Source organism: Rhodamnia argentea, chromosome 4, assembly GCF_020921035.1.
Source record: "Rhodamnia argentea isolate NSW1041297 chromosome 4, ASM2092103v1, whole genome shotgun sequence".
Classification (NCBI taxonomy): Eukaryota; Viridiplantae; Streptophyta; class Magnoliopsida; order Myrtales; family Myrtaceae; genus Rhodamnia; species Rhodamnia argentea.
This window is the reverse complement of record NC_063153.1, coordinates 24,311,607-24,383,695: the sequence shown is the minus strand read 5'-3', so window position 1 is coordinate 24,383,695 and position 72,089 is coordinate 24,311,607. Positions and strand designations below refer to the sequence as shown.

The window sequence follows — 72,089 nt, the reverse complement described above, 5'->3', positions numbered from 1 at the left end:
TACAAAGTAAAAACCATAAATATGACTAGAAACCGCTAGATGAGAACGCCATCTTAGTCAATAGGATGGAGTTCGTCGTATTAAATTGACTGGCATATGTATCATACATATTTTGGAGTCAATTCCTTAGCATCGCTAAGATCTATTCCACTTGGACCTCCCTCACCTAGCTCCAGATTGTTGTATTATATAGAACAAGCAGAGTCTCGTGCCCCTCCAACTTGAATCTTTGTTTCAAGTTAGTGAACACAAAAAAGAAGAAGAAGAAGAAGAAGAAGAATGTCCATGTAACAATTGAGGAATTTCGCCTTCATGGCTAGTACCACTTTGTTGAAGAAGGATTACTCTCCTTTTTCACTAATTTAAATGACGTCACATGTAGAAATGGAATGGCATTGTTGTTGTCGGGAGTACGCAGCCAAAATCCTATACCTTCACTTGGAAGATCACCAAGAAAGATCATAAGTCCGAGCCTGTTAACATATCCGGTTGATCTTTACTCAAAAACTTCAGCCAATAAGTTATGAGTTAACTAAGATATATTAATCGCTCCACGCCACATCAATTCTCCGATATGAGACTTTTCTAACACAACCCACACGTTTATCCTAACAATCTCCCTAACAATCTTCGTCTCACGTGTGAACTCGGTGTTAGGTATGCTCCCATTAGTTTAGGTAACCTTCTATACCAACATATCTCAATTTGAATTCAATCAACGTCCACCCTCATCCCTAGTCTCTTTATCCGGACTAAACCCTCATGCCTAGTCTCTTTATCCGGACCAAACCCTCATCCCTAGTCTCTTTCTCTAGACCAAATCATGAAGGCTGTCATCGAGCTCAACTTAAATCTCCATCAACACCCACCCTCATCCCTAGTCTTTTTCTCTAGACCGAATCATGAAAGCCGACATCGGGCTCAACTTGAATCTCCATCAACACCCTCCCTCATCCCTAGTCTCTTGAATCATGAGGTTGCCATCGGGCTCGCATTGTTACACCACAACGTCCACCACCCGAAAATTGAGTTTGTCACCAGATTCATTCCTTGAGATATTCTCCAAACACCAAAACAAATGAGGGGTCCACCAATTAACCATTAACTCTAATACCATTTGTTGACTCCAATATTGTTTGTTAGGAGTGTGCAGCAGAAGTCAGATACTTTCGCCAAGAGAGGTCGCTAAGAGGGAGCCCAAGTCCGAATCCGTCAACATATCTAGTTGGACTCACATTCACTCAAAAACTTAAGCCCATGAGTTATGGGCTACTATGATATATTAGCTACTTCATATCACATCAATTCTTTGATTCTCTAATGTGAGACTTTTTTAACAAAACTCATACGTGATCCTAACAGTTGCTACAAACAATTTCTAAACAACAAAGTATTCAATAAATCTATCAAAAGCTGCAAGAAGTTTCCAAAGACTTGAGTAAGCCTCCAATTTTGTTGTGTCAACAGTGAGAGACAAGCATTTGCGATATGAATGGTGGAGTACAATGTTAACTTAGTCATCTACTTGCATGCCTTCTTTAAGATCTTATACATAGAGTTCAACAATCCTCCAATTTTTCTGTGTCAATAACGAGAGACAGGCATTTGCGTTATGAGTGGTGGAGTACAAGATGAACATATCCATCTCCCCCCATGCCTTCTTCAAGATCTTAAACATTCAATCCCACCTTGTTTTAACATCTAGCAATAAATTCTCAGACTTTCCTTGCTTGTGTGTCATGTGGAGGACCTCCAACTCTTCATGTAGTTCCCAGAACGTACATGGAAAAAATGTTTTATTGCAAAAAAGCTTTAGCTATTTGAGCAAACTCTGGATCAAAAGGTGCAATGCTTGTTTTATCTCAAGTAATGTTGACAATTTATCGGAGATACCAAGCTCATTGACAGCTCTCACTATTTTGGCAACCGAATTTAGAGAATCATACAGAAATATGATTTTCTTAAACGTCACGATTTAGTGTTGCTTATCAACTCAAAGGCCCGTCATGACACATCAGACCTAATTGGTAGGGCTAGTTCGTAAAAATTAAAAGTTAGAGCTGCTCATAAGTTACACGTGAACAATAGATGTTGCAACACCACCCTATCTCCAATGATTGAGCTGAATCATTCAAATTGTTTGGATCAATGATCTTTGTTGGGAGGGGGGGGGGTGGACATCATCCCTCTAAAATTGGTCCCTTTTCCCGCTCCTTTTCTCCATGCAAATATTTATTGTGAAAAGAAGGATTTTATGATATTATACGGTAAATTTTAACCTATTATGTCTAGGAGGATGTCAATTTTTTCATCCCAAGTATTGGAAGTTTCAATGTTTAAGCACCAAAACAATTTGTCATACCTTATCGATCCATAAAAATGGTATGGTGATTAAGTGGGGAAAATTATCAAAAAGTCATAGACTTGTTTTACTACCAATTCAGTCATAAACCTTTTAATTTTGTCAATTCAATTCTAAATCTTTTGCATTTGTGCTAATTTAGTCCTAAACCTCCTGTATTTATGCTAATTCAATCTATTTGATTAACTTTGAACGGCCACCATTGCCTCATCCAGCCATGGTGAGGCGCGACTTCACCTAGATCCGGCTTGGGAGAGGCCGGCCTTGCCATGGCTCGGTGAGGCTTGCCTTCGCCAGCCTCGCCCAATGACGGTGTGGTTTGCTCCCGTCGGCCTCCTACAGGCCATATTTGGGTAGGGGTTGCCACCGGCCTCGGCCTCCGGCCGCTCACAAGTGGTGACCGCCTGGAGATAGAAGAAAGAAAGAAAAAGAAAAGAAAAAATAATTCAAAATAATATTAAGTATCATTAAAAATTATCCGCATTATCGCCGGCCGGTATTCATGTTAGCACCGATGGCCAAAGTTGGCCGAATGGAATGAATTAGCATAAATGCAAGTAGTTGAAGACCGAATTGTCACAAAAAAAATAAAAAGGTTTGGGACTGAATTGGCATAAACGTAAAAAGGTTAACAACTGAATTAGCACAATTAAAAGGTTTAGGATTGAATTGACAAAAGTGCAATAGATTTAAGACTTTTTTGACAATTTTTCTTGATTAATTACATACCCCGAGGAGGGGGTGGGGGGTAAAATGGCATTTTAAAAGAATTTAGATATCCCTAACTTCTAGTAATAAGTAAGTGCCTTCTTTTTTTCCTTTCTCTGCCCTCAAATAAGTTAGTTCATGTATACAAACTATAAAAGGATTGTTAAACTAAATTACTAGTAATTAAACAATTTATCCAAGTATACTATCCACAACTAGACCTTGGGAGAAAAACTATGCTTCCACATTAACGCATTTTATTACAATTCGCGTGAGTAGAATTGCTAGCATACCACATGATCATGGAGGCCGATCAATAACAACTTGAAAATCAATTGCGACTTTTGGGCCCCCTATGTTGCAAAGATGATTGACTCATAATTTGGCCAAAACCATCTCTTAATTTTATATGGCAAGAGGAAATAAGACAAACTTCATAAGTGATGAAAAGATATTATTAGCAAAAGAGACCAGGTTTGGAGAGCAAAAGATGGGATATGCACGCATGATTCCCTAGCAAATCCCCTTTTGGCCTCTCCAAGATCATATCCTCTGGAGGGTGATTAGCACTCTCCTCCTACCTTCATCCTACAACTAGAGATTTAATGATACTCCAATAATTTATGTCAATCTTTCCGAAATATATTAATCCTTATCTGTCCTTCCGTTTATGGCATGCTTGACCTAGACTTCCCATTTCTTTAGAGAGAGAGAGAGAGAGAGAGAGAGAGAGAGAGAGAGAGAGAGAGAGATTTCTGAGCCTTTTGACCTAACAAACGAAAGTGAAAGTTTAAAATGATCCATGCCTACCTCCTTGCCAAATCGATTGCTTCTGGGGTTGGTTGTAATCTTCTCAGCATGAATGAGACGTGCCCGCTTAAGAAATGGTTAAGTCAACGAACCCCAAAAGAAAGAAGAGAGTCCATTCATTCTCTTTCGCCTTCGAATAATTTGAGATCACTCCTCGCTAGCTGTACCAATTCAACATTCCCAAGCACATCTTGCTGAGCACATGAACATCATTCCGTGAGATCTTATCGTTAATCATGACGATCACAGCATGGTATTTTAAGGTGTAGTCGCGTTAGAGATTGGCAATTCAATGCTTGAGAAAATGCCGCTATAAACTCTATGTTGTAGGTTCTTGATTGGTGAATACGTGTGAAATGGGAGAAGAATGATACTTGCAGCTATCTGTCATCTACTACCCGCAATGAGACAAAGGGATGTCGAAATAACTTTGAAAATTTACCAAAAAAAAGTCCTAAACCTACCGTATTTATGTCAATTTAGTCATAAACCTTTCAATTTTGCCAACTTGAGTTTTAAATATTTTCACGTTTTATCAATTGAGTCTATCTGATCAATTTTAACCCTAAAACAACGACGTGGCTATCCAGCCAGCCCCTCGATCGTCCTATGTGATGTACCGACGTTAATCTGCATAACTATCTAAAAGAATATTGATTTTTTTTATATTTTGCTGATTTTTTTATTTTTATTTCCTTTTTATTAGTGGTCGGTCTCAAGCGATGGTCGGAGAGGGTTGGGTGAGGTTCGTCCTCCCCCTACCCGGGCGAGGCTACAATCAACGGCCTCAATCGGGCTAGGCCGCCCTCTCCCGCACTTGGTAAAAAAAAGGTAAAGAAAAGAAAAGAAAAATTAAAGATTAAAAATTAAAAAGTATCTATACTAGCATCAATCACGCCGTGTAAGATGATTGGAGTCCACATCGGTAATTTCCTACAAAAATTGATCAAATGAACTTAATTGGCAAAATGTGAAAAAGATTTAGAACTTAATTAGGACAATTGAAATGTTTATGACTAAATTAACACAAACACAATTGGTTTAGGACTCTTTTGATAATTTTTTCTGAATTACTCTATAAACATCGAACAGGATTATCAAGATTCTCTCACGAAATCAAATTTGTTAATCATATTAAACCGGGTAATTGATACGGTCTGGGATTTACATATATGAAATTCACTTCATCACCTAAGATTCACGGTGACTATGTTACCCCTGGTGCCAATATGTTGTGGCGCTTTAACGTTATGTCCTCACCCCCGCCATTTTTTCACGCTCTTTCAGAGTTCAATAAATTGGCATCACATCTAGATCAAAATTCTCGGTCGCCCACTATTGTTTCTGGGCTGAAATCCAAACCACATTCCACACCTCCTCACTCTCTAAAAACTTCGATCGGCTTGGTTTCGAAAGGGGAGTAAAGAAAGATGGCAAGACCGAAAGGAATCGAAATATGTCCGGATCGAATGGGGACCGGAGAGGCCAGTCGTGTAGTTACGTCAGTGCATCACGGTAAGGGGTCGCAGAAGCAGAGAAAGAGAGAAGAAGACTTCAAAGCGCATCTGCATCTGCATCTGCATCTGCATAGTGTTGTTTCAACAGGAGCTCGATGGCCAAAGCTGATGAGAGAGAGAGAGAGAGAGAGAGAATGGTGAGCTTTCGTCCACGCAATCAACGGTGTGACGGATCCTGCACCAGCTGCGCTTTTGTCGTTTTTCTCCCCTCGGCCATGACAAATAGCGATCCGCCACGTGTCAGACCAATCATTTTCGTTTCTCGTTGCTCCTTTGTCCTCTTTTGCTGTGTCAGCGTAACCAGTAGAGAGTCCTTTCGTCAGCATCTCGCATTCAACCTTCCCCTTTTCCATTCCTTTCCTTTTTTTTTTTCGCTTTTCCTTTTTTCCTCCAAATTTTCTCTTTCGATTTTGAATAAATGACACAAATAATCATTATATAATATAGCCCCTAAACTTTAATTTTGTTCAGTAAGGTCGTTGAACTTTAACCTAATGTACAAAATCGTCCCCGAACTTTTGATATATGTTCAATTTAATCCCTAAATTATATGAACCGATCAATACCCTCACTGGACTCGAATTAATGGAATGACAATATTGAACATTACCATATTATTCAGTGACTAAATTGCACGTATATCAAAAGTTTAAGGACCATATTGAACAAATTTAAAAATCCACATCGCACATTAGATAAAAGTTCAAATATCATCTGTGCCACTATTCCTTCGATTTGTGTCCTTCCTAAGGAGACGGATTTCACCTTGTATATTACAACAATGGTTGACACACACATATACATATATGATATGGGAACTTATGTCACCTTGCCAAGAATTTGCTTTGAAAATCATTTTCCACGATATGTTTCTTTACATTATTGAAAAATCCTAGCTTGTTAGAACAAAGGCGAAAGTTTTAGAACAAGAGGAGGCGGTGGAAAAGGTGCGAAAAGCGGGAGGGAAGAGAGAGAGAGAGAGAGAGGGGAGCTCGATTCTTGATTTTCCGATCTTTCCATGGTGAAGAAATCAAGAACGGCATGGCGGCCGTCGTAGGATAGCCACGCACGGGGACAAAGGCTGGTTTTAAAGAGACAAAACACGCGCCCATGAAATGTGGGGAATCCCTTCTTCGTTTTTTTTTTTTAATTGGTAATTTACTCCTCAAGACACAATATGAGAAAATCAAAAATAAAATAAAAAAGACACGAAAAAATCGTCGTTTTGAACAGTTTAAGGAAACCAAAACATCGTAGGGTAGATATTTTTGAAGAAAATCATGGGAAGACGAAAAGAATTTTTTTTTAAAATAAACTATTAGTAATATGAAATTAATTAAAGAAAAGGAATTTAAAAAAGAAGAAGGTGACAACACTGCCCCCAATTTACGAGGGGGAGCGATAAAGTACGGATTTTGCTTGCAGTAGTTATCACTGCCAGAAGTTGTTATCTTTGTACTCAATATTCTCTCTCCCCTTTTCATTTTTCATATTTCTTTTTATCTTATTTTCAATTACTTTTTCTTCGTACTTTATTTCTCTTCAGATTGCATGTGATCACCCTTTTGGTTTTCCACATTTACCCCTCGCCGGCTTTGTGCTTTTATCTTCTTCTTCTTCTTTTTGGAGGTTTGGATTAGGGGTGATCGAGTAATTAGGTTCCACAAGTTATTGATTTGATCTGATTTTCACTCTTGTTTGTCGGGTTACAACCTCAGTTAGTTTAGGAGTAGAGTCCTTACACATCAACTTGAAAGAGAATAAGATGGTTATAGTTCTTGTGTCGAATTGAGTCCGGTCAAATCCGAGGTTGGTTCAAGCCAATGCGCGATCATTGACGAGGAATACCACACATAAAAAAAAAATGTAAAATTAGTTACCAAGTTTCCGAATAATAACACGTAATTATCAATCATCGATAATATTTGTAACAAATTGGGATTTGAAAATTGGGTCCGGAACGATCCGATAAATCAATCGGCATAGTAAAGTTAGGTTCTTCTGTTCAGATTGTTAAGGACCTCATTTTTTGTATCCCCTTATGTCCTCACTCCTTGATGATGACATTCGAACATTAATATTTCCCACAAGTATCATGTGATTAGTAGTCAACGCATTTTAGACTTTTGTTGTTTAATTAACCTCGATGGTTATGAACTGTATATAATATGGTGCCGTGCTTTGACAAATTCGGTTTTTATAAAAAGAGTTAGTTGGGGGGATCCTGCATTATTCAATGACACATCAATTCCACAAATTCGTGAAAATATAGGCAGAGACGACAGCGATAGTGACGACGACCATATATAAGTTCTAGCTTGCAAAGGTTGAATCGGTCTTTCCCAAAAGCCAAATGAATAAGAGGGAAGGGCAAAACTGATGTGCTGACAAGAACAGAACCCTAATATCTAGAGACCTTGACCTAACAACTTGATTAAAAGAAATTACCCACTTAAAATTTCTAGACTTAAGATTTTTTAACAAGAGTTAGTTGGGGGGTCCTGCATTATTCAACGACACATTAGTTTTTTGTGAATATACGGGCAGAGACGGCTATCGCGACGATGGCAACCATATATAAGTTCAAACATACAAAAGTCGAACCGGCCTTTCCCAAAAGCCAAAGGAATAAGAGGGAAGGGTGAAACTGTGATCCTGGCAAGAACCAAAACCCTAATATCTAGAGATCTTAACTTAACCACTCGATAACAAAAATTTCAAAAAAATAAGTCAGAGACTTAGATTGGTCCAACCCATCTAAAATTTCTAGATGAGATTTTCACTCGCCAAATTATCTAAAGACTTCCAACCGAAAAAAAAAATCTAAAGATTTCTAATGCACTTATCCCGTGTAGCTTTTTGCTTGAACGTACCATACTAAACAAACATATTTTCAATTGGGGCAAGTTGTTGGGTCGTCTCTCATCTACAGTTTCCATAGCATTTGATTTGAAAAAAAAAAAAAGAAGAAGACAAAACAGTTCTTGTAATATAGAAAAATTCCAAAGACGTAAGGAAGAATAATTAAGTTGATGAGTATGCAATAGCGACATCGACCAAAATTTGCAACTTAAAAGTTGTGAAAAGTACTGTGTAACTATACTATTGGCAATTAGTCCATTCTGGTAGAGCTGTCTCTTTTGCTATTTTAGTTGACTTTGTCATACTCCTTTCCAAGTGCCCTTCTAGAATTTATGTGATCCGTAAGAAAAAGTTAGGTTGTGTTACAAACCACCACCAGGGCGGCCCCTCGAACACCCCCTCTCACCAGGGAACGGGCTATCCCCATACCTTCCTATCGATGGAGATTATGAATCACATCCCAACAGAGAGGTGTATTTGTTTTGCGAAAAAATAGATAATTTTAAAAATATTTTCTTAGAAATAATTGCTTGTATCACTTTCAAAAATGAACAGACGAAAAAGAATGTTTGTCACCCATTAAAAATATTTAGACATAAATTACTGTCGATAAAGAAACATTTTTCGTTAACTAATTATTTGAAGCGATTATTTTAAAAAATATTCTTTTTTTATTGAAAGAAAAATATCTTTTCACATCATTCATTTTTTGCGAAGCATAAGGAGCTAAAGGTGCATTTGTTTCACTGAACATTTCATAAAGAATGAAAATATTTTTCACGAAAATCATTTAAAAGGAAAATTGTTAGTTTTAATCTACTTGGTGGTTTAGAGGAAATGATTTCATTCTTGCCAAAAGAGAAAGCTATTTTTCCCTAATCTAAGTTTTCAGTCCATGAAAATCGTTTTCCATAGATTGATTCGATTTTTGTCATGCTAACAATTGAAAAGTCATAAAACAATTTCCTGGAAACAGCTTTCCTTTAAACGAAAGGGGGGATAAGTATATCATGAGTGCCATAACTTATGTACGGCGTTCATTTGAGTGTCATAACTTTCAAAACGTTCACTTAAGTGCCATAACTTTAAAAAATCGTTTACTTGAGTGCCACGTCGAAGCAAAATCGTTCACTTAAGTGCTACAGCAACTTTTTCGGTGTGCCACGTCATCTTTCCGCCGTGCCACGTCGGCTTTTCGACGTGCCACATGAGCTTTTCGGCTGCCATGTTAGCTTTTCCAGCTATCACGTCAGCATAGTACTCAAGTGAACGATTTTTGAAAGTTATGGCACTTAAGTGAACGTTTTGAAAGTTATTGCACTCAAGTGAACGCCATACAAAAGTTATGGCACTTCTAATGTACTTTTTCCAACGAAAGGGACACCAAATATGGTTCAAGAGTGTCGAGGAGCACCCTTCGACTAGATGTTTATAAGTTAGAACGAGCTATTAAACCGGCACTGGATGTGAGGATCGCATTGAACAAGAAAGAGTTGTGTATGGACCATCTTCCACATGAAGAATTTTCTCTCTTATCTCATCCTATCAAGCGCAAAATATACACACATATGTGTGTGTTTGCGTTTGCATTATGAACCATACTTGATGTAGATAGCTTAATCTCTGGAAAAGATGTTAGAGTGTAAGGGCATTCATGAGCTTGATCAGACCGATGTCTGGAGTGAGAATATATATGTAAGATTAGGCATTGAGTCACCATCCGAAGCCCATGTGATTCCAACCGTCCGATTGAATGGTGCACATTAGTCCGGGCCCATATGAGTGTTGGTCACGCTCACACATTGGACATTGTTGATAGGATCTCGACATTGCCAGATGCAGACATGCCTGTACCAAATTTGTCAAAATTGAGACTTGAAAGTGATTCGTAGCCAACACAAACTTGGGAGATAAGACAGCATGAAGATTGATATGTAAAGTCCCTATTGCATAAGATGTACAATGCTGCCCTTGATAAACAACTATCTCGAGCTTTAAAATTGGGTTTGATTTTACCTTAAGCTGTTCTAAAAGTTTAAGCTAATAGATGAAAGTGTGGTTTAATATTTGAATATTCGAACACTCTCGCTCAAGTTTGGGAGGCTTGAAAATGTTTGAACTCGGGACCTCATGCTCTGGTCTTATGTGAGATTTTGTTAGACTACTATCAATTGTTTTAAAAACTTAAACTAATAGATGAATATGTGAGATTTAATATTTAAATATTCTGATTTAGGAAGTCTTACCTAAAATCTTAAGCTTTTGGGTTGATCTTCCAAACATGACATCATAGGCCGTGTTATCCCTTTCGCATATGTGCGTCTGCCCCCATCGGTAAAATTTCACGTGCCGTGGCAAAATTCCACGTGCCACTTCTCATCTACTTTGCACGTGAGTGGGATGTTGAAATATTGCCCTAATTTACTTGATCACGGGTCTTATATGTTTTATGTATTCATGTAGTATCCTTTTACCTATTAGATTAGGCTTTTAGGTCACGTTTTTATAACATATATCATGGTCCTCAGACTCGATGAGAAAGAAATTACAACCTTTTGATTGTATAGCAATGTAGGATATGTCGAACACTTCATTCAGAGAGAGAGAGAGAGAGAGAGAGAGAGAGAAAGCTCTTTGTGGTTTATGGCGAAAGTGAACTCTACGTGTGAAGGATATCATGAAGATTAATATGATGAGCAAGACCAATGACATATTTAAGGGAAGTTTTGCACTTTGGTAAGATCGATGTGGATCTCACTATCATTTTCGAGATAACCACGGGCCAAATTTTAAAACTTGTCATCACCATACATTTGAGTCCTAAAATTTTTATTTCATGCGTTCGAATTCTAAACTTCACAACTTCGACGCACCTGACTCCTCCCATTAACTCGATAAATTTAGGGATCGCTGTAATTGTCTCAAAGTTTTACAAGTTAATCGACACGATCAAATGAGCAAAATATCAACTATCTAGTTCAAGTTGACAAAGGTGTCGGATGACTATTCAGAAGAAAATCACTTTTTTTATTTGATTACTTATTAGTAAGTTAAACAAATAACAACTCATTGCAGTAATTGCTATTATTTTTTCATGGAAATACGAATCATAATACAGTAATGAGGAGAACTATTGAGGCTATTCATGGCACTTTGTTATTTTTTTTAAATCATTCCCACATGTAATTTTTGGTAAACCAAACCCAGAGAGTAACTACGACAACAATCTAACTCTTATCACGGTAAATGGGGTTTTTGGTCATAAGAATCTCACTACTCCATTACATGCTAGATGTGTGATTTATACTCCCCATCGACGGGAGGCACGGGAGTCTAGGATAATCGCTTTCTCTTATAGTTGAGAGTTGTGACAGAGAGAAGTGGTATGTGCTAATTATAGTGAAATTTTTTGTTGGATGTAACTATAATTTGAGGGTGAACTAGGATTGACTTTTATATCTCGATTTCTCTTCTCATATTTACTCTCGATTTCGATGTGTCTGCGTGTCTAATCCTAATATTACAATTCCTAAATACTCCATACTTTTCCTTGTCGTGTCGTCTTTGACGCATCCGATGGTTTTCATTCAATCGTCACAAATCCATCTCAAGCGACCTTCTCTCTTTTTCTCTCCTCGATGGGACAACACCGACCTTCTTCAGAATAGACTCGTTTCTAATCTTGTCTTTTCTCGTGCGCCTGCTCATCCAACGAGACATTCCCATCTCCCCGCTCTCGTTTACTTACCTTTTGATGCTTAATTGTCCTGCACTCCATGCTATAATCAAAACTCTTATTTTCTAGTCATGTGTTTAAGTTGTATCCCACGTTAACTTGAACACGAGGTCTCAATGGGCCTTATGTACACGTGATCTCACTCCACTTATGAATTAGATGTAATTCAATAGACAATGAACCCACAAAATATTAAACATGATGCTAATGGAAATAACATGATTCACAATATCAAGCCTTGCCTACCCGAAAAAGGATAATTATATGAATAGTTCTTGAATTTTGGCTCAATATGCAATACCATCCTTGGACTTTTAATTTGTTCAATGCGGTTCCCTGAATAATCTAGTCCCTAATCTATATGAAAAATATCCAATGTTATCATTCCATTAATTCAAATTCAAAGACAACATTGAACATTTTCATAAAATTCAGAGACTAAATTGGACATGTACCAAAAGTTCAAGGGTCGTATTAAACAAATAAAAAGTTCAATGACCACCTTGCACATTGACAAATTAAAAGTTCATGGATGCCATTACACATTATGCCAAAGTTCAGAAACTATTTATGTTATTTGTCCACCCTAAAACAATCGTCATGTCACCGATTTCGATCTTGTTCACTTTACTTTACTTTTTCTTTGTGTTCTTTCCGATCATGACCATCTCATCTGCATGAAACAATTGTATCTACAATGTCACAATCAAAGGAGCCAAAGCCAAAGCCATCCAGTTCCAAAGACCAAAAAAAAATGACTTGTGTGCAGCCCTAGACCACTCAAGGACACTAATTCTTAAAGCCTAAAGTCATGAATGTGAATCTATGTCTGTCAATTGTTGGGAGCCCGCAACAAAAGTCCCATACTTTCACCTAGGGATATCGTCAAGAGAGAGCCTAAATCCGAGTCCATCAACATATCTAGTTGAACACACCATAATTCAAAAGTTTAACCCAATGAGTTATATGCCCACTATAATACATTAATCGCTCCACATCACATCAATTCTTCGACATGTAACTTCTCTAACACAATTCACATGTACATCATAATATTAATGTAGGAGAGAGGGAGAGAGAGAGAGAGAGAGAGAGAGAAAACTGTGTGGTTGTGTCATTCAACATCGGCATGATACATAGTCATCATCTTCATCGTCATAACACAGAGAAAACCAGCAACAGAAACATAATTGGAACAGACAGCGACAGCTGCTTCCCCATCCTTTCCCTTCTACCGCTCGAGCACATGCTCTCTTTCCACAACATGTCCTGTTCCAAGTTTACATGAATCTGGGCTGCCATTACACGACCCTTTGTGTATGCGCTTGCATGAATTCTCGTAACCCTTCACATGATGGCCACGTGATGTGAGGTCGCCATCTCAAATCTCCCACTCGATGCATCAACGACAATAATTTCTTCCCCACCGTTGAGATTTCAGATAAAGAAGTGACGCGATATACATGCACATCTTGCATGTTTATATGCAGGCACAAATTAGGGTTTTTTTTTCCCTCCCTCCCCACCACCACCATCTTCTCTCCTCTTGACGACCAAAATCCATGTGATGATGCGACCTCTGTCGCTGTTTTGCCAAGCTTTTTTCGTCCGCCCATGACCTCCACTGTATTACAGACACCCACCAGATGTTTGATGGTATGTCGTTCTTCACCAACAATTCCACTCATGACTTGCGTTAGAGGGCAGATGAGCAGTTGCCATTTTCATGCAAGGAAGGGTTTCGATTAAATCCTCTGAACTCGAGTATTTCGTTGAAAATATGTCGACTCACTGTCAAGATACATATAGCCGAATTAGCGTTTCATGCATCTTAATTATGTACTGAGATGTGACAAGGAGAGTGTCCAAAAGGCGTAGGTTACAACTATTATTACTTCTTTCATGCAAATTCAACAACCTCGTGACCAGAATGCCATGCCGCGCCACCTAATATTCAAAAGATTTGCACTTTGAGGGAACTCAAAGAAAATTTGTTTGCTTTTTTTTTTTATTAATTTCCTTTTTCGATAGAAACCCCCAAAAAAAAAAATGGGAGGTTTATGTTTTTCAAGGGATGACTAGCCATTTCACAGGAAAATAAGGAAGACAGAAGGGGCCATGTTGCAATGAGATACCAAATTGTTGTTTTGTTTTTGTGAATTTGAACTGTCAAATATACACTAGTCAATCTCAAAACCCTAATCCGACCACCCACCGACAATGAAATTAGTGTCACTCGTTTGCATTGAAATGCTCCTTGCCACAGCCCCCAATGGGATGGGGCCTGATCAGCCCCTGAAAATTTGGACACTGTCCTTATTGAGCCCAACCCCACATTTCATGGACATGTTGTGGGCAAACACAAAAGAGAAGAGACAGAGAGAGGAGGGAGGGGGCATGAGAGGCCATAGCTCTCATGCCCCCACCTCCGAGTCGGATTGATGTGGACACGATTTATTAGTGGGAAATGAAACTTTCATTCCCGGTGGTGGCCCCCGGAGTTCGAACAGGTGAACTGACAATGATGACGACTCGGAGGGGGCGCTCGGGGCCCGGTAGGAGCTCCCCGGGGCCTGGCCGTCGGCCGACGCGGAGCATTCGTACCGTCCGAGGGGGGCACATGGGCAAGTGGGTGCATGTACTACCCGAGGAGGAGGCTCGGGTTATGCAGGATTCATGTGGTTTCACATGTGTTGGTGATGAGGCCAATTTCAATGTAGGGCTTGTGCTGCAGATTTATGCAAAGAGTGAACCAACTTTTTGCTGCTCCGGTTAAGGACAAGACCCTATGCGCATTATGGGGAGGCCATACAGACAAATGACGCTGCAAACCCATTTTATTTCTTGTCATTACCTCGCGAGTGTCAATGGAGGTTCTCTTGAATCTTTCAATCATTGAACCTTTTTTGGAGGGTGACAAGGCGTTTCAAGCCAACTGGAGTTTCAGGTTACGGTCTTGAACGCCATTTTGTTGGGCCAAGATCCTTAAATTCTGCAGTGTTTGGAAGTATTCAGAGAAAAAACAAGAAGACCACCGTATAATTAGGGTTTTTGCAGACCAGGTCTGGGCTCCAGATGACTTGGTCGAAATTTGGGCCGTGGTGAGAACTATGTGTAGGCACGGTCCAATGTCTTACGTGCCAACCCCGGTTCAAATCAATTTAGTGTTTGCTCAAGACACGAATTGATTAGATTAGACCGAGTACCTTGTTTAGCTTTCCCTGTAACCACAAGTTTGAGGAAGTAAAAGCAAACAAATAAGGCATTATGAGCAACTAGGTGTAAAATACTTTTTTGCAAACAGTCTAGGAATGGAAATATGGAATTAATCTATTTGATAAAAAAGAGTTTCTTATGCGTCATAATTTAAACCTCACATAAAAGGAAAGAACAGAAAAACAAACACACGAATAAATGCGCAATTCGAAAAAATATTAAATATTATTAAAAGTTGCCCACGTCAGCACCATCGGTTAAAGTTAGTCGGATGAACTAAATTGACATAACCGCAATAAGTTTATGACATTTTTGATAATTTTCTCGAGGAGGTATACACCGGATGATATTATTGGGGAAAACAAAGAGGAACTCATAAATACGAGTAACTTGATTTGATTTATTTGGTCAGCTAAGTTCCTTTGTACTTCTTCTTGCCATACTCTTCGGCGGCTAATCAAAATCAAACCTCTGCATAATGTTGTTTTGGCGATTTAAGTAGAAGGAGGAGGCGGCGGTGAGCAGTCAAGCCTTATTTGATTCAGCATTGAAAATGAGCATTGGGGCTCTAAAGTCCATTGGTCAAATGCAAATGGTATTTGGCTACTTTTTTAAGTCACTTTGAGAAGATGCAATTGCATCTCAAATGCTCTCCAAAGTTCTTTAGCCCAAAGTACCTCTCGAGGTACTTTGGGCTAAAGAATTTTGGAGAGCATTTGAGAGGTACTTTGAGCTAAAGGACTTTGCGAAATGCAACTAATTTTTCTTTTTATTTTAACTTTGTCACCTTCACTTGCCACCACCTGGCCCATTGCCCAGCGGCCTCCGCCTCTAGCCCCTAGCCGCCGCCGACTGTTGCCCGTGCCCACCCGCCGTTGCTTCCCACCATCCGCCGGTTGGCCACCGCCGCTCGCCAGCTGAACCCTACGCCCCCCCTGCGTTGCCCACCTGCTGGCGCCGACGCCGCCGATTGCTGCCTTTTTTTCAAAAAGTAAAAATGCTTTACAAAGTTCATTTTTCACCAAACAGCATTTACGTCAAAGTTACTTTCCAAATGTGTTTTTAAAATACACTTTATCAAACACTATTTGTATTTTGAAAAAGGCCTTTAGCCCAAAGGTATTTGCATTTTCTCAAAATTCCTTGACCAAATACTAAACCAAACAGGGCCTCGGTATGCAATTGTGAGTAGATTGAAGGGTCGAAGGAGACATGGACTTTACAATGAAATTTCGATAGGTTTGAGGTTTTGGGCTTGGTCAGCCATCCGTTGATTTAGGGTTTCTCCCAAGATTTGCTGTTAAAAAAGAGATGAGGCTGTGAGAGACGTTTGTGGTCTGTTTAATCGGCATAATGATGGGAAAGTTGCAAAACAAAATCCTAAAATCTACTATATTGGTGCTATCTCAATCACAAACTTTTCAGTTAAATCAATTTAGTCCTAAACCTTTTACATTTATATCAATTGAGTCCATTCGGCCAATTTTAGCCAAAAATTACTAACAAAGACGCCGATCGCGCCACGTTGGATAGCCAATACCGATGTGGATATTTTAAATAACATTTTATGAGATAAATATATTGAAAGTCTCAAAACTTGTTACGAAAGTACAATTAAATTCTAAAACGTGCAAAAAGTGCAATAGAGTCATAAAACTTGTTAAATTGGTATAATCGAGTCTTTTCGTTAACACATTCAATTAGTCTAATAGAATATACCGACGTGGCATTTTTTAAATTCATTTCTCTCTCTTTATTATTTTTTTTTCAAATCTTATTACAATTAAATTAAAAAAATAAAAATTGACTAAAATTCAATTTTATAAATCTAAAACCGAAAGGAAAAAAAGCCAGGGCGGGGCCTCGCCCGTATGGCGCGCCGCCACCGCCCATCATCGAAGGAGACGACGGAGGTCGTCGGCCCTAGGCAAGGGTGGCCAACACTCGTCGGCCCACCCTAGGGTCGGCAACCCTCGCAAGGCCTAGCGAGGCTCGTCTTGCTCGGGGCTTCCTCCCCTAGATCTAGGTAGAAGAAACCCAAGATCGTGCGATGCCGGTCCTCACCTAGGGCGAGTGAGGCCTTGGTGGCCCCACATGAGGCCCCGGGGTTAGTGCCGACGAGGTCTCGCTCGGGGGTGCGTCGGCATTCACCCGGGGGTGGCGAGCGTTAACCACCCTCGGCTAAGGCCAGCAATAATATAGCACCAACAATCTCCGAGGGTTTTCGTGTCGTGTTTGACACTCTTTGACTTGCGATCAACACTTGGTTAGCGCTCCGGACACACCAACGACATACAAGTCCAACATCTCAACAGCCATTTCAACACATACGGGGTCAATTTTAAGCATTTTCAATAAATTAGGGGAACTTGACCAAGGCCAGCAACTATGTAGCACCGACAATCTCCGAGGGTCTTCGTGTCGTGTTCGACACTCTTTGGCTTGCAATCGACACATGGTCAATGCTCCGGACACGCCAACGACATGCAAGTCTAACATCTCGACAGCCATTTCGACATACACAGGGTTAATTTTAAGTATTTTCAATAAATTAGGGGAACTTGACCAAGGCTAGCAACTATGTAGCACCGACAATCCTCGAGGGTCTTCGTATCGTGTTCGACACTCTCTGACTTGTGATCGACACGTGGTCAACGCTCCAGACACGCCAACGACATGCAAGTCCAGCATCTTGACAGCCATTTCGACACACACAAGGTTAGTTTTAAGCATTTTCAATAAATAAGGGGAACTTGACCAAAATAAAAAAATAAATCAGGGGTTAAAATGTAAATAAATAAAAAATACCCAGCCAATCCAAAAAAAATCTAATTATGAATTCCTTATTTTTTTTTAGAAATCATGCGTTAGCGTGTCATGTCGTGTTGACGTTACATAAACCGGCAACCTCCGACAACAATGGGTGGTGGCGGCCGCGCCTCATCGGCAAGGCCCCGCCCTCCTTTTTTGTTCATTCTTAGCTTTATGAAGTTGAATTTTACCCTGCTTTTTTGTTTTTTAATCTAATTTTAATAATATTTGGAAAGAAAATAATAATAACAAATGCCACATAGGAGAGAGAAATTAATTTAAAAATGCTACGTTAGTCTATTTCCATAGACAAATTGACGATAATAATGAAAGAATTTGATTGCACAAATTTGATAAGTACTAGGATTCAATTGCACTATTAGTAATTTTTATAACTCAATTTCATTTTCATGACAAGTTTTATGACTTCTAGTGTATTTATCCCATATTTTGATAATCTTGTGATCTTTTTTTATTATTATTTTATGTCTAGGTTGTGCTTGCGCATTGATTGATCTTTTGAAGATGAGCTTTGTTATGTTAAGGTGGAGCTTGTTTGCTTCTTTTTCGAAATTTTATTTGTGTCTGGGTAACTATCCAGTACTCAAATTCTATGCCACTACGATTGGTATCCTCGGATTATAATTGCAATTTATCATTCTCATTAGTTGAAGACATTGGCAATAGAATTTATACATCAGCTGTAGTGACCAAATATGTAGACCATCTTCTGGGTCAAAAACATCATTTGATTCTGAGAAGACTCTGCTGGTGACTGTGTAGCTGATTAATTTCTCGGTTTTAACGGGACCTTATGAGATAACGACGAGATGGACGATGGTAATGAAGGTCGTGCCACAGGAACCTCTATCATGGGAATGAATACTTCTCTCTGGAAGGTCTGTGGGCTGTTTTCAAACAGGTAATGACCCTTCAAATTTCTGACATGCCTTTGGGCACTTGCATGCGTTTTTATGCATTCGGTCGTGCTTCTTTGCGCATTGCTAATGTTGTTATTTGTGCAGCTACGGTACTACAAGACTCTTGAGTTGCAGTCTCCCAAGTACCAGATGCTCAGAAGGATGGCAGATCCCGAGTTGTAATTTCTTGTGGAAGCTCTTTTGAGCTATCCATGTTGTGCAAACGAGATGATCTAGTTTCTGTTGCATTTGTTAGGACCTTTCGCTTTGTAGATCAAAGTAGATTAGCTTTGCTGTGCTAGTGAGCATCTTCTTGACGAGCAATCTCCTAGTGCTTCTCCAACTTAACCTGGTTTGAGCTCGATGTTTATGCCCACCGGAGTTCATCAGAACAGCATCAATCTCTATGGACTATAGTGCAAAATTTTGCTGAGACGTCTTTCGCTTCTGATGTCTGAGTTCGATATGCAGGGAACTGGAGCTCGCATTCATTCGCCAAGATCTGACCTTGCATCAACTACTAACAATCTCAGAATGTACCCTTTGCTAGAGAACCATGAAGCGACAGATCAACATTTTCGACTGCTCGAGAGACGAACGAAAAGCATTGAGTCTCTCTACTAAAGGATTTAGATTGAGTAATGCTAAGCAAAACCAAGCCTGGAAGCTATAGAAGTTCTTGCAACAGGATCAACTGTAACCCTTGCCAAAGAGTTCTGGTGTGACAGTCATCTTTTTCAGTATGAAAAGTCGGCATGAAACATGATTCTAGACAAGGCAAGAATCGAAATAGGGTCTATGGATCATTATAAACAAGGGAGACACACTTCAGACATCTATAAGTCCCGGCTGGATATGACTGTTACTTGATAATACAGACTTAACTATTATGGATGCACACATAGCTGAACCCACCGCGCCTATCCATTCATAAACATCTCATCATGTCAAAATCCAATTTCATAGCATGACCCCAATAGCAAGCAAGTTTTGAACCTCAGATAACAAGTTCTTCAATGCAGAGACACCTTACAAGAAAACTAGTTTTCCCTGCTCGTTTCACGTAAAGCCTCGCGACCAAAAGCAACTCAATTGGAGAAACAGCAGTCTGACTAACGTGGCGTGTTGACATAATGTAGTTGTAAGATCTCACGTTCAATGCATCTTTATAATGCTAGAGCTGCAGATAAACTGAATGTTTTCTTAGTCCCCATGCACAAGCTTCACCATCAAATCTGATTTACCATGGTTACCTAAGGTGGAAAATAAAGTTTTTTCAAAACACCGAGCCAAATAGACTGATTTGACATAGATCGCTTTGGGTGCGTGCATTTGGGAGGCATACACCTCACTCCATCATAGCCACAACATCAGACAATGCAACCACAACAGTACTAGGAGAAAAATAGGAGAAAAATATGATTCTACTTACGATTCAATAAGAATTATCTCCAAAGACCCATACAATAGCCCAGAAGCAGAGGACTTCCTAATGGTATTATAGGACTCTCGTTAACAAGACCGTACTTCAAAAGCAGCAACTGAAGAAAAAGAACAGAAGGAAATGGAGGGGTATGAAGCGAAATAGAAAGTAGAGTATCCAGCTATGAGAATTCGATGGACCCGAGACATAACCCTATTCTGCTGTTCATCTGATCAATTCAAGAGAGCACAAGGATTCATACAACGCACTACAAAAAACTTGAAACATCCTTCAGTTCATCAATCCTCTACTCAAAGGCGTCATCATCATCATCAGGAAGTGGCTGAATAGCCGCTTGAGCAAGTTCTGCCTCATGCCTGTTGGAGACAATAAGAACCACTATTGGTCAATGGACAGTTGAGAAGCGGTTTATGAACTATCAAACTAGCTACAGAATAGTAATTTCTATGTAACCCAACAAAAGAAGAGCAGATAGCTTGGAGAGGCAAATCCACTGCACATCGGATCATTCTTAAGCATGATTGTGATTTATCCATGCAATTAAGGGCATCTAAAAGGGAAAGGTGAAAGAGGAAGTCCAGGGTGTATGACTATATTACTATAGAAAGCAGACAACAGAGGCCAAGATTCTTACAGTTGCTGTGCGGCCAAGTCAAGGTGCACTTCTGGAGGAGCAAGGGCAGGTGACTCAACAAAGTGGAGGTTGGCATCCCTGCGTTTACCAAGATAAATGATTAGCTACAAGACCATAACAACTTTTGCAAACAGGATTTGCACGTTTTGCTCAAGTACCCAGCAAGTTTTCTAGCGAGGTAGAGGAAGGGCTTCTCAAAGTTGTAGTTGCTCTTTGCAGAAATTTCATAGTACTGCAAATTCTTCTTCCGATGGAACGTAACCTGCTTTGCTTTAACTTGCCTATTCTTCACATCCACCTTGTTCCCACAGAGAACAATAGGTATATTCTCACAGACCCTGTACGATTATGGGTAATTAGCAAGATGTAGAACCATCAAAAACTGTAGTACGAAAACAAATAATGAGGTCACCGGCATTTCTACTGTACCTGCAGAGATCGCGATGCCATGTAGGAACATTCTTGTATGTCATTCGAGCAGTGACATCAAACATGATAATTGCACACTGGCCGTGAATGCTGCAGAACAACAAATAGAAGTATGAAATTTCGACACACGCAGACACAGGAGGGAGAAGGATTCCCCGTCCCACAAGCAAGGTTAAAAAGTGAACAACAAAAATCAGCACATTCAGAAGTCCACTCTACCACCGCAGCACTAATACAACAAGCAGTCCTAAAACATTTAAGGCCCTCCTTTTCCTCCAAAATAAGATTTAAAGAGATACAACTGATAATGATATCATGAATAAGGATGACCATGAAATAGATATACACCCCCTTAGCAACTGTAGAAGTTTTTTTGCAAAACTACTTGCTTCTTCATCCACAACTTTACAAATAACAATTGACTGCACCACTGTTAAGCAATAATAGTTAACATTAGTAAAACCCAGATAGTTAAATAAACTACCAACCAAAATATAGCTACCCCGTAATTAAAGCATTATTCCTGCACAAGCTCAACACAACATTTTTCTCCTTAGTATCACTCAATTCACAAGAACAAGAACTGGAAGCTCTCTTTACTCACTAATATCCATCTCTTAGACCACCAAACTTCTCCTGCCCGGCAGTATCCCAGCAGTAAAACCGGATTTTCCCGCAGTTTGTGAAGAAATCCAAAGGATGGACTTCAACACCAATAGTTGCTGTTATGCACAAGCACAATACCAGAAGATTAGTACAGACAAAACAAAAGTATAAATCTAATGACCACGAAAAAAAAAAAAAAAAACATAATCAGGCATTTCCACATCACTTACGCTCATATTTCTTTTCAAACTCCCCAGTAAGATGTCTCTTCACAAAAGTCGTTTTACCTGCACAGATGAAAGGACTACGCTCAGCCTGCTATCCATTGCTCAGCACTAGAAAGAAAAGATACACCCCATGGCTTCTATGTCGCCACAAATGAAGAAGATCACAGAACCGCCTCTAGTGCGACACCCTTCGATTCCAGACAAATCCCCAGAGATCGTGTGAGAACATACTGTTCGCTACTTCAAATGTTTAAATCCTCTATCTTTAAGTATATAACCATGAGCATGTCACAATTACCTCATCCCGACCAGTAAAAAAATAACTAGAGCAAACCCTACATTATCTCAACAGCACAACCACCCCGTCACGCGTACAGAGCAACGAATGACCCCTCGCCCTTTCTTCGAACCAATCAAGTCAAAACCAGCAAAACAGAGCACACCGGCGACAATTACCTGTGCCTCCATCGCCGACAATGACGAGCTTGAAGTTAGGGTAATCGACAGTCTGCTGATTCGGCAAAGCCTGAAAGAGACGCGCAAAGGAAACATAAAAATAACGAAAACAGATGAGATCAAAATTCAAACTTGCGATCGCTCAACCAGATCGCTTAGCTCCATAAACCCACCCAGCAAAGAAAAAAAAAGATTGTGACCAGGACCCAAAAGCTCGAGAAGAATACCAAAGAAAATTGAGATTCAAGAACACCCAGCAAAAGAAAAACGAGCTATCAATAACAAGGAACGCGCAGAAGATGGGACGACGAAAAAGAAAGAAAATCAAACGAACGAACTCACCATTGATGATGGCGAAGAGGGTCGGGGTTTTGGTGGGTGGCAGAGAGAGAGAGAGAGAGAGAGAGAGAGTCGACTGCGTTTCGGAGCAGCTAAGCGCAGTGGGGAGAGAAGAGAAAAGAAGAGGAGACAGCTGCGTGGGTTTGATGGGGTGAGTGGCTTTTGAGAGGGAGCGAAAGCGATGTGGAGTGGAAGAACGAAGAAGGAAAGGGTGGGATTTTTTTCCTATCATTGCAGTCGAACGTGGCTTTAAGCTGACGCTGCTGTCTCATCCGTCAGATTCGATTACTTCCTTCGAGGAAGTGTTCTAGAATCTGTTGACCGTCCGATCTGTGCAGACACCTGTTGCCCTTGCCCCCCACCCTTCCCATGTTTTCAAAATTTCGAGATTTTGTACGAAAGTTCAAATTCTTTGTCCCTTTATCCATCCAAAATTCTGGAACTTTTCCCAATTTTCCATCCGAATTTCGGCCACTCGAGTGAGGGAACGAAAAAATTTGAAGGAAAAGCGACAAGAAGAATAACTTGGTTTTCTTCTTCAAATTTTGTTTCGGGTTGGATCGGGCCTTGTTTCGGATTGAGTATCTTGCTCGGTATGGACACCCCTTTTTGTCGTGGGGTCTTTTATAACCAATTATGATACCTTTAATTTCAATTCAACGATCCCGTATCGAAGATAGAATGTCCATGTTGAAAGAAAGAACATTTACAGATAATCAATGGACCGTGGTCGGAGACAGTTTGCTCTTTATAAAAGCTCAAATGTCCATGCCGAAACAAAGTAAATTCACGAATAATCAATCGACCGTGACCGGAGATAGTTTGCCCTTTGTAAAAGCTGAAATCAAGCCTGTTTATCTCGTAAAAGATTGATCCTAAAAATAATCGACGGTATTGCTTACATAGATGAAGAAATATTGAAAGTAATTAGACATAAATTGTTGTCGACGGTGAAAACGTTTTACGTTGATTAATTATTTCAAGCGATACAAATAATCGTTTTTATAAAAATATTTTATAAATCGTCCATTTTTCGAAGAAACAAACGGAGCTTGAAAGGTGTTTTAGGGCCATTGATGAAGTCCAACTTTCGAAGAGATTAGATATCCAAACTTTAGACGATAAAGTATCGTCTATTGTCCGACCAAAAACAACTCATTATCGATCATCGGATGCGTCGATAAAATTATGATGAAATTCTCCCGATGGCACCAAAAAAGGAAACTGATTTTAAGGCATGAAGTATATGCATTGTTCAATTTTTGTAAGATCTCCTATGATCCATGCTTCGTCTGTCAAACTTCTTTGAAGCCTACGCAATGAGGGATTTCGTGGTGTGAACCACGCAATCAAGAATATAATAATAGCATTCGTAGCTAGCTATTTGTCACGTTTTGTCGGATAAAATTGTACCGCAAGTTGGAAACTCTATGTACAAGATACATTTGAATTTCAAATCTTTCAACTGATTCGATCAAGACCAAAATCTTGACAGACGCAATGGAGTCCTAAATATTTCAATTGGTCAATAAGTTCTAGCCCTTTTACTACAAGTATGATAAATTTCTAGACCGAGACAAGAAAGCAGCAAATTCACGAATCATAAATTCTCTAAAATGTACATTGCAAATACCTTTGGACTAAAAGGGATTTTCAAAATACAAATAGTATTTGGCAAAGTATATTCTAAAAAAAAAAAATTAAAAAACAACTTTGATGTAAATGTCATTTGATAAAAATTACACTATGTAAATGACTTTTATTTTTTATTTTTTTAAAATTTATTTGTGCCACCCAACCGTCGCCTATGGCTACCAAGAGACGGATCTAGCCCTCGACCAAATCTAGGCGCCGACCGACCAATGTATCTCTAAAAGATACATTGCAAATACCTTTGGGTTAAAGGAGATTTCAAAATACAAATAGTGTTTGGCAAAATGTATTTTAAGACACATTGGAGTTGGTATAAATGCCGTTTAGTAAAAATTACACTTTGTAAATGACTTTTACCAATTTTTTTTTAAAAATTAAACTATTTGCACCAGCCCACCGACAGACGGATATGGCCTTTGGCCAAATCTAGGTGTCAGCTGGCCAACGTATCTCTAAAAGATACGTTGCAAATACCTTTGGGGTAAAAGGAATTTTCAAAATATAAATAGTTTTTGGCAAAATATATTTTAAAAAATATTGAAAAGCAACTTTGACGTAAATGTAGTTTGATAAAAATTACACTTTGTAAAAAAAATTTACTAATTTTTTTAAAAAACTATTAAACTATTTGCTTGAGCCAACCACTAGCTTTGGTCGCCGGCAGGCAAATTTAGCCTCTAGCCAACCGCCAACGACCAAATCTAGGCGCTTGCCGGCCAACTATCTCCAAAAGATATGTTACAAATACATTTGAGCTAAAGGGATTTTCAAAATGCAAATAGTATTTGGCAAGGTGTATTTTAAAAACACATTAGAAATCCACTTTGACGTAAATACCGTTTGATAAAAATTACACTTTGTAAAGGACTTTTACTATTTTTTTTTTTTTGAAACATTTAAACTATTTGCGCTAGCTAATTACCGACAACCAAATCTAGCCTCCAACCAACCGCCAACAACCAAATCTAGGGCTGGCCTCTCCTAGGTTCACACGCTCTAGGCGGTGTGACCCAGGCCTCGCATGAGGTCGGGCAACCTCCCTCAAGCGAGGCTGGTAACCACTCGCAAAGCCTTCGTCGGCAATCGAGTCCTTTGCCGACAAAATTAGAGTTTTCGAGAATATTTTTGAAATTATGAAATTTGAGTGAGGGCAAAACTAAAAGTAAAAAATTGTAATTGCATTCCAAAAATACGACTTACCAAAGTACCTCCGGAACTACTTTGTGCTAAAGGCCTTTTGGAAAAGTAATTGCATTTCCTCAAAATTGAGCAAAAAACAAATCAAAAGCTATTTATATTTGGTCGAGAGACTTTAAAGCCCTTAATTTCATTCTAAATGATGAACTAAACATACCCTGTGTTTTCCGAAGTTGAGGGTTAATTCGATAAATCAGCTGTAAACAATTAAGAATTTGAGCAAATAAAAAACTGAAAATAAATCTCATCACCATATAGAACTCCAAAATCAAAGGGCGGAGGCTGAAACGACCTGCCGTGTCGAGTGCCCATTACCGTCTCCAAACCAGAAAACCTCTTCTCCAGCGCCAGCGGTAATAGATCATTGGAGATCTAAGTTGTATACCCACCAAAGTTTTACAGAAACTCGTCTTCTTTCTGCACAAATCTCGTTCAAGCAGCCACCGCACATCCGTGAATCCCTCCAAGCATCGAATGGCCTCGCCGTCCGATACTTCCAACCAGTAACTTCTCGCTTCTCGACATTTTTAAATTGCGTCTCTTTGAAGCTCAAAGTCTGCATCTTTCTTGAATAATTCAACTTGATCGATTGTATTCACTTGAGGTTTTTTGTGATTTGAAGGGAGGCTGTTGTAAGGAAGCAAAACAAAGGAGCCCCATTTAAGTTCTTGGTCCCTCTGATATACGCCCCTGCTCTTCCTCTCAGTACGTATAATTGTTAGAGCTTGATTTGTCGACTGAATCTCGTGGTTTTGTAATCGTTTCTTTCATATCCTATATGGGTTTTGTTTATTGAATTGGTGTTGCTCCGTTTGGAATCTGATTTCGCAGTTCGGCTCACATTGAGGAAGAACCCGGTGGTGAGGGATCGTTTGTTCACCATCGTCTTAGCTGGGGCTTTTGCTCATGGGTTTTACTTGGTGTATCCTTTTCCTTGCATTCCTGTTTTTTTTTTTTTTTTTTTGTTGCAATCTCATGCTTTCAGCTGTTATCTGTTCGTGATATTGATTCATTGTGTTGGTAAAGCATTTGTCTTTGAAGTATCTGGAGATTGTCTGCCAATCCTCTTTTTTTGATGAATGTATTAGTATTCTCCATGGCATCCCTTAATCACTGTCTATTGTCGGTTGATCCATGTGCTCAGCCTCTGTGGGGTTTATAACCCGATCAGATGATGCCCTTCCAAGATTACATATGATATCAACAGTCTGTAATTGTAGAGAATATAGAAGATGCGGGTGTCTTCGTTTGTACAAAATGTTAATTCCTAATTAATAGGAGTCTCATCACTGGAGGTGGCTAGATGCATGTCTTGTAGTGGTTCTGAGCGAGCAGATCCAACCTCATGATCTTAGTGAACTGATGATTTGTCTTGATGAGGTACAATACCTTCAATGTTAATGGCCTCATCCCACTGTTGATCCCTTGACGAACTGCGGTATACATGCTCTGGTAGTGATTAGAGAACGGTTTCAAAGAACTAGTTCTTTAGAGCACCTTTAGATACTTAGGTGATGGCAAACAGGTTTTGAATCCTTGCAATTGTGTAATCGAGTCTTTACTTGCAAACTACGAGATAATGTTTTGCTGAGTGATGAGCTCTTTCTTTCTTGAAAAAGTGTTTTTCTTCAAATGTATGTCAAGGTCTTCCTAGTATGTTGGCATGAAGGTCTCTATTCTTCTGCTACGGATGATTTAAAGATGAGAACTAAGGGCGTGTTTGTTTGAGTGAAAGAATTTTTCGTGAATTAATTTTCTGGACTTTCACACGTTTGGTTTGCTAAAAATGATCAATCAATGAAAAACAATTTACGGTTAAAGAAAATATGCATGCTTAAAGTTAGGCAAATGAATTCTCCTACCTTCAAATAAAGGAAATGTTTTGAACGAAATTGTATCTTAGGGTGGGTTTGTTTTGAAGAAAACTTCGTGATAAAGGAAAATTACTTTTGGGCTGAAATCTGTGTGTATGAGGAGCCTTGTCTTCAATTGTTCAAGTGGACTGACATTTCCATCCCCATCTTCTCATACTTTTAATCAGTTTCTCTACCTTGCGTTTTCTGTAGATGTAGTTTTCCTGCAGGCGTCCCTCATTGTGTTTGTAGCTTAGCAATGCGAAATCCACCTACAATTTTGAAGAAGTTGTCCTTTGCATTCCACTATAGCTTGTAATGTCACTATAGTTCATGGAACTAGGGTGTTTTTTTTTACCTTCTGAGACTAAGCGTAGATTCTATAATTGTATGTTGTTTTTCAAATTTTTAAATTGTTCTTTCAATAGTATCGTTGCTTTTCCTTAACAAATATGTGCAGCACGGACATATATGACAGTGAAAGCAAGTGATGCGAGGAACTTGAAGACGGAGTAAAATTGAGTCCTCACGTCTTTAATATTGGTCGGCCGATTCTTACCCACCCCGGTGCGTGTTAGCGCTGAAAATTTTTGCAGGACCATATGTCAAGTAATAGTTGTACTACTATTGAGTGGCTCTTGCAGACATCCAACCAAGATATAGAGATTTTACTAGTAAACTGAATAAATGACCAGTTCTTGCTGATTCATCAGGTTTAGTTGTAAGTTCTGTCATGCTCGGTTAGTTCTCTAGCCTCTCATCGCTGGCTTGACTGTTTAGATAAACTCTGTGCAGAGTGTCATGGTGGAGTGGATAGTAGATAGGAGGAGATCTATCTCTGGAGGATTGAGGTTTGATTTCCCGGTTTAGGCAACTACATTAGTTTTGTGAACGAGATCGTCTCTGCCGGCTCGGTCGTTACCCGATTTTGTGCAGATACATGCATTGCCTGTATGTCTACTTGCCTGAGTGGTGTTTTCGGGTCATGGAATTCGAAAGGCGAGCTCGTGAGTTCTCGAGTTTCCGGTTGTAAAAACCATTGAGCAGGAGGCACGGTCCGCTTGCACGTAGTCGTTTTCCTTTACCTTTTGTGAATCACCTGTTCTTGCTCATCTCGAGCATCGTGGATGGTACACGCAAGAACCCGCCGATGGATTCGCACAAGCATTGATGCCGATTATTGCCGAGGTCGGGTGTCTCCGGACATGAAATATCATTTGCAATGGGGAGTGCAACTTGAGACGAGAGTAAAGAGTTTGAAGACTATGGGAGCCACGCGAGAGCCGAGCAGAACTCCGTTCGGCTCACGAATTCGACGAAGATGGGTTCATTGCATAAATCTCACAATTCTTAATGACGCCAAATAGAGCTCAAATACACAAACTCAATCCTCCTCTTCCGATATGCAAACGTATAATTACTGTAAAAGATCTAATCCAAAGTTTACGGGGCATCTCATATAACCATTTGAGCATTTGTTAAACGATCGAATTAGACAAATATTGTCCGACCGAAAAAACAAGAACCAGACAATTACTATTTTGACGTGCGTAATTACTATTTTAAAAATTGAATGACGTGTTTGAATAGATTTTTACTTTTATTTTTATTATGCTTAATCAAAATCTCGTGGATTTAGAATTTTTTTTTTCTGGAAATACTTGAAAATTACACGATAGACGGAAGTTAGCAGGTGAGTTCTCGTGTAGTTTTTCTTCGACAAGTGCCCCGACAATTGCACATCAACATCGGACTTAACTATATAGATGGTTTATTGATTAAACTTGAAAGCGAGATCCAATCACAAGACCAAACAAATAAAATAATGACACCAAAACAATTAATCAACTCAAATCTGATGATGATACGATTCAGCTATGTACTGACCTGTCTTTCTTATCGCCTCTTTGAATAACATATAAACCCGAGATCAATACAATCCGTCGCCATCCATTGGTGCATCTTGCCGTCGTCGCCAACGGATTAGAAATACAATGATGCATATACCGAAATTAACGAATAATTACATAATGCCAAAAAGTGGTCAAATATTTATAACTTCACTAAACGTCAATTATATACATTTCCCCAAATTTTTAATTGACTAATCGGTGATTACAAAGGTTAATCCACCCATTTCACATGATTTTCACCGTCCCCATTAAGTCGGAATATATGACTCAGGACAACACTGGACCACCAAACCTTAAACCAATTCGAGAATAAAAGAAATAAAGAAATTGGAAGTGTGTCCTAAGATGCCATACAACGACAATCACACGGATATGAACACGGTCCGGTCCGGCCGGATCACGGATCGGTCGGGTTCCCGAAGTCCGAAGCCAGCCGGGACGCGATCGCAGAGTGATACATCGTGTCGTGGAGGGACGCCGCGTCGGAGGTCATGAGCCTGAGGAGCCGCGCCTTCTCCTCCGTGAACCGGATCGGGTCGGGTCGGCATCTCGCGGGCTTGGCGCCGGCGTCGGGGGCCGCGGACAGGCTCGAGCACTCCAAGTCGCCCTTCCTGGGGTAGGCGACCTTGTTGTCGACGGAGTCTACGTAGCCCGGCTCGGACGAGAAGCCGAAGATCGGGGCCCACCAGCTGTCGGAGGAGGAGGAGGACGACGACGAGACGCTTCGCCGGCAACCGGTGCCCGGCTTTCGCTCGGCGGAGGGGGCCGTGGCCTTGACGGCGAGGGGTCTGTAGGGAAGGAGACCGGTGGCCATTTCGGTGGCACAGAAATCGATCGAGATAGAGAGAGAGAGAGAGAGTGAGAATGTTGAAGAAGGAAGGAGATGGAGAGAGGAAGGCGATCTTTTCAACGGTAAAACCTGACTGGTTTCTCTCTTTATTTTCTCCGGCGGCGGGGGTTTTATAGAGTGGGGAAGGAGAGAGGGAAAGGGATAAGACTGGACACGTGGAGGTGACGGCGAGCCCCGCGTTACGAGGGGATCATTCGCTTTCTGTGCTCTACGGTACCGGCTAGTCCCGGTCACCGCGTTGACCGCGTTTGACTGATTCCCTCTCTAAAAAAAAAAAAAACGACAAATGAAAAGCACGTAACGGGATTTTCTCCCGTGAAATCCCGTGCGATTTGTTGAATTTCAAAATTAAGACTCCCTTTGTTTCACAGAAAAGAAATTATCCGAAAAACATTTTTCATGAAATGATCGCTTGTGTCTCTTGAAAATAATTATCCCGATGAAAAATATTTCAATTATCTTCGACTTCTTATGCCCGAACATTTTTGTCTTAAGGCGAAAATAATTTTTCCTTCATTCATTTCTCTGTGTGACATAATTGATTGTTTTTGGGCAGGTATTTTTCAGACCAATCATTTTTCATGACACTAGCGGAGCCTGAGGTACATCGAGCGCAACACGTGGCGCGCCAAAGGATATCGAGTCACATCTCGGGTGCGGCACTCTCCACGTATCGAAACACGGAATCATTCTAAACCGATGTCAATCTCTAATTCATATGCGTACAATGTCTACGAACGACTAATTGCACACGACACGTTCGCTAATATTTCCGTTCGCCATTTCTTCTTGCGATGAAAAGTGATTATTCTAGTGACAATGTGACCAACAAACTCTTGACCGCCCGTGGAGGACGTTTAAGGTGAATTGGCCGGGGTTAATCAATTTTAGAAAAACGCGGGTGATACGAGGTGACTTCTTCTCAACTTCGTTTAATTTTTCCAGCTGACTTAGGGTTTTTTATTTTATGGAGAGCGAGTGCGACAATTTCCCACGACTTTCCTCGGATCTTGCTGTGCAAGTGGACATAATTACAACTTTAAGTGCGTGGAAGTAGAGCCACACTACATAACTAACTCGTAATAAGAAGCAAAGCCCAAGATTAGAAATTTTCGCTCGAAATCACGTGTGTTCATTCGTAGTCGTATTCGGGGTAGGCTCGTTTCATTGAATTCAAATCGTTTTCGATTTACAATTTGATTGGCGGTTCTCGAAAAACAAAGCGATGTTCTTCTTGCCAGAAAAAAAAAAAAAATCGTTTCCCGTTCCATTTAAACTTATTACTTTCAGTTCTTGAAACCATGTTTTCGGTCAAATCGAGAAATTTGCCATCTCGGAATATCGAAGAGTTTGTGAGACTATTGCCAACTGTTGTAAAGGGTTAAATCGTTAGATAAAAATACGGTTTAATATTTGATTATCGAGAAGTAATTTTCCAAAAATGATTTTGCTTAAAAAAAGGGAGTTTCAAAAGTGCCCAAGATTTTCTTAAACTAGGGGCATATTCCGAGGCGGCCGCTTGTCCCTTTCGTTAAGGATTTTGTCGATGAATTTCGTACGTAAATGGAGCACACAAGACGCGCACGTGAGGGGCTTTCTACGAAGGAGGGCGCGATGGGCTTTTGTTTCGATTTTCGGTCGGCGATGTCACGTGCCAAGACTCCTATTTTGTACTCTACTAATCAGCTTCGCACACGTCCAACTCAGGAATAGTTTCCGCGAGCTTTCCTTCGTAGAATATTCCTTCTGGTTTTCGGGGCCATTTGCGAATTTTCCTTGCCTTCTCGGCCATATTACCACGACAAAAAAAAAAATAAAAAATGCGAGTTTGCAAACGTTTAGCCGGCATAAAATCTTGGCAAAAAAAAAAAAAGAAAAAGAAAAACGTGTGCTAATAGGTCCTAGTGGACCCCACGAGAGCGTTGCTTGGCTGACAAGGGATTTGCTTGTAGCGATAATCGGCTCTCTCGTACGATATTTGTGACCGTAATTTCCTACATCTCTGGTGAAGGAAACTTCCTCCGATCAATTGTCCAATCACGTTTTAGGGGTACGGGCGTCATCCGCAAGCGGATTTAAGTATATATAAATATAGGTGATATCCGGGTTAATTACCCACAAATTCAAAGATTGATCGGAGGAAGTTTCTTCCAACTAAGGACAGAAGCAAATACGGGCCAAATGTTTTGGAGATTTAGGGGAGGGAAGAGAAGAAAAGAAATTTCAAGAATTATTCTCAGTAAAGCTTTTGCCATCCCCACCTCACTTTTGGGCCTTAGGCTGCTCTTCAACTATGCAAAAGAAAACATAGGTTTTGTTAGATGAGGGGTAAGCCCTTTTTGGGCCGTAGACGGCCCAATCCATTTTTGGGCCGCAGATGGCCCGATGCGTCACGAATGGGATGTAAAGGGCCGGGCAGCTATTTGGCCCAGTTTAGGAGACGAACAAGCTGGGAAATGATAGCTTTGGGATTTCGCCTTGGGCTCTCTTCGAAGTGCTTTTCAGAGACCCAAGCGTGTGCTCACCTCAATTACCAATTGATAGGATACATGCCGATCGATTGAGATACCGAGATCCGATCGCGACCGGAAAGCAAGCCATATGGGGCAAAACGCCCTCCCGTCCTTCGTCCCACCTCGGTCGCGCTCCCTTTGGTTTTGCGGACACGGCGTGCTTGCGTCGGCTCTCTCGGTTTCGGACGATGGCGAAATGTGAGATAATCATTCCATAGTTTTATTGGGACAATGACTCGAATAGTCTTTGAACTTCGGTCCAGTATGTAATGCCTTCCCTGAACTTTCAATTTGTTCAATGTGATCCTTGAACCTTGGTCAATGTTTAATATGGTTCGTGAACTTTTAGACAATTTCAAATAATTTAGCGATTACATAGAACAATTACCAATAACTTATGAACTATATTAACCAAATTAAAAGTTTATGGACGATATTGTATATTGGGTCAAAGTTCATGGATCATTTATGCCAGTATTCCTAGTTTAACAGGAAGGTGGATTGAGGGAGAGGGAGACGGAGGGAGAGAGAGAGAGGAAATAACGTTTTCGGGATAGATTTGCATTTGTTGTTTCTTTTGGGCCCTTGATTACACGGGGTTCTCCCATTTCAGTCCGTCTTGTAGTCACGTAAAACTCCTGATGGATTGGGCCAGACATGCAGTCCTAGCACACCAAATAATCTTACATTCCCTTGCTTTTTTTCCTTTTTGGCTTGACAATAATCGTGCCCACATTTGACTAAATAATATGAAATGTCCGACGATGTTGTAGATAACAAAGTGACCACCTTCATTAAATGTCTCTCTAGGGTGTTATCCAAAATGGGTTTAATTCGAAAGCGATGCATAGAGATGCACCTACTCGATTGGTTTGGCGGAAAGAAAATTGCAATTTCCACTCTGTTTTTTATCGCTTCGATTGATGAGCCCAATTGGATGTCGATCTAGTTTGGCTCAAAATTACAACCACAACGGCCAATCGTTGTCACTTGGCATGGCAATGAGATACGCATCTGGTCGATATCTAGTCCACATCGACCCGGTTGGTGACCAATCCACATGCACTCTCATCGGTCCATGTTGACCCCCTAAGCCAAAGGATGAGGTCTAATCTTTCGAGGATGCATGGATCCTCCACGCTTCCACATCATGATTATTCACATGATCTCGCATGTCAATGGACCCCCTTCTTAGCTCCATGAACTTGTCCGCCCGATAAGGAATAGGAAGATTAAGAGCAACAATGTATAAAAAAATGGGCGTTTGATTACATTCACATATCGATCTGGCAATTCTTGGACCATGGGGCAATTCTTGGACCATGGTGATTATGTCGCGCTCGATTGCCTCGAAGATGATAACAACAGCAACAATAATGACTGTGACGATAACGCGATATAACTCGTAAATTCCTATCCACAAATAATCGAGGATCGAATTCTGGACCATGCTCAATACTTGTCGATGCTCGCGTGCTACTCTCATTGTATGTAAAGATAGAGATTGATTGTTCCAATCCCTAAAATCCTAAAAAGTCTCGACATTAGGTTTAGTTCTAATTTTATCCCATACTCTTTTGTTTCAGAAAAAAACCTTAAATTTTTATGTCTAGTCCCTTGCCCAGGATTTTCTTTTTGTCTAAAAAAAGTTACCAAATTTCAATCGATTAATCAAATCTATCGCTATGGTTCACTCCCCACTTGACATGGCATTTCCACATGCATAAGAAATCCTCATTAGCAAGGTGATAGGAAAAAGGGTTAATATCACAAAAAATCCCAAACTAGTACACCGAGACAAATTTACCCCAAAAGATTGTTTCGACTACTAAAAACCCTAAACCGATACACTTGTGATAAATGTATCCCAAACTAATTATGTTGACGATAAAAAATCTCAAACTGGTACACGTGTGATAAATTTATCCTTCGTAAGTTTTCGTTAAATTATGAAAAATTATATTCAAAGTGAAACCGTTATAGGATATGAAAATTAGATACGTCTAACGGCGATTTTTTGACAGGGGGTTAATTGGAGGCGGATTTGGGATTAGAGTAAAACATATTGATTTTTCTCCTAAACAAAAGGGAAGTTCGGGTAAATTTGGTACTAGATCTACCTGGGGACACAAAAGAACGTGCCATACTTGACTATCTTTTGACGTGTTAGTTGTTCTCTTTACTATTTTTGTGGAATTTCAATCCCCATTCATCGGCCAACTCATCGCTTGATTTTCTATGGATAATTTATAAACTATATTGAACAAATTAAAAGTATTCATCTCCATTCTCTTCACTGAATTTGATGCAAAATGGCATGCTCTTAGCGACGAAAACCAAAAATTGCAAATGTGGCATACAAAGTGAAGTGCAATTTGATGATTTTGTTTAACGTCAAATTTGATCCATAATTTTTCATGCAATATGTATGATAAAATGTGATGACCTAAATTTAGGTGTCGACAAGTCTTGAGACTTTGTGCAAAATTCCAATCTAGTCCTTCCAGCCAATTTTTTGTTGGAAATCGCTAATAGGGCCACGTGCCGCTTAAGAAGGTTGGCAAACTGGACTGCCATGACAATGGTTTTCGATGAACATTGATCAGAATGACTACATTAGAATTTCGCAAAAGATTAGGACTGGATTGGCATAATTGAAAATATTAGGACTGAATTGACATCCATATAATAGTTTAAGACTTATTGGGCGATTTTCCTATTTGAATTCAAGCAACACTCGCTCTTTCTTCATTGATTTGTTTTCATTTTCTACATATAGTTATTTGTGCGTGTTTCTTTTTCCTAGTGAGAACCATGACAGCATTTATTCTGATGTGGGTACTCATAATGAAAATCTTTTAATTACTTGCAATTTATAACAAATATGTCAACACATAATTGGAAAATTGAGACATTTTTTTTAGTACGTTTTGTTTGAGATTGCTTACCATACCCCAAAGTGAGACATAAATTACTATATAAACTCATTTTCCCCACTAGCTTAGCATGTATCACTGCGCAAACTGAAAAACTTGTAGGTTTTGCACAGCATTCTTCCAAAAGATCCAGAAGATGAAGAGCTTCAGCGTGTCGTGTCTTTTGTCTTTCACTATACGGACAACATATATAATTATAATTATTCTTGCACAGGTATATTTGTGGTGTTTTATGTTAGAGATATGCCCTAAAACGACTATGTAATAGTTACATGTTAGGGATTTCAGTTGTATTTTCAATTTCTTATTTAATTAATGGCAAAGACGTATTTATTCATTTGTCCAATTATTTACTTATATGAACAAATTCCATAAGATCAGTTGTGGCTGGACCTATTCTTGAGACGTTGAGAATATGTGTGATCGGTTCACGGTTAGACTGAATCTTTAAATTGTTTCCGGTTAATGGAACATTGAATGGATATCAATGATCCTGTCGAGACCGGTATGTTCTTAACTTCACCATTGAGCATTGGATACTTAAGGGAATGATGAGTCACAAATCATTGGGTATTGCGATACCCGAGTTAGAACACAGGTGCTTGTACCAAACGAGCTCACTAAACGTAATACCCATTGAACGATTAGCAACATGGAAGCTGTTAGCGTGGTCAATGTCTAATCGTTCATGTTTTGGTCTTGTATAAATAATCCTTAGACTTGAGGCACAGTGTTGACTTGTATGTTGGATGGCTATGGTTCACAAGTGCGCATATTGGCAGCTCATTGATTCGTCTCTGTATTTGATGGTCATAGTTCATGCACAGACGAAGTCACATGTGTGCGCAAAATGGAATCTGTCTCCTTGTTACAAGCAAGGTATGATGTCCTATGTGATCTAATTATGGCAATGTATTGAAATCCTCGGCCGGGGTTAGTGATCGAGAATGAAATGTTCATGTCTTGTATAAATGCATGTCGATTAGATTTGTGCATATGATCGAATTGGTGGTGATTTTCGCAAGTTCATCTTTCCGTTTGACGTTGCGATTGGTGGTGTGTCTGAACTAGAGGCCCGACACTTGTGGGGCTCGGATTGAAGAACATTTAAACATATTTCGTTTCAAGCACGCTTCAAGAGGTAATCCGTTAAACTCCTTCGTTGCACATGTTTTTCGATTGAAACTCACGAACTACGTCTCCGGAGATACGTGTATAGGTTTTTATTTATTTCCACTGCGTATTTTATATGTTTTATTTGGGGAAAAGTGTTAAAAAAGTCCTAAACCTATTACATTAGTGCCAATTTAGTCTCGAACCTTTTTTTGGTGCCAATTCAGTCCTAAATCTTTTGTATTTATGCCAATTAAGTCTTAAACCTTTTATTAGTGTCAATTTAGTTCTAAAAATTTTGCATTATACCAATGAGTTGATTCGGCCAATTTTGATTGGAAATCATTGACATGGATATCAATTATCCTACGTGGCACGGTTGGCGTTAACGTGGATATTTTTTTAATATTTTTTTGATATTTTAAATAATTTTTAAAAAAACAAAAAAATGCTTAAAATATTATTTAAAATATTAAAAAAAATTAAAAAAAATATTCAAGTGAGTGCTAGCTGTGCCATGTAGGACAATCGATGTCCACGTCAGCGATTTTGGATCAAAATTGGCCGAATTAACTCAATTGACATAAATATAAAAGATTTAGGACTGAATTGGCAATAATACTGAAGGTTTAGGACTAAATTAGCACCAATAAAAAGTTTATGACTTAATTGGCACCAATACAAAAGGTTTAAGACTGAATTGGCATCAAAAAAAGGTTTAGGACTGAATTGGCACGAATACAATACGTTTAGGACTTTTTTGACACTTCTCCCGTTTTATTTGCATATGTATGTTACGTGTATCCCAATATTTTAGACATATATTATTGAGTGATAAATCATCTCAAAGAACTGAAGTTTGATTTCTACATGTTTTTTTGTCCCTTTGTTGTGATGCAGACGGGATGGCAAGAGTGAAAACATACTATGGTACTAAACAAACCGTGATCATACTATGGTACTTTTGACGAAATACAGCCGATCGTTTTTAGAAAAAAAATTATACATTTTCAAATTGTTAACTTTTGACGAAACAAACCGTTCGTGATGCCTTTGTCTCTTGCTTCATTAGAGTTATGGCAACAACGGCGCCCATAGGAAACTTTTGATATTCCACAAAAATGAAAATGATTATGAGGTGCGACGACAATGTAAGCAAAGCACAAAAGAAGTTTAATTATCATAAAACAAAGCAGCTATAGTACGACCGGGACGTTGGTTTCAAATTTTGGTCGGCGATGTCACGTGCCAAGACTCCTATTTTTGTAAGTCTAATCAGCTTTCGACACGTCCAACTGAGGAATGGTTTCAACGAGCCTTCCTTGGGAGAGTATCCCTTTTGGTTTCGGGCCATTTGCAATCTTTTTCTTGCCTTCTCGGCAATATTTCCACGACAAGAATGTGAGTTTGCAAACGTCTAACGAGGTTTTGGGCAAAAGAATCTAATAATGCATATGTCTCTCTCTCTCTCTCTCTCTCTCTCTTGTTTTTCTGTTTGGTCGAATAATGCATATGTCTTAAGTACATTACTTGCTCGTTCAATCAAATATGGATATTCGACCAAAAAAAAAAAATGGATATGATACAAAAAAAATTACCAAGAAAATTTCAAGTTCAACGCAAATGTGCCAATTAAGTTTTAAAACTTTTTTTTTTGTCAATTGAGTCCATCCGACCAATCTTGACTGAAAATCACTGGCATTCTTCTCTCTCTCTCTCTCTCTCTCTCTCTCCCCTTCTTCCTCCAGCAGGTGGTCGAGGTCCGGTGACAGGCCAAAGGCCAAGGTCGACCTTGCACAATGATGGCGAGGCTTGACCTCGCTAGTGACCGGTGGGGGCCAGCTTCACCATTGCCTCTAGTGGGTCGCTGGACATCGGTCATCAGCTAGAGGAAGATAGAAGGAAAGAAAAAAAAAGAAGAGAAAGAAAAGACAAAAAAGAAAAGCGAAAAAAAAAATTCAAAAAATATTAGAATAATAGTAGAACTTGTCCATCTCAACGTTGACCATATCACGTACGATGGCATTCATGTTAGCAACTTTTGACCGGATGGAATAAATTGGCTAAATGCAAAAAGTTTATGACTCAATTGACTAAAAAAAAAGGTTTAGGATTGGATTGTTATAATTACAATAGATTTATGACTTTATTTTGTAATTCTCCCAGAGATAATCCTCATTTGCTTTGAGCACGAAGAAAAGGGCAAACATAATGAGCTAGAACAAGACGACCAAACATCCTCAATGTTTGGCGAAGGAAATTTCCTCTAATCAATTTCTCCAATCATCCTTTGGATTGATCGATTAACGGGAAGTAAATATGGATCTCACGTTTTGGAGATCAAGTGTAGAAAAGAAAAGAAAAGAAATTTCAAGAATTATTCCCAATAAAGCTTCCCCCCTTTGTCCTCCGTCGTCGTCCCCGCCCCCCCCCAAACCTCACTTTTGGGCCTTGGGCTTTCTTTGAAGTAGATATATCAAATGGGTGGATCGGGTTGGGTTTGGGTCGGGTCATAAATGGTTCTATCCAAATTGACCCATTAATCCATCTATAACCTATTTATGCATAGTGCAAATTTCTTGACCCATACCAGATCCGACCCATATTCAACCCATACCCGATCCAATCCATATTACTAAAACAATTCTAAATTTAATCCAATTTAAGAAAACTTATTTCTTATATATTTATAAAAATATATATTGCTAAATTAAATTTCTATATTTCTTTTTTTATAATCTAAAAATCTAAAGTTTTTATTTTTATTTCTTTTAAAAATATGATTTTTTTTTTTATTTTTCTTCTAAGCCCAGAAAGTTGCCGATCGGTCCTTGCCGGTCACGAGTGAGGGCCGCTCAACTCTTGTTGATCACAAAGCGAAAAACTTGGCTGTCACGAGCACATGATTACGCACGAAAGACTTCGAAGAGGATAAGGATCGTGAGGTCAGAGTCATGGAAGCCAACAAAGCAGGTAGGGGTGAGCAAACCGAACCGGACCGAGCGGGTTAGTCCAATCCTTGCGGGCGCAGATCCGGTCCTCGATCCCATTCAATGGGACCGGTGATCGGGAAGTCCAGTCCTCGGTTCTAGGTGGATGGGACGGACCCGGACCACTCATAATATATATAATTATATATATATATATATAGATATATACAATTAAAAAAATGAAGCTTTCATTTGTTTTCAATGTTCATTTCTCGAGTCATTTCCATTGTTAAATTGTACATTCTTGACAAGGTATCTCCAAAACGTTCTGCATGTATGGCATGTCCTCTACCCGTTAACGATGATAGGAATCGTGAAAGAATTGAGTGGTAGTTCAGTTTGAATCATGAATGCATGTCTGAGTCGAATACTAGTGAAACCACTTTATAAGAATGGTTTATATCAATTTCTCTTTGAAACTCGGACAACCCCTTAATGTTATGAATGCAGTCTATCATATTTATTATGGTCTTTTCAGTACATTGTGTGGTGAGTATACACCGGCGTGTTCTTTCTAGAAAGAAAAGATTCAATCGGATCATTTAATATAATGGTAGCAATTTCTTATTATTCATGCGTTTCAGTTATTCATTTCAATGAGTAGTCCTGTATTTTGTTTCTGCACACTGCTTGAATGTGGAATCCGTTTAGTGAACAACATCACTATTAGTATGTTTTCGTCAACTAGGATTTTTCGATTATGTCCTTTATATACCTCTATTATGTCAACGGTTAGACCAATGTCATTATTAATTTCACGCCTTCATTATGAAGGTGAACAAACTGGACAGGCTTTTTTTTTTACTCAACCGGAGGTATAAATTGTAAATAAACATGCAATCGAAGCATATTGTATTTCAAGGGTTAGATTTCTATGAGCAGCTAGTATTAACGGTCCCACGAAGCCGGGATCGGGACCGGGACCAGACCGGACTACCGGTCCCTGTTAGGTCCTATCTCGGTCTGGTCTTTGGTCCCAAAAATTTGGGGACCGAGACTACTGGTCTGGTCCTCGGTTCCATACTGGGATCAGACCGGCCCAGACAATGTACACTCCTAAATGCAGGCATTGAGGCCGCCCAGTTGCTCCATGTGTCGTGCTGTGCTACTTGGATCGAGGGCTGAAGGGTTTCTGTAGCACTGTGGACCAGACATTGCTATGAACGAGAATTTTCTTCCCTCCAATGACCGACGATTAACGAGAGGAGAAGGCAAGAGGAACGTGCAAAATATAAGAAGACGAAGAAGAAGAAGAAGAAGTGGTGAGCGAGTGAAGTGGTTCACGTAAGTTGAACGATTCCGTTCTCTTATTTTGCATCACCAAGGACGCTAGGACTGGCTATTTGGAACAATTAAGGTTGTGTCTTAGTTTAATTTTTACCGAAGACTGTTCGATACATAATTTTCAATGTGTAAAAGTAGCCAGCCAGTGTGTATTAACTTGATGATCGAGAAAGCTAGAGAAATTTCAACATTTCAACTCAAATTTGCCTCCATCATCTCGTCAATCCAGACACGTTACTCTCGTGAATCCTCCGGCAACATTCTCGCCACCTCTGTGCGCCGGACGTCGATGGCCACGAAGATGACCAACATTGGCAAGGCATTGGAGGCCGAGCATTGCTGGAGTTCGAGAGGCCTCGGTTGGTAGCGAATGTCGCAGCCCTCGTAGATCCCTAGAGAGGCCGACATGGATGAGGGTTGGCTAGCGCCCTTGCCGGCTTCATAGGAAAATAAATAAATAAATAAATAGATATAAATATAAAAAGAAACAGGAAAGTAAAATAAAAAAGAAAGAAAGAAAGAAAAATAAAAAAAATGTGAAAGAAATGGTAGAGACCTCTTAAGTGAGTTATCTTAAATGGATTGTAAATGAGTTTACAATTGATCAATTTATAAACTCACTTATTTGGGCTTATTAGATGGGTTGTCTTATATATTGATCTGCTAAATTTGTTATGACTCATTTAAATGTTTATGGGTTGTTAAAAAGGTTTTAGACCCATTTTAACAGGTCTATTTTGGAGTGCTGTTCAGAGACCCAAGTGTGTTTACCACAATTCCCAATTGATAGGATACATGAAAATCAGATAAGATATCAACATCCGATTGCCACCGGAAAGCACGCGATTTAGGGCAAATTGCCCTTCCGTTCTTCATTCCACTTTGGTTGCGACTCCCACCGGTTCGCAGAAACGGTGTGCCCGTATAAGCTCTCTCGGTTTCGGACGATGACATGATGTGTGATAATCATTCCATAATTTGTTGAGAAAATGATATAAATGGTCTATGAGATTTGGTCAAATATGCAATGCTATTTTTGAATTTTTAATTTGTTCAATGCTGTCATTTAACTTTGGTTAATATTCAATATGATTCATGAACGTTTTCCTATAATATAGGGATTACATTGAACAATTATCCATAATTTATTGACTATGTTGAACAAATTAAAAGTCAAAAGACGACATTACATATTAAGTCAAAGTTTAAGGATCTCATTGCACAAATTAAAAGTTAAAGGACGATATTACACATTAGACTAAAGTTTAGGGACTATTCATGCCATTATCCCTATTTTATCAGAATGGAGGATTGAGGGGGAGGGAGAGAGAGGAAATCATGTTTTTAAGAAAGATTTGTATTTGTTTTTTCTTTTGGGCCCTTGATTACATGGGGTTTTCAATTTTCAGTCCATCTTGTAGGTCACTTAAAAGCTCCTGGTGGATTGGGCTAGACATGGAGTCCTAGCACACCATGGAAGCTTACATTGTCTTGATTTCTTTTTTTTTTGTCTTCACAATAAAGTGACTACCTTCATTTAATGTCTCTTTAGAATATCCACAATGGGTTCAATTCGAAAGCGACGCATAGAGGAGCACCTATTCGATTCGCTAAGAGGAAACAAATGTGCAATTTCATTCTGTTTTTTGTTGCTTCGATTAATAAACCCAAGTTGGATGTCGGCCTAGTTTAGCTCAAAATTACATCCACGACGGCTGATCATTGTCACTTGGCATGGCAATGAGATTCATATTGGGTCGGTGTCTGGTCCACACTAACTCGATTGGTGATCAATCCACATGCATTCATCGGTCTAGATTGACCCCCTAAGCCAAAGGACATGCCAGTCGTCTCGTTCACCTTTGTGTCTCTTTGGGGTGACTCAATAATCGGTGGACCAAAGAACTAACGAATTTCGGGTGTTGAAAGGATGCGACCTAACCTTTCTAGGATGCATGGATTCTCCACGCTTCCCGCATCACGACTATTCACATGATCTCGCATCGTCAATGGACCCTATTCTTAGCTGCATGCACTCGTCCAATCGATAAGGAATAGGAAGATTAAGTGCAGCAGTGTATACAAGAAAAAGTGGCATTTGATTACGTTCACGCATAGGTCTGCCGACTCCTGGACCATGGTGGTTATGTCGTGCTAAGTTGCATCGAAGACAATAGCGACGGCGACAATAACATGATATGACTAGTGAATTCCTAACCACAAATAATCGGGGATTGATTTCTAGATCAGACGCATACAGTACTTGTCAATGCTCGCGTGTTGCTTTCATTGTATATAAAGATAGAGATTGATTGCTCCAATCCCTATGCACGTCTTCCATTTACAATGCATGATTCTCGAGGGTAAGTTGCTACTAGTTTCTTGCTTTCATACCCACCTTCTTGATACATTTGAGCCATAAGAAAACATGCAGAGAAATCGAGTAAATGCTTATCTAAGATCGCAACAATGACTGTACCCAAGTTCAGTCCAGTGCTCTCGCTGGTTCTCCAGCACATGGATGGACCCGACAGCATCCAACTAGAGTGTACCTACCATTAGGCAGACATTGTGACACCTTCATGGCTAATCTTAGGTTTCTTTGTTCCAAGAAACGTGAAACCCTAGCTTCCCATGAACAATAGACCCAATAATTACTTAGTCCTCTTGCTTTTAGACATGTGCGATTGCTGGCGGGTCTTTAGTTCACTAATTATGTTGGCACATTATTAAATATGACCTAAGTTGAGAAATCCCTTTGTCGGTCTCGTGCTAGTGGTTAGGGGGAATCTTCCTATTGAAATGGTCTCCTCTCCTGCTCCACGAAAAAGCGAAATTTGCTTGAAATTGAGTGTTTGCTTTGCTTTTGCTTTGTTTTACTTTCTAACGTGTGAAATCTCGTGAACTCAGTCGGTATTACACATCGGACTAGACGAAAAGACCCCATGAAGTTAGATGTGAGGAAGGTGCCAGGCAACTGCACATGGTCTCCGGACAATCATTGCTTAGGCATTCTAAAGGGGGGGTAAGAAAAATCTTGACGAAGATTTGAGGCCCTTGCTTTGTTGGAGCTTTGTTAAGCGAATATTCTCCGACTACATTTATAATGGGTGGGTCAGTTCTCGAGTGAGTCGGTTCCTAGCTTAGGACTGAGAACCGACCCAATGAACCCGTTTCCAACTTTTTTGGAACCAAGAACCGAATCGATCGGCTCTGGAACCGTCATCTCGTGAATCAGCCAGTTCTGGTTCCCGATTTCACCTGCAACACAGTAAATTTTATGTTTTTAGTAAAAACACAAATATTGATAATGAAACATAAAAGCTGCACTAGTTCACTCCAAGAAGGATTCATTGGTCAAGTTAGTTTTGTTGTTGATTCATCATGTTGAAGAGCATGGTTCCATTTTTGAGACTTCAAAATCGGTATAGAACTGGTTTAACTAGGGAATGTGACTAGTTGAACTTGGGAAATGCCTGCTTGAACTGTTGATTTCAACTTTGGAACCGGGAATTGAACCGTTTCATCCAAGAGTAGGCCTTGAACTAGTCGGTTGTGGCTAGCTCGGTTCGATTTCCAGGTGGCGTAGGAACCATTGCTCACTCCTAAAATTCAAATCTCAGCACTCATTCTTGTTCTTACTCGTCATGACATTCCTACTGGGTTAGCAGCCTATTGAATGTGATGGCGCTCGCATCCAACGTTCCTCACGTGAAATTCAAATTACATGCAAGAGATGTGTGAGGAACTATCGAAGAACGTGATTACTATCATGATTTAACGAACCCGTCTCTTGATAGTTTCGAAGAGTTTTCTACGATGCAATCGTGGTCATGTGGATGAATGGAATCTCCGTTTGTTCTTATGCCATTTTGTGACCGGGGCGCTACCAAGCAAAAGCTTTTTCTATTCCTTATTGCCTTCCCTCTTTCTGTCTATGGCAAGCCAGGAAAATTCATGAACTCTGTCGTTCACAACGATGAAAGTTTCAGTCGATCAAAAATGGTCCAGGAACTTGGGCTTTCGCCAATCAATGGTTCACATGCAAAGACAATTAGGACAAAGTGGACCCTCGAGTAGAAGACGAAACTAGACACAAACACATTTTTAAAGATGTTGGACTCATGAAATCAATTCCGGGACCAGCCTAACTCCGCTAGGGTTCTCCCCCTTTTCAGTTGGCTGTTTATTCCCCTAGTTTTGGAAGAGGAATTTCCACATCTTCGTTCGATTCCAGTTTCATTCAGCCCCTAGATTTGCATTTAACTTTAGTTGCCACGAATGATGTGTGATTTTGAAAGAGATAATGACATAAGTATTCCCTAAATTTTGATTCAATTTACAATGGGGTCCCCAAACATTTAATTTGTTGAATATGGTTCCTGAATTGTAGCTCGATGTGCAATGTCATCTCTGGATTTTTAATTTGTTCAATTTGATCCTTAGAGTTTTGGTATACGTTCAAGTTAGTCCCTAGACTATGTGAGCATAATAAATACGTTTGAGAAAAAAGTAAGAAATCAAAGTATCTTGGGCCGATCTGATGACTCGATCCGAATTCGATTGATTAGAAAAATTATGATAAAATCCATTGATTCATCTAGTGTCTAAAAATATGGTACATTTACAAGTAAAAAACTTAAAGATCCGATGTCACGTTCAGTAAAGATTTACGATACATGTATAGGATGTACTCGTTATGTACGAGCCTGTGCCCAACAGATTGTTGGATATTTCAATAAGTTTTGAAATATTTAAAACTATTATTATTGTAACGGTTTTTTACTGTCATTAATTTGTAACGTTTTTTGTCCATCATTAATATCTAATGGTTCTGTAAAATGATTTTGCAACGGTTGTATAACGACTTTCTAATGATTTTCTAACGACTTTACAAGGGTCATATAATGGTTCCGTAACGTTTGATTTATGACTACATAAACGCTATTTTGTAACGGCAATATAACGGTCGTCAATTAATCATCAATTGATTCTTAACGGCTCTTTCTTTGGATATAAAATTACAAATCACAATTTCGAATGGGGTTCCCCTCTTCGATTGAGAAATAGAATTTTCCTTAACATATCTTTTCGTTTCTTCGTTGGGTTATACACATATCGTTGTTCATATTCCTTCTAATATTCAGTGCGGAATATAAAAGAAGGTTTATTGTCTCTTAGGAGAATAGCCGCTAGAAGCCTTACGTACCGAGTTTTATACTCCGAGGGCCGAAATTATTCTTAAGGACAGTGTTTGCACGCCTCGGACAATTACTCTTACTTTTCTCGACTTTTCTAAAATATTTTCTATAGTTGTTATTTTTCATCTTATCTAATATTTTTCCAACACAGATATATTTGAAATGACACCGTGGGATGGATGTAAAGCTAAGCAAATTGCTTTTGCTCCAAGAACAGAGGACTGTGTCGGTTGTAAGAGATGTGAAGCCGCCTGTCCAACGGATTTTTTGAACTGTTTAATGTTATTCCTTTATTAATTCAAGTTCAAGGACAATATTGAACATTTTCATATAGTCGAGGACTATATTGAATTCGACCCATTTTGTGATCCCTCTCAATAGAATAATGGAATGGGAAGGTATGTTGTGAAACATAAGACCTTAACGAGTAATCATCATGAAGAGAATTAGCATAGTTATCCTTAACCCCTCCTTTAATTAAGATAAGTAAAAGCGCAAGCAGCCAAGAGCTAACATATTTTCAGAGGCCTGCCAATGAACGTGGTCACGCACAAATAGCAATTGGTATTGGTGGGTATGAAGAAGGAAGGTCAATTCGAGGATCAATTTGTCCATGACAAATTCTAGATTACTACGTAACTAATCAATTGGAAGAGGCAATTACGTGTCCAATGGTGATTTACCATTGTTTGACCAACTAATGCTTTGCTCCATATATAATTCGAAAAAAATAAGATAATTGACTGAGACTAGATGGGGACAAGAGGTGGCCATATACTTTTATCACATGAATCTTTGCTTCTGATAACGTACTTTCCTCCCTTTTAGTAAATCACCGGCCACTCATGGAAATCATGTCCTTTCCTCAACTTTCTGACCAACCATGCATCCTTAATCCTACATTTCTTTACAACTTATTTAATTCAAATGACTTTAAGTCCTCTATTATCGGCCTTTTTTTTAGGATTAATATTACAAAAAATCTCAAATTAGCACATCCGTGATAAATTTACCCCAAATTAATTTCTGAATTATAAAAAAACCCAAACTAGTACATTTGTGACAAATTTACCCAAAATTCATTTTTTAACCACTAAAACCTCCAAAATGGTACGCATGTTATTATTATTATTTTTTTGGTCAGATCTCCATCATTATTACACATGCATCAGATAGGACGAAAAAAATAATTTTTTCACTGGTGATGGACACAACAAAAACTTCATGAATAAACTTGGGGTACTTTGAGGAACAGACATATGAGTGATTTAACTAAGCACCCTATTCAAGCTCAATTGTTACACAATAGCATGCAAAAAATTTCATAAAGTTCATGGACTAAATTAAACATGCACAAAAATTTCAGTGACTATATTGAACAAATTAAAGGTTCAGGGATCACATTGCACATTAAGGTATAGTTCAGCCTGCTTTTGCGGCTTCTATCTAAGATGCATATAGTGGTTTGGTTACTAACAGGTCTTCCTCAATTAGCATAGCACATATGCACATCAATTGGTCGTTGAAGATGAACTGAATCTTCGAATCGATCATAGCCACTACCTACATTTCACGAATAAATTAAAAAATCAGAAATCACATTGTATGTTGGGTAAAAGCCTATGAATCATTTGTCTCATTGTCCTAATAATGTTCAGACACATCTACTTTCCTAAGGCTTGATAACTTCATATCCAATTTCTGTAAATTATCAAGATAAACTCCGCCTATAAATATTCCAATGTAGTTGGAACACAAGTTCATGTTAGATCGTACTAGCAAATTGAGGTCATTGACCACGAAAGAATTAGGTGGCTTCGAGAAATAAAAACAATAATACATGATCTGAAAGTCTACCCCTGTGGAAAAAAAATAAGAGTTTGACTTATATCTGTAGAGAGTTGACACTTGGACGTATTATTATGTCATGATTATTGACTTTTCATGTCTCTCGAGAGCGTGACATGCACAGTTTGGGTTGCATAGCGCACAAGCCAATATATAATAGCTAAATTTCTGAGTAATTACATTCTATTATAGAATTATAGTAACATGAGATGAAAATGACAGTTTAGGGCTCCAAGATAACTTACGTATTCAAATAAAAGAAAAATAACGTTCTATGTTGGGCAGCCCATTTGGACTTGCATTGAAAAACACTCAGTCGGAAAATTGCTTGACACCGTATGCACAACCAATTCCAGAATATAAGTGCATAAATTTGTGCTTCCGCACTGGGGCCGACTCACTTGGCCTTCCGATCGATATCGTCTGCCCTAGTTGGATGTTGCTACAGTAACGACACAAATGATTACAAAATATTTGATTTTGAGTTACGAATGTTCACAATTATATCTGAATAGGCGCCCGTCACCGTAATTCTAGTCTCGCGTCAAATGATCGGTACTTCTCTTTAAAGCATAGTGTTGAGCACAAACAGCCAAAGAAAATTCACTCATTTAATGATCTCTTTAGGGTACATCCGAAAGAGATGCTATGCCTCTCCTAGATTTTTGGAGACCCAAGTTGGATGTCTCAAAATTACGTTGTCGATATCCAATCGTTGTCAATGTCTGGTCCACATTGGACCCGATTTGTGACCACGTCCACTATCCACAGGCACTCATCGGTCCAAATTAACCCCCTTAAGCCGGGGACCTCACGCCCATCGTCTCTTTCATCTTAAATGGTTAAGTGTCTTTTTGGGCAAGACTCAAGGCGCATGATAACAGTTCTATCTTCCTTTTTTTTATTACAGATTTAGATCAGAAATTTGTTTGATAGCACATTTTTACTTTTTTTTTTCGGGATAAATTTTTTGCCCAGAAATAGATTGGGAACATAAATAAGAAGTAGAAATAAAAATAAGAATTATTCTCATTGCTTGCTCATTCTTTTTCTCGTGCGGTCTCCCTTTCTCTTGTCGGCAGGTCATCGATCCCCGGCAGCCGGTCGCCATCCGCCGTCGTTAGCCTCTTCGTGTCCTTGCCGCCGACCGCCGATCTCCGGCCCTAGCTCCTGTTTGCCGTTCTCCATTTGCTGGCTGTCGGTCATTGATCGCCAGTCGTAGAAATTTTTCTACTGTTATCAAAAGATTTTCTGATTCGAGGACAGAAATTTTGTGTCGTTATCAAACGCATATTTGAAAAAATCTATTTTTGGCTAGAAATAGAGCCCGAAAAGAGATTGATTATCATTTCCGCCCTCAATGTTTGGGAGTGAGCAGCAAAACTTGATACATTTGCCTAGGAAAATAGCAAAGAGAGAGTTTAAATCTGAGTTTACTAATATATCCAGTTGGACCAACTTTCAATCAAAACTCTAAGTTAATGAGATATGGGTCAACTATGATAATTCTGAACCAAAAAAAAAATAAAATTATGATAATTAACTGCTCCTCACCATACGAATTCTTCGATATGAGTCATTTTAATAATACAACTCTCACATGCATCGCAACACTTATTTGTTAATGGACCAAAGACCACATGAATCTCGAGTGTTAAACTATGACCTATGGATACCCTTTCCTTTAGCATAGACATTCTTCACATGGTCTTGCATAGTCAATGGTCCCCATTTTTACCTGCATACAATTTGTACACAAGACAAGCAATAGGAAGACTAAGTACCAATGTATTCGAAATGCTATTTCATTATGTTCACAAATCGATCTGCCAATTTCTGGACCATTATGGTCACTTCATGCTCAGTCGCATCGAAGACAACGATGACAACAATGTGATATGATTTGTTGAGTTCCTTTCCACAAATAATTGGGGATTTGTTTCTGAGCAAAGCGCGTTCAGTACGTGTCAATGTTCACGCGAGATTCTTATTCTATAAAGGCATAGATTATCTGCCAATTTCAGGACCATTATGGTCATGCCGTGCTCAGTCGCATCAAAGACATTGAAGACAACAATGTTATATGATTCGTTAAGTTCCTATCCACAAATAACTGGAATATTGGTTTTGAGCAAAGCGCGTCCAGCACTTATCAATGTTCACGCGAGGATCTTATTCTATGAAGACATAGATTGTTTGCTCCAATCCATACTTTATTCTTGGAATTATATTCCTTCCATATGTTATGGTCTTCTATTCGAAATGCATGTTCTCGAGGGTAAGTTGCTACTAATTTCTTGCTTTCATACCCATTTTTGGTACATTTTAGAAGTAAGAGAACATGCATAGCAACTCACTAAATGCTTACTTACAATTGTGATTATGTTTGTACGCATGTATTAAATAAAATAGATTTTAAGTAAAATGACGCAAATAGTCTCCGAACTTTGGCTCAATGTACAATGTAGTTCATGAATTTTTAATTTGACCAATAGGATCTCCGGACTTTAGCTCAATATGCAATGTGGTCTTTGAACTTTTAACTTAACCAATATGGTCCATAAATTTTTAGGACATATGTAACTTAGCACCTGAACTGTATGAAGATATTCAATGTAGTCCTTCTATTGATTCAAGTTCATGAACTAAGTTGAACATGTTCCAAAATTTCAGGGACTATATCGGTCAAATCACATTGAGTCAAAGTTCAAAGACCATATTAATCAAATTAAAAGTTCAAGGATTACATTGCACATTGAGTCAAAGTTTAGGGACCACTTATGTCATTTTGCCTAGATTTTACCACCAATTTTCTGAAAAATTTCTGATTTTTTTTTTGTACACAGACCTGTAATCATCGTGGCCAATCTTAGGTTTCTCTGCTGCAAGAAATATGAAAGCTCCCTACCCACGAAGAATAGACCCTATATTACTGAAGAGTCATTTTGCTTTTAGATATGTACGATTATTGGGAATCTTTGGATTAATTTGCTACAAAAGTTATTTTGCTTAAATTGAGAGCTAGTATTGCTTTTTTTTTCTTTGCTTTTTTGCTTTTCTGTCGTGTCAAAATCTCTTGACCCTATTCGGTGTTACACATGGGACTAAAAGACCTAATAAAGTTGGATGTAAGGAGGGTGCTAGGCAATTGCACATGGTCTCCCGACAATCATTGCGCGGGCATATTACAGCGGGGAAAGAAAAATTCTTGACGTAGGGCCTGTTCGAACCAGGTTTAGAAAAATATCTTTGGGAAAATGCAAATATTTTTAAACTAAAGGAGATTTCAAAAATATAAGTACTGTTTGATAATGTGTACTTTAAAAACACATTGAAAAGCAACTTTGACGTAAATACCATTTAGTGAAAAATACACTTTGTAAAGTATTTTTACGTTTTGAAAAAAAATTTACTATTTAAAAAAAAACTTTTAAACTACTTGCGTTGGCCGATTGCGGATGGTCGATGGGCAATGATAGGCGGCAGTAGTGGGTGGCAGTGAGCGGCGGTTGACGGCAGATGACGATTGACAAGCTGCAGTGAGCAGCAGGTGGAGATCAACGGGAGATGGCAGGCGGCGGTCAACAGGCGGTGGTGGTAAGTGGCGGGTGGCGATCGACGGGCAGTGGTGGTGAGCGATGGGCGATGGTGGGCGGTAGTGGTGAGCAGTGGGGGCAATCGATTGGCGATGGCGGGCAGCGGTGGGAGGCGGTCGATCAGCGGTTGTGGTCTGCGGTGAGCGGTGGTAGTGAGCTGCTAGTGGCGATCGACGGGCGGCGATTGACGGGCCCCGGTAGGCGGTAGTGAACGGCGGGTGGCAATCGATTGGCGATTGTGAATGGTTGACAGGCCATGGTGGGCGGCGGCGACGACGGCGGCGGCGACGTGAGCGGCGGGTAGCAGACGGCGGTGTTGAGTGGCGGGAGGCGGTGGTGGAGAGTGGTAGTCGACGAGCGGTGATGTGAGCTGCGAGTAGCGAGCGGCGGTGGTGAGTGGCGGCGGCGGTAGGTGGCGGTCGACGGGCGGTTGTGGGTGGCTATAGGTGGAGGTGACAAAGTTAAAAGAATTAGTTGCATTCCATAAATGCAACTTTCCATAAATACCTCTAGAGCTACTTTGGGACAAAGGCCTTAGAGGCATTTGGAAATGCAATTGCATTTTCTCAAAGTTGAGCAAAAAATGAACCAAACGCTCTTTGCATTTGACCAAGGAACTTTAGAGCCCCAAAGTCTTTTCAAAATGCTGAACCAAATAGTCCCATAGATTTGAGGCCGTCGCTTTGATATAGCTTTGTAAGCGAATATTACCAGCTATATTTTTAAAGGGCGCTCAGTTTTAGAATGGGTCGGTTTTCGAATGGAGCTTTGTAAAAGAATATTCCCAATTGCGGGTACAATTGTTAAGGGTGCTCGGTTCTAAAATAGGTCGGTTTCCCACCTAGAATCGGGAAACAACTCCGTGTAAAAGATTGGAAAAAGGAATTGAATATGTAGGTTTCTATCTTGAGAATCGATTCATTTTATGTGGCTAAAAATCCAAACTTTAATAATAAAATGTAAATGTTACACAATTTCACTTCAAAAACTTTGATTGGTCTAGTGATTCCCGTTATTATTTGTTCATGTTGAAGACCATGATTCAATTTTTCGTGGGTGCAAAAGTACTTTATCTAAAAGAGACTTTAAAATCAGTTCAACTAGGGCACCGGAGAAATTCAACTGGTTCCCGTGTAAAACCAACAGTTTTGGCCTTGGAACTAGGAACTAAAGAATTGCCTTTGTTAGGATGCACGTGTGAATTGTATTAGAGAAGTCTTACATCAGAAAATTGATGTGACGTGAAGTAGTTAATATATCTTAATTGGCCCATAACTAATTGGCTTAAGCTTTTGAGTGAAGGTGGGTCCAATTAGATATATTGACGGGCTCGGACTTGAACTCTCTCTTGGCGAACTCCTTATGTATTTGTATCAGATTTCTACTGCGCACACCCAACAAATGGTATCAGAGTTGATGGTTGATTGGTGACCCACTCCCAATATGTATTGGTGTTCATTGAATATCTCAAGGAAGGAGATGGTTGATTGGTGGGCCAGTGGGGGTTGTGGTGTAACATAGCTGACCCAATGAGGGTTGATGGAGATTCAAGTCAAAATATGTTGGTGTAGAAGGATACTTGAATTAAGGGGGAGTAAAACCTAATGCTGGAGCTCACACGTGAAGGGGAGATTGTTAGAATACACGTGTGAGTTATGTTAAAGAAGTCTCACATCGGAGAATTGATATGGTATGGAACAATTGATATATCTTAGTTGGCCCAAACTTAACATTGTAGCTCACACGTGAGAGGGAGATTATTAGGATGCACTTACAGAAGTCCCACATCGAAGAATCGATATGGTATGGAGCAGTTAATGTATCTTAGTTGACCCCATAACTCATTGGCTTAAGCTTTTGAGTGAAAGTGAGTCCAACTAGATATGTTGAAGTGCTCGGACTTGGGCTCCCTACGGGCGATCTCTCCGGATGAATGTATCGAACTTCTACTACGTACTCCCAATAACCTTGAATCTATTGGTCTAGGTCGGTTCAGCCTTGTTCCTAGAGTGAACAGGATCCAGTGATAACCTTTAACATTTATTATCTTTTCTCTCTGTTTTTTTTTGTGGTCAAAATAACATTGCATGCACTTCCTCAATCGAAATACAAAAGAGAAACATTTCATTTCAAAGGGCAAAACTTTAAACCAAGACAAATCTCAAACAACTTCAATACAAAACAAGTTCCGGATAACAAGAGAAATCATCAAAACAAGATTATAGGTCACACGCTCACAAAACACACCTATCACTTCTTCACACCAAATAATCCTTTTCACCAATCTGATTGACAACCAATTGGATCCTCTTTCGTGTATCATTAGGGGTGAGCGATTCCAGATTTCGTATATGTTTCACTTAAAACTTGGAATCTATCTATTAGAACAGGCTCATCATTTTTTGAAATCCGAAACCACCATGTATACCTTGGAATCTGGAACTTATCCTATCACGGGAGTGTCGGTTCTAGTTTCTCGGGCTCCAACTATATTTTTAATTTTACTATTGCAATGAATCATCATCTTTAATGACTATTAATGACTACTACAATCCATTGATCAAAACTCATATTTAGATACCTAAATAAACATGAAACATTAAATTAAAAGTCTCAATTATAATCATTGCCAAAATGGAAAATCTAATCAGTGGTCCAATTTACACACTCATCACCGGATATCATGGAATGCCACAAGTTCACTCGAAAATATATACCAAGAAAAATGCAGAAATTTGTTACGGGTTCTAGGTATTCGTCGGAATAAGTTTTCTAATTTTTAGAATCTAAAACTTATCTTGCATACTTTGTAACCTATGACCGAATAGATTCTCCATCGGTCCAGCTCCAAATTGTACCCTGGAACCATGCTCCCCTTATGTATCATCTTCCGGAGTTCCATGCTGTGGCTTGCTGTTAATATTTTTTGAGATTTAGATTGATAGTCAATGGAATACATGTGTCTTCACCATAATGTATAAACGTACAACACGCACATTTCTCTCGGGTAATATAAGGAGCTGTTTCAAATATGTGTCTTCCACTTCATCTTCCCGAGTATGATCGGGATTATATAAGCTGTTCACCTTGTCCTCATGAACTTTCTGTTCTCCGACTTGTTGAGCTCCAATTATGTTCCATCCAGTCATCATGGGTCTTTAACATTGTACTTCGGGTTATATAAGCGGTGATAAAGCCTTTATCGTATTAGTTTATCCTGAAATAAGACAATATCTCCATTTATCAAATAGTGATATAGACATAAGTATTTGTCAATTTCAAAATATCCTCAAAGGTTTTTCCAATAGTTCCAATATCACTTACTCTATACTAGACAAGACCCTCCATTATGGAGGATAAATTGTTCAATGAACCTCGCTTAATATATGTCTAGAAAAGTGTGGACAATCGGATCTGGTTGAATCCTTCATTTCTCATCATTTCTAGTCGTAAACCGATCCGAATCCAGGGAAAACAGAATCCTTTTCCACGTTATGGATATTCACGCTCGCATACTATACGTACCTTTTTTTAGCTGACTCATATCTAGAGAAATGCGCCTTGTGTGGAAGGCCAATAAAACAACCGACTATCTAGCTGCTGATTGCATCCATTTTCAATCAAAAGTTTAAGCTTTAAAGTTAAAGCCCACTAGATATAATAATTGCTCTGAATCCTCTCAACTCGAAATTATCAATGTGGGGTTTTTCTTTTGTGTCCACACCTTATCCACTTCACCTAACTGTTGACGCCTAAATTTTGACTAATCTATTTTTTGCATAAAAATTAGAACTAATTTTAGTTCTAAATAAAAATCATCTCACATATTTATTTTTAGCGTACATTGCATTGGCATATAATTGGGCAAGCAGAACACTTAATTTAGCATGCGTCTAGACTAGGCACGGGATGGAAAAATACACCGAGAAGATTTGAAACTTCGGGGACTGTATTGCAAATACTTAAAATTTCAGGGACTGCATTGCAAATACTTGGAACTTCGGGACCGTATGTGCAAATACCAAAAGAAGATGAAGAAGGGAAGATGAAGAAGGGAAGATGATGAAGGGAAGGTGATGAAGGGAAGATAAAAATGGAAGATGAAGAAGGGAAGATGATGAAGGGAAGATGAAAATGGAAGGTGAAGAAATGAAGATGAAGAAGGGAAGATGAAAATGGAAGGTGAAGAAATGAAGATGAAGAATGAAGGGTGGAGAAATTTGGCTATAAAAGAGGGAGAGTTCTTGAGAATTGAGAGGAGAATTTTGGTGATAGAGAAGGTAGAGAGCTCTTGAGAAGAGTTTTAGGGGGGGAGTGGAAGAGAATTGAGAGAGTTTTGAGAGAGTTTTTGAGAGGAATTTTTAGAGAGGAAAAAGAGAGTTCTTGAGAAAAATTAGAAGAGAAAATTCGAGAGTGAAGAAAAGAGTTTTAGTCGAGCATCATCTTCGACGAGTCCCGACATATATTTCACCTCTCGCCACCCAACAACGCCATTGCTTGCCATTTTCGACGACAGCCGCGTTCTTCCAGTTCCGAGATCTTGAAGGGAACTATAACGTGTATGTGAGTAAGATTTTGTGTAATAGAAGGTAATCATTTCCATCTCGATCTACAAAAATGTAATCGTTTGGTTTGAATGTTTATTTGTTTATTTTAGACATGCCACGTGTTCCAAATTTTAGCATTATTACATGTTAATTTATTTTTATAAATACTCGTGATTCGGCTGCGTTTTCTTTCTTTCTAAATCACCCATGGTGTATATCGTACAAAGTTCAATGTTTTACATCCCCATAAAAAAGAAGAAAAAACCAAAAAAAATTGCATCTTTGAATTTCAAGTAAAATCCATCAAAATTGTCAAATCAAATATTTTTCATGAAAATGGTACCGAAAGGGCGTTAGAGTAATCTAGCGTAACCAAATCCCCGAATTTAAAATCTCCGGTTCGCGGAAATAAGATAGTTTTCTCCCGCTATTTTATTTAGGTTTCTAATCAACCTACCGAAAATGATTAGTGGCGACTCCAAATTCAAAACACGTTGCATGTTAATTATTTGAACCTTAAGTTGCGATTTGGTATGGACTTGGGAGAGTCCGAGTTAGGTTAGTTAATTAATTAACCCGATAATCCATTAGCCCGAAAATTAACTCGTTTATTTTTTAAGGTCGCGACAGCTTGGCGACTCATTTGGGGATTCAAAGAGGACTTAGGCCAGATAATTTCATGAAAAAGAAATCACTTGATTTGGTAAACTTTGGTTGAATTCTCATTCTTAGGTGTTAAATGTTTTTGCAGATTGGGAGTTATAAGGGGAGGAGTGATTGGCTAACCCTTTGTTTTGCGAGGCTTGGTGAATTGGAATTGTGATTTAACTTTTGAATCATTGAAGCGGTGTTTGCTTTTAATTGTTGTGCATGATTTATCGTCTTTGCACTACACGCACACAACCCGTGACCGGACCCGGGTCACACTAATAGTTTTAAGATGGTATTTAGATGGTCCTTTAACCTTGGCGGTAAGGCTTCGCTAAAGGTTATCCCATCTGGATCCCGAAATTTTTTTTTAAAAATGGCTCAAGGGTCGTTCTTATGCACGTGAGGCTACGATGCATGAGAATTGCCCTTGTCGACCGAACCAAGCCGAAGTGATTGGACCCGACTAGTCATGACTATTGTACGCGAGGTTGCGACTAGTCATGATGACTGTGCGTGAGGCTGCGACATGTCGTTTCGTTCATCATTTCACTTTGCAAAAGCCTTTTGGATAGATAGAATAAGATTTAAACTCACAATTCATGCGCATGTCTTTGTGATTGGCATTTTCTTCGTATGAGAGGTAATTTCTTGTCTCTTGTACCATGTTATCTCATTTTTATTTTGGGCGGGTCCATGGTTTAGGTTGATTGTTTAGAAGTTTCATTGTCTTATTTCCAATTTCGCACTTTGCTTCCGTAGCTTTTACAATTTCATCAGTTGTCCTCAATTCTGATTTGGCTTATTCCTGTTGTGCGATTTTTACTAAATTCTACGATCGAGCTTTGAGTAAGTGCCAAACACGAAAGTTGTAGACCTATGTTTCAACTAATATCTTGCAAAATTTCAGAATTAAATTCATAATTTAAGATGGCCCTTCGTTTTTTCAACAACATGCGGTTATAACAGTTTTCTGAACGTGATTTTTTTGGAAAGACACATTAAACTGATTTGATCCGTGCATTTCTAGTCTGATTGGCCAACATAAAAGTTGTTCATCATCTTCTCAACTACAAGCTCGTAAAATTTGGACATGTTTTGACCAACGTACGAATTAATACGAATTTTTTCGTAAAAGCGGACAAACTGAAAATTACATGTTTCAATCCTTTGGTCATAATCACTTTGTTCATTTGAGTCTAGAGGGATGCCATGGGCCGGCTCGCTATTCTTGCTCCCTGTACTAATTTTGGGTTTGTTACTGTGTACAGGTAATTTATCACGGATCCTCCACATATTACTCGATCGGTCGCAAAGAGGATGGCCGACATTAACGATGCCGTTAGTGCTGCCCTAGACGAGAAACTTGGCTCCTTGACTGAGCGCTTTGAAGGGATGATGTCCCGAAAGATGAAAGAAATGATGGCCGCCTTCACCGCCAAATTTCAATCATCCGCCGCCAGCCCGCCGCTTCCTGCTCTAGTTCCCCCTACGGACAACTTCGGTCACGGTGCCGGAGAAGTTCAAGATGCCCGATTTCGAGAAGTATGATGGGACTTCCAACCCGGTTCAGCATGTCCGAAGCTGTCACAAATGTCAGATTCATGGTAACAAGATTAATGTCCCTCCAAACGAGTTGCATCGGTTATCCGAACCATGGCCGTTTTCTATGTGGGGCATTGATGTTATCGGCCCTATCAACCCTAAAGCATCCAATGGCCATCGATTCATCTTGGTGGCGATTGACTATTTCTCCAAATGGATCGAAGCCGCATCCTATTTAGCGGTCACGGCACGAAATATCGTGAATTTTATCCGCCGGGATATCATTGCTCGATACGGTTCACCTGAAGCTATAATCACTAACAATGGCTCGAACTTAAACAACAAGCTAATGGACGAATTGTTCAAGATCAAGCATCCGAACTCTTCCCTATATCGTCCTCGGATGAATGGAGCAAGAGAAGCCGCCAATAAGAACATCAAGAAAATCTTAGCGAAGACGGCTGAAAATTATCGCGATTGGCATGAGAGGTTGCCATTTGCACTTATGGCGTATCGGATCTCGATCCGGACATCTACTGGGGCAACCCCGTATTCTCTTGTATATGGAATGGAGGCTGTTCTACCGGTTGAAGTGGAAATTCCTTCCTTACGTATACTGTCTCAAGCTATGTTGACGGAAGCTGAATGGATCCAGCAGAGGGCGAGCCAATTGAATCTGATCGATGAAAAGAGACTTAAGGTTATATGTCATGGCCGAGTGTTATCAGCGAGAGGGTTGCTAATTCATTCAACAAAAAAGTTCGGCCTCGATATTTTCGGATCAATAACCTGGTCTTGCGAAAATTGTTGCCAATGGTCCCACTCCCGGAAGGGAAGTTCGCTCCAAACTATGATGGTCCATATATAGTAAAGAAGGTGCTCCCTGGTGGTGCTTTGATTCTAGCCGAGATGGATGGTCGTGTCTTTACCAATCCAATCAATTCGATGCTTGTAAAAAAATATTATACTTGATTTACTCTCATGTTTTCATAATCGAGTTATAATATTAAGACAGATTTGCGAGTTGTTCACATTCGGGCATTCGTTTGTTGAGAGATTATTTCAAATGGGGGTTTCTCTGGCCCAATTGAATTGATCATCGGGAGCGTGAGATTTACATATCCACAAAGTAAAGGGGTTATCTTGCAAAAAAATATGACGACCAAGATAAAATTTGTCGGCACATGGAAGAAGGAATAATGCGAAAGCGAAATGCAAATCAGTAAAAACTTGCATTTATTCCATCCATCGGGAAACCTTACAAACGGATCATCGGGGTGGGAACGTAAAGCCAAACCGAGCCCTAATGAGCATCACAAAGGAGTTTAACCGACTCTCCATACGGTTGATGCTCCGCCTACACCGATCGCTTCGAGAATCGAGATCCGCCGGCTTAAAGAGGAGGAGCTCACATTTCTCTTTAAGCTTGGCCACCCCGTCCTCGTGATACTCGGCAGCAATTCCAAGTCATGGATCAGCATTCTCCCGCGGGCTATATCCAGGGTCGGATCGTCCAGCCTTTCTTCCAGCCATGTGCATTGGAATTTCAAACGATATCGAGCGGATCGCGCTCGAAGATGGTCCGGGACATGGCCAAACGTTCCACCAAGTTCCCCCTCTCACGAATCAGCAGCGAGACTTGTTCATTACCATAGTTAAGGGCCTTCTTATGATTGTCGGCTACAAGACCGGCCAACACCAAGTCTGTCCGACCGATCCTCGATAGCGAGCTCTCACAAGATGAGCCAAAGTAACATCTTGATGAGCAAAATGGTAAGCCTCCGGGAAGTTAGTGAAGAGGGTAGGGAAGATCCTATATTCCTTTTCTAACTCGGTACCTTGAATAGAAACGGTGTCCATATCCGTAAACATGAGACGGATTTCGGTTTCGACCTCCGGATGGTTGGCTATATAAGAGTAGCCCTGGCCTAAGAGATTATAAAGTTTCTCCCATTTGGCCAAAACTTCAGCCGAGAAGACGCGTGCGGGGAGGGAGGCCATTGTTGTTTGAAGCTGCTAAAAAGAGTGGATGCGAAAGAGTGCTTAGAAGGTTGGAGATGAAGATATGAAAGCGATAATCGTCTCGGCGTTAAATCCTAATTTAAAGGGCAGAAAAAGTTATAGCAATAATTATTGTGGGGGCCGAGTTAATTATCCGGGCAAAACTACAGACGTTTCGTCCGTGAATCACGGATCTACCATCTCGAGGCTCACCAATTCGAAAAAGTTGCGAAATGACTTAAAGGTCTCGCCATATTAAAAGAGGGACAAGCATACTGCGAAAAGATTTGAGGGTCCCAAGATGTCGAAGGAAATGAAGAAGACAGAGCGGGAAACATGAAATCTTGGGAGAAGCACCGGCTTAGTGGTTTTCATCCACGTTAAAAGGGAGGCTCTGGAACATGCATGTTTACTCAAAAGAATTTGGAGAGAGTAAGCATACAGCGGAGAGTAGAGTGAACAAAAAGCGGTAAGAAGTATTTCAATCCAACATGTTTGGAGGCTACCAGCACTTACTGGAGGCAACCAACCTAGACATCCCCGAGAATGAACTGCTGAATTTCGAGGCCGGATCCAAAGACGAAGCCGTAAAACCCAACTCCCTTGGCGGTGAAGTTCAAGATCTCGATAACAGCAACAACAATAGCAGCAGTAGCAGCCGTAGTCAACCCCAGAAAAGAAAACATCAAATCAAAGAGCTCGAAGCTGCATTCAAGGAGTGCCCTTACGTGAACGGGAAACGAAAAAATGAGTTGAGCTGGAAGCTAGGAATGGAGCCCTTGAAGGTCGGGTTTTGGTTTCAAAATAAGCGGGCCCGAGTGAAGGTTCAAAGTGAAAGTCATGAACTTGCGTCTCTAAAGGAAGAAAATGAAGAGCTTCGCGCGGAGATCAAGAGGTATAGGGATGCTCTTAACATCGCTATTTGCCATGTCTGCAGCAACCCCATCACCTTTGGTGGCATGTTCCTTAATGAGCCACATCTGAGCATTGAAAATGCTCATTTATCGATTCATCCCCCCGAGCAAGTTCTCGCACAATCGGATTTCGTTGGGGATACATCCCAGAAAGTCGGCCTTGCGGAGACAGAACCGATGCCCTTCGAGGGAAGTGACATGCATCACTACAATTGGAGTTTCCCTGATGTCACAATCGGCCAATTCAACACCGATGAAACTCCGAATCAGTAGCCTACATGAAGCTTGAGTTTTTATTATGGGCTTTCAAAATATCACTCTTTTGAGCATTACTAGCTAGCCCTTATGAATTCTCAAAAGAAGTAGAGACATGTGTGAATGAATGTACTGTTTGTTACAAAGTCCCCATGTGAGACATTCTTCCTTTTACGCCTAGAGTTAATCAAGGGGCAAAGAACAAGATTACTATCCGCAAATATCTTCATGCTTAAATGCGTGAATTCTTTGTCGATTTGATCGAACGCCGAAAGGAAAAGCATTAAAAGCCTTCACATAGATAGATGCAAAAAGATTTGAGAAAAAAAATAGCTGCCTCGTTATTAGAGAAAGCAAAAAAATTCGAGGAAATAAGCGCCTCGGGAGGAAGTGAAAAGATTTGAGGAGGGAAATAACCGCCTCGTTCGTAGGGGGAACCGAAAAGATCCGAGGAAGGAAATAACTGCCTCGTTCATAGAGAAAGCGAAAAGATTTGAGGGCTCCTACATATCAGAAAAGGAAAAAGATGACAGATTGAGTGAGAGGCAAGAGTTATTACGAAATGGATCCAAGGCACTAAGACCGGAAAGGAGAGAAAAAGTTGTCCTCTTTCGTAGAAAAAGCGAGAACCTATATGCGAGACTAACGGATCAGAAAAAATTTATAAATGACCACCAGAACTCGTCACGAAAGACCACCATCACTTTTGTGATTTTCGGACGGATTGTTTTGCAAGTCTCGAGAACATCTAAAGCTCGGTCTCCGGGTCGAAACAGCCATTTTTGATCTACATATGGAAGGTTTTAAAAGAAAAACACGTTCATTCCAAAGGAAGTATGGGAACCTTCCTATCCCGAAGATCTCGCGAGTCATGGTCATTGATGGCAACCCCGTTTCCCTCTCAATCCTCGTTGCTATGCTGAGAAGTTGCATGTACGGGGTTTTTGCTAATGCGAAAGCAACGGATGCCTTACAAGTACCGAGGCGGTACAAATATGATTTTGACATCGTCGTCACAGCCGTCGTAGGGATCGACATGGACGGTTTCGGTCTCTTAAAGATCATTGATTCCGAGTTGGACATACAGGTCATCGTAGTATCAGCAAGTAATGATCAGCGGTTCATAACGAGGGCCATATCGCATGGTGCTCGAGACGTCCCGCAGAAGCCGGTCTGCGTTCAAGTGCTCCAAAACATTTGGCAGCATGCTGTAAGGAAGCAATTACTTGTACAAAAAAACCACGACCAAGGCGACGACGACGATTTTGTCCAAAAGAAAAGGCCCCTTTGGTCCGCCAAGCTTCATTCTATATTCATTGAGGCGATTCGACAGCTAGGAATCAATTCAAGACGACCACTCGGCTGTACATAAAATGATGAATATGGACGGACTCACCATGCAAAGTGTCACAAATCACCTTCAAAGGGTTAGAGATAAGCCGAGGAAGCACGATGCAGCTTGGGACCAAGGCGACCGGACCGGAGTTGGTGGAAGATCAATTCCGGGAAAATCTACGAGCAAAAGGTACCCGGCCACTTCCCAATCAAGAATACAGGTCATACCAACCTTCCGCTGGTGGTTCTAGTAGCAGACCAGTTGATCATCCCTACAAGTTCCCGAGCAACGACGGAGGCTCAAGCTTAAGGAGTCAGATCGCTCACAGCAATTTGTCACCAGTGTTAGCAAGTAACAATGCCCAATTCGAGTATCAATTGCTCGAAAAATCAGAAAATTACTTTGATGATGAGCTTGCTACCTTGATGAGCCTGTTTGGAAATGAAGGACCTCCGGAGCCGTGATCCGAAGCAAGTTACTATGGGTCTTCAAACAACGATTGTTGGTGTTTAGTCCAAGACGAGAATCGGTTGATCGTTGAAGTGGCCAAGAAGAGAGGTGGAACCAATCTCGCATGAATACTCCTTTAATTCCATGTATAGTTCCCCTACGTGGGATATTTTTTTACTTTCTAACTGTCTAGAATTTGCCTAGAGTTAAAGGACGAATTTTCTCCTCTCTTGTCAAATGCGTAAGTTCCTTACTAAGCTAGGCCTGTAGCAAATCAATTTGTGGACGACGCCCCTGAACATCCGTAAAGAGAGATTCCGAATAGCCTTACTTGGGAGAATACGAGTAAAAGACCAAGCGGGCTCAAAGATGGGTAACTCCGTATCGTCCCAATTGGCTTTTAGTCGTTTCAAACTCTAATTTAATCTTATTTCATTCTCAACGGGGGATTGTCAACTGTTTTGAGGACAATATAGCAAAAAGCGAACCAACCATGGACGCCAACATCACCATAGCCTAGTGGTTGGGGGAATGACAGTGGTCCGAGGCGTCCCGGGTTCGATCCTGGGATTTGGCATCAATGTACAAAGATTAATAAAAACCTTTTTGCTTCGCAGTTCAATGCCGATTGAAGCTCAGCCCAATGGTTACAAAATCGGAGATATAACATCCCGGACATACAATCCGATCCAGATGAGTTAATCTTTTCAATTCAAAGTTCACAAGAAATTCGTACAAGGGTAAAGCGGTATCGTTTCAACTCGTTTAGAACATGAGAACGTACATTGACGCTTTCCCTTTTGATTTTTACAGGGGTCACTGCCTTTCCGGATAGGGAAGTATCCCTTCTCTTTAAAATTAATGAACCGAGAAATTTTTTGAAGCCTTTGACAATCTCATGTCTCGAAGTAGACAATAAAGTTTTGCAACTCATTTGCATGAGCAGGGGCAACTCACGATCCACGCCCCTAAAAATTTTCTTACGTGCTTGCACCAAGATAAAAAGTTGCTACATTTTATATGCTCAAAAACACTCATACATTGCATAGTTTGTGCATGACTGTTCCTCATATTTAATTTACCAACTCTGAATAAGGAACATGAACTACATAAGATACATCGGATGTATGGAATGGGGCATGACAGGATGATGAAAGGCAATCATTTCCCAAACACGTCCAATTTTTTTCAGGCGAGATGAACGGTGGCCAAATTCCGCATTCCCCGAGGTAAAGAGTTTTCTCGCAAAAGGTACGATAACCGAAGTGACGGAGGCGTTCATTTCTCTATCCTAAACACTACAGGTTATTCATTGATTACCCCTTTTGAGCGGTGGTTTCATTTCTTTACCCCTGTCAAGAACCACCCTACATCGGGGTCCAGGCGAGTTAATTCTAACAGCAACACGAGGTAAATGGTTAGAAATTTTCTTGCTCGGACTAACATTAATCTGCGGGTGTTTCTTTGCATTTATACTTGAATTTTAATTCAAGTGCCTTAGGATGATGAAGAGCATTAACTTCTCTATCCTATACACTTCATTCTTTGCATAGCCCACTTGAGCCCGCAAATTCATTTCTTAAACCCCCGTTGGTGATCATTTGCTCATTCCAAAGGCGAAGATAGCATTTTCCCAAGGATTAGAATTGGAGATGGTCGAGTCAACAGAGAATTCCCGAATGATCATTATGCTTGTTGTAATTCCTGGTTCAAAGTCATGGGATTGTAAAAAAAGGAGAGGCAAACTCGGCTTAAAGGAGAAGGGCCCGCTCTCAAAAAACAAAAAAACAAAAAAACAAAAAAAAAGCAAAATAAAGAGATGTCGAAGGGCTCTCAAAGAAAAAGGAAAAAAAATCTTTTCTCGAAAAAAAGAAGAAAAAAAGAAAAATGAGAGTCGGGAGTAAGAAAAGCAAAGGCCGATCTCATATGAAAATTTCAAGCATAGGAAAAGCAAAGTGCCTACCAAAAGTAAGGCCAATACACATTCATTTGTAAAGTACTTCTGAATTTTGAATGTACATTTTTGCATGTTAAGTTGTAAATTCCATGTACATGTTTGCATTGTGTCTCTTGCAAATCCTTGACGGACACTTGTTGTGAAGAAGACTCCCCAAGAAATCGGTTTGTAAAGTGCAATTTTCAGTAGAAAACTACCATCCCTCATTCAATGATGGTATTCTTTCTCAAGACATTTCCAGAAGACCAAGATCGGTGACTAGTCGGCGATGATCACCAACGTCAAGCCCCTTCTCATTTAATTTCTGAGCCAAAACGAGCCTTTTCGTTCCTCGGTCCCCAATCCTAGCCTACGTTATAACCCTCCAAAGTCTCTTCTGATTAGGGCACTTGAGTTAACGTAGAGTTAAATGATTTTAAGCATCACTCGAAGAAGTTCGAGCAAGATTATTTCTCTCTCATTTTTGCAGGATTCTTGAATTGTAAATCCGGAGCAAATGATGAAGAAATTCATTTCAGCAGCCTTGACTCAACCGGAGTCCCCTTTGTAAACCTTTGACCTAGCCCTCATTACGGTCTTAATCAAGACCTCCAGATCGGCTCGGTTGTATCAATTGCGAGATTACTTGGATCCTTATCGAATGCGATGATGGAAAGATTGAGTGATTTCTCTTGAATCCTGCAGACAGGATAAATAGCTTTTCTCGAGAGTGAGAGAAAGCCCTTTCGGACCGAAGTCCCCCCATTCAGCTCACATTCGAGGTATTCGTAATGTGAGAACCTCCCCGGACAGAATTGGTAATGCAAACTTGATAGAATGGTTACGCATGAACCATAGTATGAGTGATTGCATTATACTCATTGTTGAATATGTTTGTGTGTGTTACCTCTGACATTCTATGATAGGTAATACATTCCCGATGTTCGAGTTCCCTCCCAAGGTCTCGAAATTCATCCAAGGATTATTGAATGAGCAAGTTTTGCTGGCAAATGCCTACCAGGTACGATACGAGCAATCTGTTTCGTTCCTTGATTAATCGTTTGGAGAACCCATGTAAGTTTTCCGAACCCCTTTTCAAATTAACAACTCTTCTGATGATAGTTGTTATGATTCAATTCAGGCAATATGCCCCTTTTGTACTTATCGATTCCATTCGATGGTGCTCCTATCAAATATTGTTCAATTCGGGCAATATGCCTCTTCCGTCGTGTCGTGAAGACATATGCACTGGCGATCTTGACATCTTATCAAATCATAACGACGTAACTCTTATGATTTCGGTCTCAGATCACGAAGACATATGCACCGGTGATCTTGACCTTTAGTCGGCTCATAATGATATAGCTCTTATGATTTTCGGCTCTTTTATCAAATCATGAAGACATAAGCACCCATGGTTTTGATCCAAACCAAATCATAATGACATAGCTCTTATGATTTTGTTTCCCCTTTGTCGAATCGTGAAGACATATGCACCGGCGATTTCGACATTTAATCAACTCACAACGACGTAGCTCTTGTGAACTTGATCTCTTTCCTTTCGACTCACAACGACGTAGCTCTTGTGATCTCAAACGACACACATATCTTGCGCTGTCTTGCATTAGGGAGAAATCTCCGATAACAGATAGGCCAAATACCTTAAAATCCTTGCATCCGCAAAAAGAAGTTTGGAAATTAAGAGAACCATTAGCTTACGAGAAATTTGGTAAAACAGGTATTCTTGTATGCGATCCATGTGCGGGTTTCTCTAACATGGAAAAGAGGAATTTTGGCACATGTTATTTACAGTCTTGCATATCATGCATCACTTCATTACATAAAAAATGGGATTAAAACTCCCGCAAAAAAAATTCATTCATCATTTGCACTGTTAAAATTTAGGGTTCAATTTTGTCTTTGAGCGGAACCTCTACGAGCCTCCACTCAAAGAGGGGCAGCTGTTGACGCCTAAATTTTGACTAATCTATTTTTTGCATAAAAATTAGAACTAATTTTAGTTCTAAATAAAAATCATCTCACATATTTATTTTTAGCGTACATTGCATTGGCATATAATTGGGCAAGCAGAACACTTAATTTAGCATGCGTCTAGACTAGGCACGGGATGGAAAAATACACCGAGAAGATTTGAAACTTCAGGGACTGTATTGCAAATACTTAAAATTTCAGGGACCGCATTGCAAATACTTGGAACTTCGGGGACTGTATTGCAAATACCAAAAGAAGATGAAGAAGGGAAGATGAAGAAGGGAAGATGATGAAGGGAAGGTGATGAAGGGAAGATAAAAATGGAAGATGAAGAAGGGAAGATGATGAAGGGAAGATGAAAATGGAAGGTGAAGAAATGAAGATGAAGAAGGGAAGATGAAAATGGAAGGTGAAGAAATGAAGATGAAGAATGAAGGGTGGAGAAATTTGGCTATAAAAGAGGGAGAGTTCTTGAGAATTGAGAGGAGAATTTTGGTGATAGAGAAGGTAGAGAGCTCTTGAGAAGAGTTTTAGGGGGGGAGTGGAAGAGAATTGAGAGAGTTTTGAGAGAGTTTTTGAGAGGAATTTTTAGAGAGGAAAAAGAGAGTTCTTGAGAAAAATTAGAAGAGAAAATTCGAGAGTGAAGAAAAGAGTTTTAGTCGAGCATCATCTTCGACGAGTCCCGACATATATTTCACCTCTCGCCACCCAACAACGCCATTGCTTGCCATTTTCGACGACAGCCGCGTTCTTCCAGTTCCGAGATCTTGAAGGGAACTATAACGTGTATGTGAGTAAGATTTTGTGTAATAGAAGGTAATCATTTCCATCTCGATCTACAAAAATGTAATCGTTTGGTTTGAATGTTTATTTGTTTATTTTAGACATGCCACGTGTTCCAAATTTTAGCATTATTACATGTTAATTTATTTTTATAAATACTCGTGACTGGCTGCGTTTTCTTTCTTTCTAAATCACCCATGGTGTATATCGTACAAAGTTCAATGTTTTACATCCCCATAAAAAAGAAGAAAAAACCAAAAAAAATTGCATCTTTGAATTTCAAGTAAAATCCATCAAAATTGTCAAATCAAATATTTTTCATGAAAATGGTACCGAAAGGGCGTTAGAGTAATCTAGCGTAACCAAATCCCCGAATTTAAAATCTCCGGTTCGCGGAAATAAGATAGTTTTCTCCCGCTATTTTATTTAGGTTTCTAATCAACCTACCGAAAATGATTAGTGGCGACTCCAAATTCAAAACACGTTGCATGTTAATTATTTGAACCTTAAGTTGCGATTTGGTATGGACTTGGGAGAGTCCGAGTTAGGTTAGTTAATTAATTAACCTGATAATCCATTAGCCCGAAAATTAACTTGTTTATTTTTTGAAGGTCGCGACACTAACATAGCGTGGGGTGGTTTCCCTTTTTGATGGCAAGTGCTGCAATATAAAATTGTATAATGTCGCTTTTCTAAGTGTTTGAACTTCTAACATTGGTATAAGAGAATGATGAGATCATTTTTCCTCAATTTGTGTCCAAGATAATATCGGTTAAATTTACATTGGAAAGGCAAAATATTCGGAGCACGAAAAGTTGCAGGACTTCAGTTGGCTTGACCAAAATCATTTATTGGCATACCAGCTATTGCATAAAATATCCGGTGCACAAAAGTTATGGTCCATTCAACCTTGAACATGAAAAAAAAAAAAAAAAAACTTTGGACAGGCTTCGAAGATTTACCCATTTTTTCTTTTCATAATGAGCTTACCCAAACTATGACAAATACTGTGACGACCCATTTTGTGAATTTAAGGAATTTCAAGATACTAATGATTGCTCATCATGAAGCGAATTAACATAAATATCATTAACCCTCCATTAATTAAGATAAGATAAGTGCAAGCACCGAGAGTCTCTAACCTATTTTCAGTGGCCTGGCCCATACTAGAAAAATTATCCAAAAAGTTGTAACCATATTGTACTTTTATCATTTCGGTCCTAAATATTTTTAATATTTTCAATTGAGTTCTAAACATTTTCACATTTTATCAATTAAGTCAATCCTTCCAATTTTGGTCTAAAATCGCTAACGTGGACGCCGACCGTTCTACATGGCACAATGGGCGCCGACGTGAATGATTTCTAATAATATTTTGTCTTTGTTGAAATTATTTATTTTCTATTTCCTTTCTTTTTCTTTTCTTTTTTTTGTTCAAAGGACCGGCAACCTTCGTCGCCCTTGCTGTGGCCCATCGCTGGTCGCGAGCAAGGGGTCGCGGCCCCTCGCTAAGGCGAAAGAGGGTGTTGCCATCCCTCAAGAACCAAGACCTCTTGCCCACGGCACTCTTCGATCTTCAACCAATAGCCGGCGGCCCCACTTGTCCTTTAATAAAAAAAAGAAAAGAAAAATAAAATATAAAAAATATCAAAATTTTAAAAAAATTTCATGTCATTCTTGACCATGCCATTTAAGACGGCTGTCGCTCATATCAAGTGATCATGGGTCGAAATTGGCCAAATAAACTTAATTGACAAAAAATAGAAAAGTTTAAGACTCAATTGGTAAAATTATAAAGTTTAGGAGTAAATTGATAAAAGTATAATAGGCTTAAAATTTTTTGGACAATTTTCTCGTCCACACAAATGGTTAATGGTGGGTGAAGAAAGAAAAAACTCATTTCATGATCAATATTTGATTACTACGAAACTACTTAAGGAGGCAATTGCCTTACCGCTGGTAATTTACCATAACTTTGTTGTATTATTCAGAAAGATGATTGAAATAGACTAATGGGGAACAAGATATGACCATTTACTTTATTAAAAGTACCTTTCTTTCCGAAAATATACTTTTCTTCACTCGCGGAAATCACTAGTCAATCGTGGAAATCGCGTCTTTTTCCATCTAACCCACCAGCCCCCCAGCTCTTTAACCCTACATTTCTTTACCACTTATTTAAGTGCTAACGACTTTAACTTTTGTTAGGAACTTACTCCACCTTTTAAGGCTCCTTTTACCTCGCAAAAATCGTGCGACTTGAAAACTATTTTTCAAAAAATAATTATTTGTACAGTTTGAATTTAGTCAATATAAAGTATTTTAATTAACAGTAACAAATTATGTTTGAAAGTTTTCGTAGATGATGGAAATATTATTTATTTATTTGTTATTATAACGGTACAAACGATCATTTCAAAAAAATACTTTTCAAATTATTCACGTTTTGCGAAATAAATGGAGCCTAAATGACATTTTAATCGTTTCAAACAAGAACAATGAGTATGAAATGTTGGGAATGAAAAGTACTCTACGATTGCGTTTTTCGTTAATGTTGGGAGAGGCGGGAAAGAGAGAGAATGGATGGACGAAAAATGATAACTTCATGACCAGAACTAAAGAAACGATTAAGACTTAGATTAACAACGTTTTGCACGGAGGAAACGTTTTATGAGATTATTAGAATTTTCTCGTGTCTATAGTAACAGACAACCTACTCAATTAAACAAAAAAAAAATAATGATATGTTGTAACAAGTGCGAAAGCGAACATAGAACACAAGGATTTACGTGGTCCGATCAAGATGATCTACGTCCATGGGCGAGGCAACACAAGATTCTACTATAATCAAAGAGAGTACATATTACAGAAGTCGGTCTTATCGATTGAACAAAAAACACACAGCTCACAAGTTTCTCATGTAAAAAAAAATTCTCAATACCAAACGAAAAAAAAGCCCCTACCCGCAGTATAAATATAGCCCAAAAAAAATTTCTCGGGAGCGTTGCCCCCGAACCTCCATACTGATCTGTTCGCACCGCAATAGAGATTTGTTCGCTTGCTCCGAGTTGGGCCTATCGGCCTAACTCTCCATGTCACGAACTAAATCTCAATTTTTTCTCCATTTTTGAGCCTCACAAAAATATGTCGGGTCAGGTGATGAACCGAACCGGGTACATAAAATTCAAGACATATTTAACATGATATCGCATTCTTATTCCAAGAAACCATCAAACATGATGTCTTAAACTCCTCCGTTATCATTACAACATGCATGACTTTTTCACTGATGATGGACACCGGAAAAACTTAATTTAATTACATACAAATTTCATGTTTAGGTCATTAAATTCATATTTATACTACAAAGTTTAGTAATTAGGTACCTTACCGACATGAGCGGTTGCCCGAAGCTAGAGAAAAGGTGGATTAAAATCTAGCTAGGACAATGGAACATAATGATGAGTTGGGGTATCGCTTTCTGGTCCAAGGATTTTTTCTGATGGGACTCTTGTTTTCTTTTCGGCTTTAGTCCTTAGTCGCATAATTTTCTTACATTCACATTCCGTGGTCTAAATCATACCGCCAAAGAGACTATGGACGTGATGCATGAACTTGAGAGTGCCATAGAGTCATAGACTTATAAAAAGCAAGTAGC

At 39.5% G+C, this 72,089-nt stretch overlaps 3 protein-coding genes across 5 annotated transcripts; 1 reads left to right on the top strand and 2 right to left on the bottom strand.

Moving 5' to 3' along the window:
- Positions 1–20,348: 20,348 nt before the first annotated feature.
- Positions 20,349–23,250, bottom strand: LOC115754919 (GTP-binding nuclear protein Ran-3-like). Its single transcript, XM_030694103.2, has 8 exons — positions 23,081–23,250; positions 22,739–22,808; positions 22,286–22,342; positions 22,054–22,171; positions 21,450–21,539; positions 21,179–21,358; positions 21,021–21,098; positions 20,349–20,742 (listed from the first exon to the last, which is right to left on the bottom strand). The coding sequence occupies exons 1-8, from the start codon at positions 23,081–23,083 to the stop codon at positions 20,673–20,675; spliced, it is 666 nt and encodes a 221-aa protein (XP_030549963.1). The 5' UTR covers positions 23,084–23,250; the 3' UTR covers positions 20,349–20,672.
- A 3,088-nt stretch (positions 23,251–26,338) lies between these two features.
- Positions 26,339–43,062, top strand: LOC115754921. 3 transcript variants are annotated; one of them, XR_007198227.1, is made up of 5 exons: positions 26,339–26,430; positions 26,550–26,632; positions 26,759–26,849; positions 28,241–28,411; positions 43,052–43,062. XR_007198227.1 is itself a non-coding variant. In XM_030694106.2 (4 exons), exons 1-4 carry the CDS (start codon positions 26,402–26,404, stop codon positions 28,269–28,271), a joined length of 234 nt encoding a protein of 77 aa, XP_030549966.1. In that variant the 5' UTR covers positions 26,339–26,401; the 3' UTR covers positions 28,272–28,704. The 3 variants fall into 3 exon arrangements, 1 of the variants encoding a protein (XP_030549966.1); XR_007198228.1 differs by lacking the exon at positions 43,052–43,062 and adding an exon at positions 28,717–28,887 and having other exon boundaries at positions 28,241–28,631; XM_030694106.2 differs by lacking the exon at positions 43,052–43,062 and having other exon boundaries at positions 28,241–28,704.
- On the bottom strand, positions 29,822–30,639 carry LOC115754920. The gene has a single exon (XM_048277972.1). The coding sequence runs from the start codon at positions 30,505–30,507 to the stop codon at positions 30,091–30,093; it is 417 nt and encodes a 138-aa protein (XP_048133929.1). The 5' UTR covers positions 30,508–30,639; the 3' UTR covers positions 29,822–30,090.
- Positions 43,063–72,089: the final 29,027 nt, after the last annotated feature.

What these genes read in the sequence shown, in the direction of transcription:
- LOC115754919 (XM_030694103.2), bottom strand. An exon ending in GTTTGAAAAGAAATATGAGC is followed by an intron (nt 22,172 to 22,285) that starts GTAAGTGATGTG and finishes TGTGCATAACAG; the next exon opens with CAACTATTGGTGTTGAAGTC. An exon ending in TGGCATCGCGATCTCTGCAG is followed by an intron (nt 21,359 to 21,449) that starts GTACAGTAGAAA and finishes ATAATCGTACAG; the next exon opens with GGTCTGTGAGAATATACCTA.
- LOC115754920 (XM_048277972.1), bottom strand. Translation starts at nt 30,507, where the DNA reads ATGGCCACCGGTCTCCTTCCCTACAGACCCCTCGCCGTCAAGGCCACG.
- LOC115754921 (XM_030694106.2), top strand. Translation starts at nt 26,402, where the DNA reads ATGGCCTCGCCGTCCGATACTTCCAACCA. An exon ending in CCGTCCGATACTTCCAACCA is followed by an intron (nt 26,431 to 26,549) that starts GTAACTTCTCGC and finishes TGTGATTTGAAG; the next exon opens with GGAGGCTGTTGTAAGGAAGC. An exon ending in CGCCCCTGCTCTTCCTCTCA is followed by an intron (nt 26,633 to 26,758) that starts GTACGTATAATT and finishes CTGATTTCGCAG; the next exon opens with TTCGGCTCACATTGAGGAAG.